Raw genomic sequence first — 72,089 nt, 5'->3', positions numbered from 1 at the left:
AGTTTAGAAGAAGAACTCGTCGAGTCAACGCCTAACTCAACGAGTAGGGACGGGATCCAGGACAATCGATTGGATAGGGACTCGGCGAGTTGGAGAGCCAACTCGGCGAGTTGGAGAGCCAACTCGGCGAGTCGGGTCAACTGAAAGTTGACTCTGACTTTGACTTATGACATGATCAGGGGTAAAATGGTCATTTTACCCAAAGGTCAGTTAGCAGTGATTGATTGAGTATGTTGTGGGAGTTGCAGCCGGAGGATTTCCGGAGCAGCAGCAGCAGCAGTAGACAGTCAGTTCCCGATCAGATCAGCAGCTACTTCGAGGTGAGTTACCTTCCAGTAGCGGTGGGTCTACGGCCACAATGCCGGCCCACCAGTAGGGTTCGTATGATAGATGATTGTCTTTGTGATATCATCTAGGATTGCTACTACCTGATATGTTATGTGCTAGCATGATATGTTGTATGTGAAAGTAGTAGAGTTCGGTTGTTATGACCGAAGGGTAGTCAGACACCCCAGATACGTCTGACAGTATGTGATGATGTGTTGCATGCTGGCTTGTTATGGTTATGCGATAGAGGTAGTAGGAGGGGACTAGTCCCCGGGTTCAATTGTTAGGACCGAAGGGTAGTTCAGGCACCCCAGATATGTCTGATAATATGTTTAGGTTATGTGTAAATGTGATAGTAGTAGTAGGGGGTGAAATAGTCCCTGAGGTTCGGTTGTTAGGACCGAAGGGTAGTCAACACCCCAGAATGGCTCGACATGGGTAGGTCAGCGCCCCAGAATGGCTTGACACGGGTAGGACGGCATCCCAGAATGGTCGCACGGGTAGTCGGCACCCCAGAATGGCCGTACCGGGTAGACAGGCACCCCAGAATAGCCTGGCAGTATGTATGTTATGTGTTCGTATGGTATGTGGTACGATGGGGGAACTCACTAAGCTTTGTGCTTACGTTTTTTAGTTTTGGTTTCAGGTACCTCCTCAGCTAGGGGAAAGGAGCCGGCGTGGTAGCAGCATGTCACACACACACACACACTCTCTTGTTTCCGTAGTTATGAGTTTATTCTGGGATTGATACTTTGATGTTTTGATTGTTTACATGTTGTGGATTTCAAACTGGGTTTTCGATGTGAAATGGTTTAATTAAACAATGTTTTAATCATTAATGCTTTCAAGGTAATGTTTTACAAACGAAATTTTTGGACGTGAAAATTGGGTCGTTACACAAGCTCAAAGAGCTCAAAAACCACCACAATCGCACCTCCTTCATCCTCCTCTTTCCTTGAACACTTCCTTCTTGCAAAAACACCCACAAAAGCTCAAGATTGCCTCTCCTTTCCTCACAAACGCTCTAGACCTCTTTAGGGTTTCTCTATGGGGGTTGGTGGCCGCAAATGACGGCCATAAGGCCCTTTAAATAGGTCTCAAACCCTGGAAATTAGGGTTTCATTAAACAGCGTGGACTCGCCGATTCCACTCATGAACTCGCCGAGTCCAGCTGTGAACTCGCATACTAATCCGCGACCTTACTCGGCGAGTCTAGACGCCAACTCGCCGAGTTCCCCCATAAAACCCAAAAATAAAGGAACAAATATCATACCTGGGAATCCGGGTGTTACAATTCTCCCCCACTAGAACCAGACTTCGCCCTCGAAGTCTCACTCTGCAAACAACTCCGGATGCTGCTCCCGCATCTCACGCTCCGGTTCCCAAGTCAACTCTGACCCTTTCCGATGTTGCCACTGGACCTGCACCAGAGGCACTTCCTTGTTCCTCAGAACCTTGATCTTCCGATCCCTGATCGCCACTGGTCTCTCCGCATAATTCAGGCTCGCATCCACCCGAATATCTTCTAATGGCACCACTGTCGACTCGTCGGCTATACACTTTCGCAACTGCGATACGTGGAAAGTGTCATGAATCTGACCCAACTCTGCTGGCAACTCCAAACGATAGGCTACCTTGTCTACCCTAGCGATCACCCTGAAAGGACCAATATATCGGGGCCCCAACTTGTCCCTCTTCCTGAATCGGATCACTCCTTTCCAAGGAGAGACCTTCAGGAGCATGAAGTCGCCGACCTGAAATTCGAGCTCGGACCGGCGTCTATCTGCATAACTCTTCTAACGACTCTGAGCGGTCAACAACCTCTGCCTTACCTGCTGGATCTACTCTGTCGTCTGAAGCACAATCTCGGTGCTGCCCATCACACGATGCCCTACTTCTCCCCAGCAAATAGGGGTTCGACACCTCCTCCTATACAACAGCTCAAATGGCGGCATGCCAATGCTCGAATTATGGCTGTTTTTATAAGAAAACTCCGCCAAGGGAAAATACGTGTCCCAACTCCCGCCAAAATCCAACACACATGCCCGGAGCATGTCCTCGAGCGTCTGAATCGTCCGCTCACTCTACCCATCAGTCTGCTGGTGGTATGCGGTACTAAAATGCAGTTTCGAATCCAATTCCTCATGAAACTTCTTCCAGAATCTGGAAATGAAACGTACATCTCGATCTGAGACAATCGAGATCGGCACTCCATGCCGCGATGCCACCTCTCTCACGTACATCTCTGCCAACCTCTCCGCGGAAGAGCTCTCACTGAAGGCCAGGAAGTGAGCACTCTTCGTCAATCTGTCCACAATCACCCAAATCGCATCAACACCCCTCGCGGTCCTCGGCAATTTGGTGATGAAATCCATGGTAATCTATTCCCATTTCCATTCAGGAATCTCTAATGGCTGCAGCTTTCCATGTGGATGCTGGTGCTCGGCCTTCACTCTGCGACATGTCAAGCACCTCTCTACAAACCATGCGACATCCCGTTTCATACAGGGCCACCAATAATCTTTTTTTAGGTCCAAATACATCTTAGTGGCCCCGGGATGGATCGCGAATTTCGATCGATGAGCCTCTTCCATCAAAATGGTACGCGTTTCGCCCATGGACGGTACCCAAATCCGACCCTAAAATGCCATAAGCCCCCGGCTATCGGTAACAAATTCCGATACCAACCCGAAAACTCGCTCCCTCTTATGGCTCTCTGGTTTCACAGCCTCAACCTGGGCCCCACGAATAGCATCCAGCACCGGGGTCATCACTGACAATCTCAAACAAACATCTCGAATTGGGGCGCCCTCCGCCCTACAGCTCAATGCATCGGCTACCACATTAGCCTTGCCCGGGTGGTATAGGATCTCACAATCATAATCCTTGACCACGTCCAACCACCTCCTCTGGCGCATATTCAGGTTGGGCTGATCCATCATGTACTTCAAGCTCTTGTGGTCCGTGTATATCGTACATCGAACCCCAAACAGATAATGTCGCCAGATCTTGAGAGCCAATACCACCACTCCCAGCTCCAGATCATGAGTGGGATATCTCGACTCATGAGGCTTAAGCTGCCTCAATGCATACGCAATCACATGCCCCCACTACATGAGCACCGCACCCAACCCGGATATCGTTGCATCACAATATACCACAAAATCCTCCATCCCCTCCAGAAGGGCTAACACTGGGGCTTCGCATAATTTCTGGCGAAGTGTCTCGAATGAGGTCTGTTGCTCCGGACCCCAAGAAAACGCAACACCCTTCCGGGTCAACTTGGTGAGTGGTACAACGATCTTGGAGAAATCCTTAATAAATCTCCGATAATAGCCGGCCAAACCCAGAAAACTCCTGATCTCGGTGGGTGATCTCGGCACCTCCCACCTCATGATCGCCTCGATCTTGGCCGGATCGACCAATATCCCATTCTGGTTAACGAGGTGTCCTAGAAACTGAACCTCTCGTAACCAGAACTCATATTTGGAGAACTTGGCATAAAGCCTCTCCGATCTCATAACTCAGAGGATCTCCCTCAAATGCTCCTTATGCTGCTCTCTGGATCTCGAATACACCAAAATGTCGTCGATGAATACGATCACTGAGCGATCCAACATCGGTCTGCACACCCTGTTCATGAGATCCATGAACACCACCGGTGCGTTGGTGAGTCCGAAAGGCATCACCACAAACTCGTAATGCCCATAACGAGTCCGGAAGGCTGTCTTCTGGACGTCCTCCTCCCGCACCCTCACTTGATGATACCTAGACCTCAAATCGATCTTGGAGAACCAAGATGCTTCCTGCAACTGATCAAACAAATCATCGATCCTTGGCAACGGGTAACGGTTCTTGACCGTTAGCTTATTCAGCTCATGATAATCGATGCACATCCGGAGCGAGCCATCCTTCTTCTTGACAAAAAGGATAGGCGCTCCCCATGTCGAACTGCTCGGCCTGATAAACCCCTTCCCTAGCAGATCCTGAAGCTGCGAGGATAACTCGTGCATCTCCGGAGGCGCAAGGCGATAAGGCGCCTTGGCGATGGGCGCAGCTCCCGGAATCAACTCAATACCGGACTTTACCTGTCTCTCCGGAGGCACACCCGACAACTCCTCTGGAAACAATTTCGGAAACTCACGCACTATCGGGACCTCATCAACTGACTTCGGTCTCTCTAAATCAACCCTCGCATCCATCACATATGCCACAAAACCCCTACAGCCCTGCTGTAGACTCTGTCTCGCCCTGGCGGCCGAACAAAATGTTGAACCCGTACGTGTACCCTCGTCGTACCCTGTAAGAACTCCCCCACTAGGGTCTCAAATCGTCACCAATTGACGCTCGCAGTCTATCACAGCCCTATATCGGCTAAACCAATCCATACCCACTATGACACACACATCCCCCATCGCGATCAGAACCAAATCTATCGGAAACTCCACCCCGAAGATCTCAAGGACACATCCTCGAATCACATCCGAAGCATACACTGCTCGCTCATCAGCTATGGAAACTCACAAAGGTCGATCCAATGCCTCTCGACGGACACTAATATGCTGACTAAATTCTACGAAAACAAACGACCGACTCACACCCGAGTCAAATAATACCAACGCAAACACAGAACTCACAAGAAAAGTACCTATGCATATCATCATATAAGCATAAAATCTCAACTCAATTAAAAGATGAAAAGACAATACATACCAGCCACAACATCGGGCACCGCACGGACCTCCTCCGCGGTCAACTGAAATGCTCTCCCGCAAGCCCTCGGGGCCTCGGCCTTCACTGGCCGAACCTCGGTATCCCTAGCAGCAGGCGCAGATCCCTGCGCTGATCCCTGAAGAAGCTGCGGGCACTCGGCCTTCCGATGGCTGGTCTGGTTGCAATGAAAGCAAACCGAGAATTCCTTGGGGCAATCACTCGTGATATGCCCCTCTTTCCCACACTTGTAGCATACCCCAGCCCTGCACGACCCCTCGTGACTCTTACCGCACTTCCCACAAGTGCGGCCCTTCGCGCCCCCAAATCTCGAATCAACGGGTCTAGCCCGCTTGGCTGTCGGGTGAGACTGAGTCGGCCGCTGATCCATCCTCTAAGACTCGACCTCCTCCCTGGCCTGAGTCTCCAGCTCGATCTCCCTCTTCCGAGCATTTGCCTGGAGCTCAGCAAATGTACGGTAAGTCGAGTTCGCCACGAACTCCCAAATATCTCTCCTCAGAACACCCAGATAACGGCTCATACGAGCCTGCTCAATCGACACCTGCTCAGGGCAAAACATCGCCCTCTTATGGAACTTCCTGGTGATGACTGTCACAGAATCAGTACCATGCTTGAGGTTCAAGAACTCATGCATCAACCGTTCCCTCTCCATCGGGGGAACATACTCCTCTCGGAACATAGCGGTGAACCTCTCCCAAGTCACCTTAGAAATCTCAGCCAAAGTGAAGTTCGTCGTCACGAACTTCCACCAATCCTTCGCTCCCAGGCTGAGCTGGTTCATGGCGAACCAAACCCTCAAGTGCTCTGGACAAGAGCACGTATAGAAACATCCCTTGATGTCAGAGATCCACCTCATAGCGGCAATCGAGTCATGCGTCCTGTCGAACTCTGGTGGCTTCGTGTTGCTGAACTCCCGAAACAACAACGAGTCACCTCCCTGAGGTCTGGCAGTAGCAACTGCTGCAGTAGCTGCAGCTGCAGAAGCCTCAGTCAACGCTGCGTACCGCTCATCAAAAGTCTCAATCAATGTAGTCTTGATGTCCCCAAACATCTCAGGAATCTCAGCCCGGATGGCAGCAACCACCTCTTCATGAATCAATCGACGGATCTCCTCGTCGCTGACACCACTGATCTCGGGTGTGTGTCGAGTACCAACCATAATGCCTCTGAAATACAACAATAGATATCAGATACTCGATCGAGCATACTCACACTCGATGACGCAAACCTACTCGTCCTCCGTTGCCCAAAAGATTCTTACTTGGAATGCCCACTGATCTGGTGTCTTTAGTAGTACGGGCCCAATACTACTGACCACACCGCATCAGCATTCACCCCAAGTCCTCCTCTTTGGATCCTATGTTATGAGTACTCTACTCTCATAATGCATTGGCTACCCCCCGATAGCCCTCTCATGAGCTCCTAACTCGCTCTCAAAGCATCTCAGCAGCAGAAATCTCCTAGGCTAAGGCATCACAAATCAGGCCACTCTAGTCCTAATATGAACACTTAGCCTACTCTAGCATGCATAATGTAACATAGCATATCTCATAACACATAATGTAAGGGTACTTTTGGGGATTCACCATTCGGGCGCTAACTGATCGTACACATGGCTCTGCTCTATTTGTCTCAAAACTCTTTTACTCTTTTCAAAATTTTTACTTCATTATCAAAATTTTCCTCAATTCCTCAGTTTGAGTTTAGATACGCCCGAAGATGCATCTGAATCCCTCAAACCAAGGCTCTGATACCAACTTGTAACAACGTAAATTTTCAAAATAATTTTTCATTTTTAAAACATTCATTCGTTCATAAAATAATGTTAAACACATTCTATTAAATGTTATTGTCACAAAACATCTCCCCATAATCTCTATAAAAACTCCAATGCGTGTGTGTGTGTACGAATCATGCCGGCGCCTTCCCGCGCTCATCACTAGTACCTGAAACACATAACACAACAAATGTAAGCATAAATGCTTAGTGAGTTCCCCAAAATACCACTTACAGCACATACACCACTCGAGGCTATAATAGGACCCTCCGGTCGATGTGTCTCAGCGGGACCCTCCAGTCCCGTAGCTCGTTGGACCCTCTGGTCCGGTCATAGCTCGTTGGACCCTCCGGTCCGGTCTATATCATCATACAACATACAAATATCACATAGCACATAAGACCCTCTGGTCATCGCATAGTACCACTCTAGGTAATGTATAGTGAGAAGACTCACCTTGGTGTCTCGGTAAATATCTGACTCGCAAGAAGTGTGATCTAGCCTCCCCCTAATCACATAAAGTAATACCCTCATAAATACAACTGTACTCAACTCTAAAAGTCAACAAGGTCAACGGTCAAACTTTGACTGGACTCGTCGAGTGCACTAGGGCAACTCGGCGAGTCTACACGTGTCCACTGACTCTCTTAGACCCTCTCTTGGCATGTCAAGTACTCCCAACTCTACGAGCTCCACCTGGCATGAATCGTGGGGCCACCCCGACTCAACTCGCCAAGTCTCAAGAACAACTCGACGAGTTCCAACTTAAACTCAGACCCCTGACTCACCGAGTCATTCCCCTAACTCGACAAGTCCACTCACTGAGTGATTAACGGGCCACCTTCATACTACTCGCCGATTCTGTTCTTCAGACTCGGCGAGTTCATGCCATGCACAAACTCAAAACGACTTCTAAGGTCAGATCTGTTCCATACCATCATAGACCTGGCCTCCCCAAGCATGATAAGCACGTAAAGTTTGGACCTTGACACACATATAACATCTAAATGGTCCAAAATGGTGATTTAGCCCCAAAAATGGCATTCCAAGCTCGATACTCCCAATATGACTCATAAAGCTCCAAGGGTTAAGGTCTCTGGACCTCTTTGGATCCAGATCCAGAACACAAACTCGATAAGGGACCAACTACTCCACTAAATCAACCTCAAAAAGGGTTAGAAACCCTAACACTAAGAATCAACACCAAAAACTTAAGAAGGTCCGAGAATAATACCTCAATGCAACCTATAGCACCTGGTTTCTGGTACGTAAATCTCACTTGTGTATTATCCATTTTTTTTAGCCTTGGACTCGGCGAGTCATAGGTCCGACTCGCCGAGTAGATACGGGACCCGGGACATGTTTAAGTTGGCGACTCGACGAGTCCATATCCTGTACTCGGCGAGTCACCGCTGTTGGATGAAACCCTAAGTTTCAGGGGTTTGCACCCTATTTAAACCTCATGTCCGCCCCAAGCCAGCCCCCATTCACCTCAGAGCTCCCAACCCTCATTCCAAAGCTTGTTTCCTTGAGAGTTTGAAGCATTTTGTGTGTTCTTGAAGGATTTGAGAAGGAAGTGGAGTAGATCAAGAGGAAGGGAAGGAAGCCAAGCATCTTAGTGTTCTCTTAGTGATTTCCTTGAGGTATAACCCGTTTTCCCTCTGTTTTTATGCTTATTGCTCCATTAAGTCTTTCTTGAGCCCTTCCCCAAACTTTTATGTGCAATATAAGTCGTAATAAGTTGATTGGCCTTTAGATCTAGGCAAGATTGAGCTCTAGGAGCTCAGATCCGTTACCTTTATGAACCCATGTTGCTTGTTCACCCTAGATCTACCCTTTTGAGGCATTTTGAGCCCTAAATCCCTCATTGGTGAGTATCTACAAGTAAAGTTGAAAACTTTACGTGTCATTCATGTTCTAGGAACCCAGATCTGTGAATGGCATAGACTGGAATCGAGCAAAATCGCGTATATAGTGATTGCATGGCGATGACTCGGCGAGTTGTTCATACGACTCGGCGAGTCTGCTCGCGAGTCTCCGAGTTGTCCCCTTTTCGTTGTGTCGAGTGCGAGTAGTGAGTCACAGGGTGTGACTCAGTGAGTTGGAAGCCAAACTCATCCATGGAGGAACTCGGCGAGTCCATGCCCTGACTCAGCCAGTTCAAGGCAATCTCCTTAGATCAAGAACAGACTCGGCGAGTTGTTCATACAACTCGGCGAGTCACAGCATAAAGTGTTCTTTGGATGAAGATGAACTCGGCGAGTTGTTCATACAACTCGGCGAGTAGGATGAAGGACTTGAACCTCGGTTTAGAAGAAGAACTCGTCGAGTCAACGCCTAACTCAACGAGTAGGGACGGGATCCAGGACAATCGATTGGATATGGACTCGGCGAGTTGGAGAGCCAACTCGGCGAGTCGGGTCAACTGAAAGTTGACTCTGACTTTGACTTATGACATGATCAGGGGTAAAATGGTCATTTTACCCAAAGGTCAGTTAGCAGTGATTGATTGAGTATGTTGTGGGAGTTGCAGCCGGAGGATTTCCGGAGCAGCAGCAGCAGCAGTAGACAGTCAGTTCCCGATCAGATCAGCAGCTACTTCGAGGTGAGTTACCTTCCAGTAGCGGTGGGTCTACGGCCACAATGCCGGCCCACCAGTAGGGTTCGTATGATAGATGATTGTCTTTGTGATATCATCTAGGATTGCTACTACCTGATATGTTATGTGCTAGCATGATATGTTGTATGTGAAAGTAGTAGAGTTCGGTTGTTATGACCGAAGGGTAGTCAGACACCCCAGATACGTCTGACAGTATGTGATGATGTGTTGCATGCTGGCTTGTTATGGTTATACGATAGAGGTAGTAGGAGGGGACTAGTCCCCGGGTTCAATTGTTAGGACCGAAGGGTAGTTCAAGCACCCCAGATATGTCTGATAATATGTTTAGGTTATGTGTAAATGTGATAGTAGTAGTAGGGGTGAAATAGTCCCCGAGGTTCGGTTGTTAGGACCGAAGGGTAGTCAACACCCCAGAATGGCTCGACATGGGTAGGTCAGCGCCCCAGAATGGCTTGACACGGGTAGGACGGCATCCCAGAATGGTCGCACGGGTAGTCGGCACCCCAGAATGGCCGTACCGGGTAGACAGGCACCCCAGAATAGCCTGGCAGTATGTATGTTATGTGTTCGTATGGTATGTGGTACGATGGGGGAACTCACTAAGCTTTGTGCTTACGTTTTTTTAGTTTTGGTTTCAGGTACCTCCTCAGCTAGGGGAAAGGAGCCGGCGTGGTAGCAGCATGTCACACACACACACACACACACACACTCTCTTGTTTCCGTAGTTATGAGTTTATTCTGGGATTGATACTTTGATGTTTTGATTGTTTACATGTTGTGGATTTCAAACTGGGTTTTCGATGTGAAATGGTTTAATTAAACAATGTTTTAATCATTAATGCTTTCAAGGTAATGTTTTACAAACGAAATTTTTGGACGTGAAAATTGGGTCGTTACACAAGCTCAAAGAGCTCAAAAACCACCACAATCGCACCTCCTTCATCCTCCTCTTGCCTTGAACACTTCCTTCTTGCAAAAACACCCACAAAAGCTCAAGATTGCCTCTCCTTTCCTCACAAACGCTCTAGACCTCTTTAGGGTTTCTCTATGGGGGTTGGTGGCCGCAAATGACGGCCATAAGGCCCTTTAAATAGGTCTCAAACCCTGGAAATTAGGGTTTCATTAAACAGCGTGGACTCGCCGAGTCCACTCATGAACTCGTCGAGTCCATCTGTGAACTCGCATACTAATCCGCGACCTTACTCGACAAGTCTAGACGCCAACTCGCCGAGTTCCCCCATAAAACCCAAAAATAAAGGAACAAATATCATACCTGGGAATCCGGGTGTTACACGCACTCTCCTAGACCTTGATGTCAAAATCAAAAGTCAAACTACCATTTATACTTTCTCCTTTAGGGTCGGTTCTCCTCCACTTGGGTTTAACCCATCATGTGCTGCTACTTTTAGCCTATGTCATTTGTGCCCCTTCTTGACTTTGAAGAAACTCATGGTTGTCATATCCAATGACCTTCGACATTCTTAACGTAGTATGACTAATTGTGCCCACCGTAAGTAGTATCACTCATTCTTCTTTGATAGGAAACTACACAACTCCTTAATTGGTTTTGGGTTCCTTTTCCAATGAATACAGAACTTCTTCCTACGGGACTGCAGGTGTTGGGGGTCTGAATCGCCTCAACCGCCAATCTAGGACAATTAGATTTTTTGTGGCCGGGTTAAAAGCAGTGAAAGCACACCTCTTCATTGATATAGTCTCGCTGAACATGTTCTTTTTGTCCATACTTGAAACATTTGAACCTGTGGCATGTAAATCTATAGGTTCCTCCATAATTTGCATAGATGAGGTAGTCCTCTGGACAATGAACACTTGTCTTATCGGCATCAAATTCCTTAGTCCACATTAGTAGATTTTGCTCCTACGTTCATTTCCTCTTCCCTGGATGTGTTTCCTAACTTCCATCTGGTGTTGTTTTTGTGTTTTCCTCGATAACTCGAGTAGCTACAATTCGCTCCCTAAATATGACTATCAGCATGTCAGTGATCTGGTCAATCATGCTAGGTAACTCTTTTATGACGGCTTGGGAAACCGTACCTCAGCTGAAATCCAGTCGCGTAGTCCTGCGACATCCGATCTTGATCATGACCCAACATTCTGCTTCGTATGGGTCCCTATTCTGTTAAATTTCAAAGAGTTGTCATCGCCCATTCTAATATTTTTTTTTTCAAATAGGTTCATAATAAACTAATTCCTTGTCTCCATGAAACAAACACTTAATACATAAGGCACCTTCCTTCATGTTCTAATGTGGTACAACTACATCATGGTAGGTAGCAACTCTAGTTTCTAGTTGCTTTGCCTCAATAAAGGTTTGTAATCATTCTTGATCATCTTCTCTTAAATGGCTAAAGTTGACACTTGTGTAGGACAAGGTTTTCAGAACCTAGCTTACTTATGCAAATCTACTTTATTCAGATTCGATCCTATATGGCCACTTAAGCCTGAATCTTAGAGTCACACCATACAATAGATAATGACAGAATTAACACAAAACGAATTTATAATGTTAGCCACACTATCTATCCAACTACTAGTGCCTTAGCAACTTTGTGACCCTTCCTGATCCAAGTGTGAGTCCTGCGTTTCGGCTAGTATAGGCCTATACTACCTTTCACACTACTCATACTTGTCCCAAAAATTGTCTAGCAGTTTGCAAGTCACTTCCAATACTACACCCGATGGTCGCTAAACAGATGTATGTGTCCCATGAGCACATACAATATGTTTTTCTAAACTTCACTAGGACTTTTCATCTTTACCGATGCCCTGCCTTATGAATATATGCCCTATCAAGCATATATTAAACTTCATAGTCTCTCTTTCTAAGATTCCTTTATACTTTACCCTATTATTGGTTGAGGAAAAACTTCAACCAATATTAACTAGTTATCGGACATATACTATTACATGTCTCTAAAATCAAATAGTATGTCGACTGAAAGACCCGACACTACGACGGTTAGACTCACATGACAGCTGCGCAATAGCACCAAATCAGGAAATCTAAAAGTATTTAATCTTAGGAGCATGCAACTTAACGTACTTATCGAGTAACTAATTAATATTAACACTGGTTCTAAGCAGAAAATAATAAGCAAATCTCTAAGCCATAAGAATCTTAATTATCAGGAAATTCCATTTGGCAATTTCTGAAAAATCCTTGGCCTACATACTAGCATACATTTCTAACATTTCACACTTCAGTAATTAAACAAATCTGGATATTTTGGGAATCAATCTCCTTTCTGAGATTTGGCTGACAGTACGTGTCGAATTCCTTCCATTTTCTATTATTCTTTTTATGAAATATTTATTAATTACTCATATCCTTAGTTTAAGTCTGGAATCACACAAATGTTCATCCAGTTCGCTCAAACCAAGGCTCTGATGCCAACTTGTAACGTCGCAATTTTCATAAAAAAAATTCATTTTTTATAAAACAACATTTCATTTATTTGTGACAAATACCAATGTTTTATATTAAAAAGTCATTTATCTTATTTCAAAGTATATGCGAAAACAGGTTGCCAATGCGTGTGTACAGTCAAGCTTCGCCCTTCTTACTATCTGTATCTGATGGAGTACCTAAAAACATTTAATATCAACTAGGTGAGCTCTAGACTCAGTGAGTTCCCCAAGATACCATATACCACAATACATATACATGCATACAAACAAGCCTCACCCCAAACTATATAATGGGCCTCGCCCGAACTACTTAATGGGCCTCGCCCAACATACATAACGAACCTAACCCAAACTACATGACAGGCCCCGCCCGACATAGCAAAACCATACAGAGAGATTGCATCTTAAGTTCTACAGATACAGGCACATAGAAGCTTTACTATCAACTCCACTTTACAAACTTATATGTCCTAACATACATGAATATATATTAAAACATATGGTATAGTGAGATAACTCACCTGGGCAATTACTCTGACGATTGATAGATATCCCTCTGACATAACGAGTAACGTGTCTAACAGACATTAACCTAGAATACTATAACTTATCAGTTCCTATGACAATCCGATGATGAAAGCTAGACCCATCACTAATCCCAATGAATACCGAGAGTTCTATCAAATAAGGATCGGTCATGCAGGATAGTTGGGAGGCAGGATCATTTTAGCATATATCTTTTCTAAAATCTAACAACCAAGCTAACGTGACCATTCTAGACATCTCTCCCTTAAGTAGATCAATCAACATTATAAATAAAATTACTGATAAATCCTATTTATACATTCATAACAACGACTACGAATATAAATATAAGTTATACTTAAAGCACAGTAAGTATAGCCTAACTTACAGAGAGTTTCTAGTGAAACCGGAAGATTACAATGGCAAAACTCTTACCCGAGAGCTTCTATTTTCTGGCCCTCTGATGCTGCAGGGCCTCGCTAAAGTAGTCAGAAACTAGGGAGTAAAGGGATTAAGTGTAACACCCGTGTTTCTAGGCTAGGCATTAATGATGGTGTAATAGTCTAGGTTAACCTTTGTAAACCGTTGTGAAATAATAAAAATGTATTATTTTGAGTGTTATGTGTTTTATGCTTAATTGTGTGACTTAAATGAATTAAGAACAAGAATAAACATAATAATAAAATATTAGATAAGCCCGATGTCTATACATGAAGTTGTAGTGGTCGTTATAAGGATTCCGAAAATATAAAGAATGCCAAAATCCGAGTCATAACGAAGAAGTTATGACCTGTCGAAGTTTCGCGACAGAACCAGTACGACACTGTGTGACGTAAATCATGAATTTATGTTAGAGCAATATTTAGCCTTAGTGATCTAAACGAAATTCGTAGAATAAGTTAAACAGAGAGCATGCATAAAAAGAACGTCTAAATCTTACTTCGCATGAGGAATTATGATTTTTCTAAGTTTCGACTTAGCGTTATGCAGTCCAAATTTTGAATATGAGATCGAGTGATGTCTAGCCGAAACAATCTAAACGAGAATCGAAGACCTCGTCGATAGTAGTCCAACGGTGAAAAGACAGACGAAAACGGATGTCAGATGAAGAAGTTATGAATTTCTAATGGAGTTTTCCTGTCCCGGTCTACTAAAAATAATATAATAAAAATAAAGTCAAAATTAGCCGACGGATTCTAATTGAAAGTTGTAGATCATAATCTCACCTACGTGTGGATATAAAGAACGTTGAAAACGGAGCTCATATTCGAAAGATATGAATTTTTGAAGTTCGGGGCACGAACTTCAACCCCTGTATCAGAGCTCACGACGTGAGCAGGTGATGGACATCTTCCAGGGCAAGTGGCCATGACGAACGCAATGACATATTGAGCTCACAATGTGAGCATTAGCGGCTCACGACGTGAGCATAGGATTTGAGCCCCCTATAAATAGAAAGTGAGGCCAGCCGTTTAGGGTTGCCAATTTCTTTCCTCTCACTCCATATTACCTCGATTTATGTGCAAGTTATACCCCCAAAGCCCCGATATCATCTCGAGACTCGAAGCGAGTCCCGAAGCTCCGAGGATCCCGAGAATAAAAGAGTTTCGAGCCGAAGCTCTGGCCGCGAGAAGCCCGACGTGTGAAGATATCATAGTTTCTCCGAAGAATACCACTTTAAGAGTCGTAGTGTTGTTCGAGCATCGTCTTATCAAGTGAGTGCATAGTCTCTTTCATAAACACGATTTAATACAAGTATTGTTGAATGTATTAAGTATATGTTTTGAGTAAGTGTGTAGTTGCTTTCTTCTAACATATAAATACGAAGTATTCTCCATAAAATACGTGCTATGTATTTATATATTATTTGTTAGTGAAATGAGTATTGATTGAATGTTGTATACATGTTTTAAACTGTATATATATATATATATATATATATATATATATATATATATATATATATACTTCTATCTACAAATATGTTGGGTAGAACATGGGTAGATAGTTGATGTGTGATGAAATAAAATGATGAGAGGCCTCGATGTTGTTGTTGACTTAATCATCTAGCGGAGTATAGATGACGACCACGGACTCTTTCTAGACAGTCCAGTGGAACGCTGACAGACTCATAACATGTAGGTGTTGTGAACGATGTGTTCACTGGTGTACTCTATCCCCCTCATGGTTGCCTTTAGGACATCTATTGTTAAGGAAACCCCTTTGCAGTAATGTCCATCCCGATGAAAAATCCTAGACTAGGACCCCTGTGATAGTTGTTGTTTTAGGGCCGTAAAGCGAGGATAACATGAATGGGTAATCGGGTTATTGTTGGATTGTAAAAATTAAATATAATTATTTATTGTGGGTTGAAAAACCTATATGCTCACCAGGCTCCCAAGTCTGACCCACTCACTTTTATTTGTATTACAGGTAGTGGCGCAAGAGCATAAGTTGGACAACTTGTGAATATATTTTGTTTATAGGCCAATAGTTGTATATAACTGTTGTAAGGCTTATAATGTGCCGTTTATGCTTTTGGTCTGTATCGGAACATGACATCCTGAGTTTTGTTATATATGAAAATACATTTCTTTAAGGAATGCTTTGATAAATTTTATTTATCATATTTTGTTTTGGGAACAAATTCTGCAACTCTTTTAATCAAAGGATTTTTAAAAGCATAAATTAAATCGGTCTTTTCTGGCCGTGATTTTGGGGATGTCACACTAAGAGTATGAGAGAATTCCAGAGGAATTGGATGGAAATTGTGTGAAGAAAAAATGAAAATCGACTTCTATATATAGCTAGAAAAGAGGCTCACGCCACGCACTTGGTCGGGGTGGGTGACGTGGCTCCAACAGTTGTGTGACACGTGGCAGCTTTTGGGTGGTGTCTCAGTGCGTGTCGCACGCTTGGTCTGTGACCGCCAGTTTGCGTGCAATTTAACAGATTTTTCAAAAAATCATATCATCTACATATGAGCTCCGTTTTCGATGTTCTTTATATCTACGTGTAGCTATCGATGTGCTCTACAGCTTTCATTTAGATTCTGTCAGCTAATTCTCACTCTATTTTTTAAAGTTATACTTTTAACAGGCTTAGACTGTTAAAGCCCGTATAAAAATCATAACTCTCTTATATGAATTCCGTTCTCGATTGTCTTTATATTGAAGTAATCATATGGACGAGATGTTCAACTCTTGCTTAGATTGTTTTTCCTAATAATTGACTGATTTATATTTCGGTTTTATGTGTCGTACACTGTTGTGCGGAAACTTCTAAATAGCAGAACTTTGTCATATGAAGATTCAGGCGTTCTTAATGTGTACACTCTCACTTTTACGACTACTGTGACTTATGACAAGACTATTTATCCTAAATACTCTTCTATTGAAAAGTCTATTTAACGTAATTGGTCATTTATATTGTAAAGTGAAAATGAGGTATTACAAAAATATAGAACGTCATAAATCAAATATTTTTCTACTTTCGGAGAATCGGATTTGTGTTTAATTTTCAAGAATTTGTTGTAGAAAAATTATTCAATTTCTAACCACAAAAGCTTCGACAAACCCTAAGCCAGCATACAATTTTTGTAACTAATATTCTCTATTTAACAAAAATTACAAAGGTATTAAGTGAGAAATTGAGTTTTAATCTTCAATTCATTTGATTTTACATTTATTTGATGTTGCAGGAAGCAAAGGACATCATTACTATTTTTGGTTAGTCATTAGGTTTTTTAGGAGGTTAGTGGAAGTAAATATGCTTAAATAATGGGTAGGTGTGTTTATGTCTTTACGGTACTTAGACTAAACAAGAGGCAAACTAAGGCAACTGGATTCGAACTTATATTTAGGAGGGAATATGAATAGTTTATATCTCAATTATGAACATTCTCTGGAATAAACTAATATCTATATTAAAAATTGAAGATGAAGTTTGTTAGTTTTTATATTTCAGTTGTAATAAAAAAGATAAGAAAAGAAATATATATATATATATATATATATATATATATATATATATATATATATATATATATATATATATATATATATATATATATTCAACTTTGTTTTTTTCCATATTATTTTGGATATTTAAAATCTTGTAAATTAATGAAAATATGATAAGGGTTATACTAAAACCTATTACTTTTGGGAAATTGAGTAATCTAACCCTTATAAATGATCATTTTAACAAAAACAACCAACTTTTTTTTTGGTAAAATGACTACTTGCTCTGGAACATAGCATTCCGGAGCGGTGAACTTCGTTCCAGAGTATCTATTCTGGAGTTCCTAATCCGTATTATAATCTTAGTCTTTTTATTTTCGTCTCCTATGTATATATATATATATATATATATATATATATATATATATATATATATATATATATATATATATATATATATATATGTGTGTGTGTGTGTGTACATATGCGCTTAGAACCTTACCTTCAATCAAGTAATTCATACTTATCTCTTATAAAACTGTTTGAAAATGAGTTTCTCAAAGAGTTAGCACGAAGAAAACTTTAACAGCCTGCCTGTTTACCTTCACAACCTTAGGCGAACCAACATGTATACTTACACTCACATCAAAACTGATTTGATGGATCGTTTCGAAGCTTGTTTTGTGGCTATTGGATGGGTGGTATATTTGTTTTTTTTGCACTTTTCTATTGTTTCTTTAAAATATATAATGTTTCTACATATAAATTAATTCATTTTCTTCCCCAAAAAATATAGATCCATGCATTCATATGTTGCTTCTTGTCCGTCATCTTTATAGGTAGTGTCCATCTTAGAGAGGATTACCTAAAAACAATGTTTGGAACGGTTGCTATCAACAGGAACAACCAAACCCTCCCTATAGAATTTGGTATGGCCGTGGAAAATAATCTCTATTATTGTATCTGGTTCCTTATGAGGTTACGAGAAGCTTTGAGACATGGTAGGGAAGTATCGTTCATAACAGATATGAACGATGTCGTTAGTTCTTGCATAGAACATGTATTCCCTGATTCTTATCATGGTTATACTTCTAAAAGTGTGTTCAAGTATATGCACACAAGAGGCGTATCTGGCAGAATATTACAACATTTGTTCTTAATGACATCCAGCTCATTACTATGTCTGATTTTGAAGAAAACATATGTCGGCTGACCCCTGATGCTCGTGAAATTCTTACCAACATCGGTCATGCGAAATGGGCAAGAGTCTATTTCCCTAACATCCGTTGGAATGTAGTCAACATTGATGTTCCCCATTTTTTTGTGTTATGGGTAAATCAATGCAATGTACTGATAATAATGCTTACCGAGTCAATTCGTGACTACATTTAGTGGACTTTCCATGAACGCAGATTGATGGCAAGTAAAATACCGGGTGAAATATTAAATTTATTTAAATACTTGTACAAGAACTTTATTTGATCACATTTATTTTTCAACGAGTTTGACTACTGTAATCACCTCGTATGCTGAAATGGTGCTTCATAAAATGATGCAAAAGTCTTTTCGGATGGCAAGCAACAAAGATCCCGCCAGAGATCCTATGTTTTTTATTTAAAAAAATATGTTGTTGATCTGAAATGTCATACATGTTCTTGCGGGAAACGGTGAAGTTTGGGTATAGCTTGCGGTCATGCTATTGCAACATCATGTCATTCGAACATCCATGAATCACCTGATATGGTTCAGATATATTATTATATTACTAGATTAATGTGTTTAAGACTGCCTACGAGACACACACTATACACCCTTTTCCGCTTCCATCAGAATAGGAAATATCAAACCCTTTGATTGCAATTTTATTATCAATGTAATTATATTTAATTATGTTTGTAACTGATTTGCAGTGTGTAATGAAAAATATTATTATTGCCCTAATATTTGTTACAGAAAAAACATAATTTACAAGTACCATAGTAACACTAACATCAAGAAAACATTACATATTAAAAAGATTAATAAGCGTTACAAAAAGGGAAACTTAGTTGATAAACATAAAAGCTTACAACTTGTACACAATGATTCCAAAAAAAATCTAGCTACAAATTAACGTTATCTTCAAGTGTATATTTTGGGTTTTAAATTTCTTCTTCGATTGAAATAAGTTACTAATTATCACTGAATTATTGTCTTTTTGCTTTGTCAACCCAACAAATAAACCCAAATTATGGTCCCTCAAAATTTAAGATCAAACACATGACGTATATTGTGTAAATTAATATTAATTCAAAGAAAAATAATAAATGGATAACCGACATACCTCTTTAAGACAAGCGTAAAAAAGTTATCCAAGCTTATTTCTAGTAGTTGATGTCCTTATAATACCTTTAGCGCCACAATCATAGTATGTCATTTCTTTGGATTACGACAAGTGAATTTTTAATAGTAAATTTAACAACATAAAGAGTTTGGACGCTTGAATTCCTTTATATAATGACATTTACTAGGGTTATGGTCCCTGACACTATTCTAGAAACACATTCTGATATTTCAGACCCTAATTTCGGAACAATAATTATTTCAGATTCCTGATACATGAGTAGTCATTCCGAAGAGTAAAAGTCAGAGATTCCTGACATTTGTGTAGTCATTATGAATAGTAAATTTCATAGATTCTTGACAGTCTCTCGGACCAGCTCTTTCGGACCATTGTTCTGGAGCCACGTTCCGCACCAACTATTTCGGAGCCAGGTTCCGGACCAGCTATTTCGGTTCCACATTCTAGAATTGATATTCTGGCCCATAATTTCGGAACAATAATTTTCATAGATTCATGACAAATATGTAGTCATTTCCCAGCAGTAAAAATCTGAGATTCCTGACTGTATGCGTAGTCATTCCGAACAGTAAATGTCATAGATTTCTGAAAGTATTTCGAAACTTTTTCCGGAACCCCATTCCAAATCCGGAGCCACTTTCTGGAATGGCTATTTCGGACACTTGTTTTTCGACCTTAAAATACACCTAGCATGAATCCTCAATATTGAAATAAAATTGGAATGAGTTCATCTCATGATGGTGTTTGGTATTGTGAAGAAGAAGATTATTATGTTTGTTCAGATAATAACCCCTTTCGAGAATGCCCAAATTTCCCACTCCCGGATAAAATGGATGATGACGTTTTCCAAGTTATGAAGGCTGCTAAAGAAGCAAACAAAATGGACTCTAAAAGAGGTCGCACACTAAATCAACATATATATGATCTAGCGGAACAAGTAAATGAAAAAAAAAATGGGTTGCAGAAGCGATGAAAGAAGTGAACAATGCTAAGAAGTGGATTGAAAATGCAAATAAGGATATCAATAAGCTGCGTGCAGAACATGACCATCTAATAAATGTTAGAATTAGAGAAGATTTTATTGATCGGGAACAAAATATGTATCCTTTAAAATTTCCTGATTTGTGGAAACCAATCAAACTTTAACATCCAATTTAATATAATCAAGTATTCAACGACTAAATCAAATCAATTTGATGGCCAAATAAGTAAAACTCATTTGAAATTAGAAGAGATAATTAATCTACTCTAATAAATGAATGTTTTTTTTTGTCACTTGTCACATTTTCATTTAATTTTTTAAATGTCATTTTATAGTTATTTTGAATTAATTTTTTTCTACATATCATTTTATAAGTTTTTTTTTTAAATTTCACATAATATTTTAATATAATAATATAATAATTGCAATAAATATAATAATAATAAATAGATATCAATATCATTAATGAACTTACATTTCAATTTTAAAATTCTCAAAATTAAAATTCATTAGTTTTTTTGTTTATTTATTTAAATCTAAAAGATAAAAAACATTTCCATTATAATAATTTATTATTATTTTTTTTTTCTTATACATTAAAAGTTTTTAAATATTTAAAATTTTATATTTAATTTTTTTTTAAATTAACCCAAACAACCCATTCTTTACCCGATTAAAAGTGGACTGGGCTTAACTTCCGTAGGTTGGGCCAGCATTAGCTATTGCGGTTTTTTTAATTATCATAGCTTGATTTTTCATTCAGAGTAGAAGAGCAATATATTTGGCGCGTATGTATTGCTTTTGAGACCCCCCTGTCTCCATATTCCCTACGTATTACATGAATAAATTGATCGTTCCCTTCTCTGAAAATCTTACTTCTATCAATGGAGGAGTCGTTTCTTCGGTTAGATCTCTTATACAAAACCCTATCTCTCTCCGTTTTCTCTCAACATCTACAGCAACCCCAATTGCATCAACGTCTGTTCTTTCATCATCATCGGAAGAAGTTTTTGATATGACTTCACACATAATCCAAGAAAAAGATCTTCTGAGGAAATCCCCAAATGGTGGGTTACGTGTGCTGGACCTCATTGATCACGGGTTTTTAGAACCAGACGCTAAATTATACAGCCAAATGCTTAACAAGTGTACCCAATTGGGAAAGATTAAGGAAGGAAAAATGGTGCATACACATTTTATGAACTCAAAGTTTAGCCATTATCTGGTGATTCAAAATACAGTCGTAAACATGTACGCGAAATGCGACTGTTTGGATGATGCACGCGAGGTGTTTGATAAAATGCCTGTGAAAGATATGGTGACTTGGACTGCTATAATTACTGGGTACTCTCAGAACGATAAACCAGAAGAGGCGCTTCTTTTGTTTCCACAAATGCTTAGACTCAATTTGAAGCCAAACCATTTCACATTCTCCAGTCTTTTGAAGGCTGCTGGAGCTAGAGGCAATGAAAGAGAAGGAGAACAGATTCATGGATACTGTTTAAAATACGGGTACGCCTCAAATGTCTATGTGGGTAGTGCACTTGTAGACATGTATTGTAGGTATGAAAGAATGTCAGAAGCACATTTTGTTTTCAATCAGTTAGAGGACAAAAATGAGGTTTCTTGGAACTCTCTGATCGCTGCACATTCCAGAAAAAATGAAGGAGATAAAGCCCTTTTACTCTTTCAAAAGATGCAAATGGATAATTACAACCCGACCCATTTCACTTATTCAAGTCTTTTTAGTGTTTGTGCAAGCACCGGGTCACTAGAGCAAGGAAAATGGATCCACGCCCACATGGTCAAATCCGGTCAAAAGCTCATAGCTTTCATTGGCAACACCCTTGTTGACATGTATGCAAAATCAGGTAGCTTTGATGATGCTATAAAAGTCTTCAACAGGTTAACAAAACCAGATGTTGTTTCATGGAATTCAATCCTTACTGCATATGCACAACATGGGTTAGGTGTAAAAACTTTACAACATTTTGAAAAAATGATCAAAACAGGAATCCAACCGAATTCAGTAACTTTTTTATGTGTTCTAACTGCTTGTAGCCATGGTGGACTATTAGAAAAAGGAGAATTTTATTTCAAAATGATGAAAGAATACAATATAGAGCCTGAAGTCTCACATTATGTGACAATGGTTGATTTACTTGGTAGAGCAGGTAAACTTGATGTTGCTTTGAGTTTTATTACGAAAATGCCCTTTGAACCGAATGCAGCTGTGTGGGGAGCTTTACTTGGTGCTTGTAGGATGCATAAAAACATGGAATTAGGCGCTTATGCTGCTGAACGGGTTTTTGAACTCGACCCGTTTGACTCGGGGCCCCATATTTTATTATATAATATATACGCGAGTGGTGGTAAATGGAATGAGGCTTCAAAAGTTAGAAAGTGTATGAAAGAAATTGGTGTAAAAAAGGAACCTGCTTGTAGTTGGGTGGAGATTGAGAACTGTGTGCATATGTTTGTGGCAAATGACCAAACTCACCCTGAGAAAAACAAGATTTATAAAAAGTGGGAGGAGATTAGTGAGAGGATTAAGGAGATTGGGTATGTTCCGGATACAAGTCATGTTCTTTTGTTTGTTGATGAGCAAGAAAGAGAAGCGAAACTACAATGTCATAGTGAGAAACTTGCTTTGGCGTTTGCAATTATGAAATTGCCCCCGGGGTCAACGATTAGGATCAAGAAGAATATTAGAGTGTGTGGTGATTGTCATTCGGCTTTTAAGTTTGTTTCTTTGTTGGTTGGGAGAGAGATTGTTTTAAGAGACACAAATCGGTTTCATCATTTCAATGGTGGATCTTGTTCTTGTGGTGATTATTGGTAAAAACATAAATGTCAACACATAGAGGTTATAGATTATAAAGGTAGCATGAGTCCGACATTTTAATTGTAGATCTATAACTTAATGTAATTCAAGAATTATTGCTCATGAATTTTTCTTTTCGTATATTGAGATTGTATTGATTGTTTGATTTGGGCTAGAATGCCTAGGAGGCTAGGACTAATCATATTTTGTATGTTTTGTACTTAAAATGTTTGATTTGGGACATGATTGAACATGTTGGACTATCACAAGTGACTTGTTTTCTTTCTAGTTTAAATTTTATTTCAATTATTAAAGATAAATAATTTTTATAGGTATTGTTAAATATAGTATATCCTAGTTATTATATCATGGTGCCAATGAAAAGTTTTAACTGATTTAAAAAACATGAAAAGACAAACTAACTCTCGATGAAAAAATAACCAAATTCTAGATAAAGGCGTACTTTGAAATTAGACTAAGGTGTACATAAGAAAACCCAAATTTTATTTTTAGGTAGATAAATAGAAATCGGAGTAAATTACACGAATCGTCCCTGGTCTAAATGTCAATTTGCATGTTCAGTCCCTATTTTTGAAAATTAACTCGGACCGTTCATCATTTATTTAATTCTTCGGTCCTATCGACGGTAGCCATTTGTTTTCTCCGTTTGGGTGCCCAACGTGCCTAGCACGCAAGGGTGTTTTTGTCATTTCAGGTCTTGTGCCCTATTAGAGTCGGTGTCCTTCCCCTTCTTTCACTCACCTTCGTCGACAATCTTCTTCGCCATTTTCTTCTTCGATTAGCTTTCCCCAGTCAAAATGGCCATTAGATGCAATTGTGGAGTTGAAGTTGTGATTCGTATGGAGCAAGAACAACCCTGGAAAATGTTACTATGCTTGTTCTAACTCGGTTAATTTCAATTTTTTGATAAATCTAACCTAATCTCCCACTTTCTATTTTCAATAATCATTACCATTGTTAAATGTTTGAAAATTTAGCTTTGTAGGGCTATGATTACAAGTTCATTGGTTGGGTGGTGGATGAGCATAAATGTGTTTGTATGAACATTAAGATGAAGCTTGAACAACAAAATCTGAATTAAAGTTGTATCTAGGTATTAGTTGGTTTTTCTTTTTGTCAACTCTAGTGTACAAAGTGTAGAATAAGTTATCATATTCGTTTAGCTTTAATTTGTATTGTATAGTATCAGTTTGCAAGTTAATAAGTTAAGTAGGTGTAAAACTCGTGTATTACATGAGTTGATTAAAAAATATATATATTAAAATGTAAATAATAAGTATTTTTTAAAATAAGGAATGAATAAACATATTAATTGCAATTTAGTATAATATTTATTACATTTGATACTTTACATATATAAATACGTATTATATGGCTTTTTAATTTTAAAAATTAAGAAAAAACATAAATTGACATGTGGATATTATTTATTTAAAAAATATCATAAAATGACAAGTATCAAAACTCATTAAAGATTGACATGTGACAAAATTATCTTCATTTATTATAATAGAAGATAGTAGATTAAATTGTGGTGTTATTTATGGTAATTGGCAAAACATGCATTCATACGATTATAGAATAAAACAAAAAATACATTAATAACCAAATTAAACATCGAGTCATTCATACCATTACAAACATTCATCCTATCAACATAGTTTGAAGTACATCACCAAAATAGTAAAAAAAAAAAGTAACACCAACATTAGTTCAAACTGAAATTACAAACCCAAATTTAAGAACATTGTTTCAAGTACATCACAAACATTAGCCAAACAAAAGACACAAAACTAGTACACAAACACTAAACCACTGGACTTTTTCCCTTGGTCACAAAACGTGCATTCTATCCCACACCACTACCCTTGGACTGTGATCCTCCCACTGCTTGCCCCTTACAGCTCCTACCATTATGCCCAACATTTCCACACTTTGAACATCTAACTGACTTGGTCCTTCTACTCACTCTAGCACCATCATCTTCTATAGCAGAGTTTCTTCTTTTCTTTTTTGACCTACCAATAGGCACATGATGTTCTGGTGGTAGTAACTTTGTTGGACAAGGACTTTTTGACCACATCATCCTCCCATTAATTGGTTCAATTTTGAAGGCATACATCTTTTTCCATGTCTTTAACCATTATGTAGGGTGAACCCATGTTTCAGGTATCCCAACATTCTCATTATCCCTCCTCATATCCCATATAAGAGCAATGGTGTGCTTGCAAACTAGGATGTTACAGATAGGGCAATTCCAAGTAGGCGACCTTACCTTGAGTTCACTTCCATAAAGTACTTGTAATCAAAGCACTACAGTAGCCACAGTTAATATGTTGTTAAAACAAGAAAAAAAAAAACAAATATATTCAAACAGACATTTTTAGCCTTTTTACTGGTGTCAGGTAATCCTGCTGCCCCAATAAAACCTCACCTGAGGATGCTTGCCCTTTCATTGGACTTCTTATACCAAGTTTACTGTCATATATTTATAAGGAAATGAAAGCCACTAAATTCTAATAAGGAAATCAAAAACCTCTGTTCTGTGAAAATTGCAATGACCCTTTAGAATCATCTGATATTACTATTGTAAATATAATAGTCATATTCATATACATACATCATAAATTTTAAGAAACGTTGTTCTGTTTTTCATTAAAAATCTATCAAATAAAATTAAGCATATGACAACTTCATTTTGCTTTGAGCCAAAATTTTGATTCTCCTAAGCTAATGCTATCCAAAACATTCAAAAATAGTTGCATCTTCATCTTGCTTCTTCATCTTTGAGGAAACTTGATTTAGTATCAAATAAATTTCATCACATCTCGGATGTGATCTGTCATCCACAATAAACTTATAAACTTCATTTCCTTGTTGAATAAAGCTATACCCAGCTGCCTTTATGATTTCAGAACCCTTCATCATCTTCCTCAACTTTGCAACTCCATCCCACCTCCCTGTATTCGCATATATATTCGATAAAATTACATAATTGCCCGGATTCCAAGGCTCCAGTTTGTACAAATGTCCAGCTGCTATCTCACCCATCTCAACATTCTTATAAAAACTACACGCCCCAAGAAGGCTTCCCCATACAACCGAGTCTGGTTTCATTGGCATGCTTTTTATAAGATTGTAGGCTTCTGTAAGCTCTCCAGCACGCCCAAGAAGATCAACCATGCATCCATAGTGTTCAAGTTTTGGAATGATTGAGAATTTTTCCTCCATTGATTTGAAAAGTTCCCATCCTTTCTCCACCATCCCTCCTCCTCCTCCTCCATGGGTGCATGCAAGGATTGCTCCCACAAATGTCACATCATCTGGTGACATGACTCCAATCATTTGGTGGAAAAGCACAAGAGCTTCATAACCTTTTCCATGAACAGCCAAACCCATGAGCATAGTATTCCATGAGCACAAGTTCCTCCTTTCACCAATTTCCTCAAATATCTCCATAGCCTTATCAACATTACCACATTTGAAATACATTTCTAGCAAAGCATTACACACAAACAAATTCTTCAAGTACCCATGTGCCCTTGCATACCTTTCAATCCTCTCTCCCACCTCCAATGCTCCAAGATTCGCACAGGCTGGAAGAGCACTAGCAACTGTGACTTCATTTGGGATTACAAAATTACTTTTCTCCATTTCCAAAAACAACTTGAGACAACTCCTGTAATTCCCGTTTTGTGAGTACCCAGATATCATGGTAGTCCAGGAAACAACATTCTTTGTAGGCATTTCATCAAACAGCTTCAATGCTCCCTCCATATCCCCGTTTCTTGCATACCCTGCTATCATGGAATTCCAAGTGGGAACATCTCTGATCTCCATTTTGTCAAACACTTGGCGTGCAAAAGGTAAGCAGCCTAGTTTTGCATACATGTCAACTAAAGCTGTGGAGGCGTAGAGATCAGACTCATAACCTGATTTCACAAGATGAGTGTGGAGAAACTGAGCTTGGTTAGGAGGCAAGTTTAGTGTGGCAGAAGCAGCAAAGAGGGAGGTGAAGGAGTGCTGGTTAGGGGAGCAGCCATTGAGGCGCATTTGGGTGTAAAGGACAAAACATTTGTCACAAGGGCCATGTTTAGAGAAAGCTTGAATGAGTTTGTTGTAGTGGAAGACAGTTGGTTGAGGAATAAGGTCCAACACTTTGTGAGCGTAGGGTATGTTTGGGATTTCAAGAAGCTTAGTGATTAGAAATTTCGTGAAATCTATGCCATTGCGCAGGGTGTGGCCATGGATTTGCTTCAACTGGTTTTGGTTCATAACAGATTACAGATCACAGACTACTTTAACAATAAAAACAGGGGACAAGGGCAAATATGTTATATGTCCACACATCCCTCTCAAGCATTTGTAATCCTTTATACATCCCTCTCAGGCATTTGATCAAACAGCTTGCCTGCAAGGCAACCATCCCAACTCAAATAAAAAACCATCATGAATATGAGCCTTAAGAACACAGACTCAAACATCTAATTAAAGATACAGAAAACAACAAACACATCATATGTCATATATGAACAACAAACACGTCCGATATCATATATGAACAGCAAATCAGAAGTAGCAAACAAGTAGATGTGGCTATCAAAGGCAGAAAACAAAAGAAAGAAATCGACAAAAAATAATTGGTAATACTCCAGCATCAATTGATAATCATGAATTTGGTATCACTTTATATCAAGAATGGCGATTTCAAAAGAAAGCAGGAAAAAAAAAAGGAAGAAAGAAAGTAGAAAAAATGAAGAAACAAAGCAGGGAAAAAAAAAAAGAAATGGAACCTGAGGTGGGTTGCAACGGTATAGCTGTGGCTATCGAAGGTCTCCGGCTGGTGGCTTCACAGCAGTGGCGACGGCATGGCGATGAGCAGGGGAAGGAGGAGAGGCAATGCTTTAAAGGTTTTATTGAGTTTTTAACCAGAGGAAATATGGCTGTGGAATTAAAGACAGTTATAAGATTTACAAAAATTAAAAACAAGAAAACGGCTATTGGGCTTGAATTGATTTTTAAATCCGTTTTTACATGAAAACTTCTGTTTCTGGGCCAAACCCAAGCCCATTGGCTAACTGATTTGCCTGTGTTGCTCTACTGTTTACTTTGTGCCTTGTGATATTGGATCTGTTATTGGATTGGGCCTCTTTTAGGCTAGGCTTTAGATGGAGAATAGTATTGCTGAATTATTTGTAAAATAGGGTCAAATAGTCAATGATGTAAAGTGAAAGCATTTTTTAGTAGTTTAATGAAGATATGAAAGGTATAGGAGAGACCACGTCGCCCACAATACAGACCATAAGAACCTCGTACACCCTAATATTTTTTATTGTTTATTCTCTGGTCCCTTGTCGATTTTTAATTTTCTTGAGGACCACCAAACTTTTTGAATGTCGGGAAAAAGAATTGAAGTTTCATTGGATGACTTTTGTGATGAACTCGATTACATACGATTTAATTTTTAATAATAGTAAACCAATTGATTATATTATATTCTAGTATTAGATATTATTATTATTATTATCGTTATTATTATTATTATTATAATAAAAAGCTTTAACTAACCACCTGTTATATTCTTAGTTGATTTTTAACTAATTTATTAAAAATTAAAATGTATAGTTAAATAAATGGATATTATTATTTTAATCTTATAAAAATATCAATATTGAGTCGTTCTATAAAAAATGTTAAAATTTGAAAGGCTGAAAAGGAAAGAGAATGAGGATTATCAATCGCTGCTCAAAAATATTGATGATCTGGAATTGATAGCGGAAAACAGGCTTTTATCTTCCTCAAAGAGGACTTGAGACAGAAGTGGAGAAAAAGGGTGATAGAAGTTGACTCTATTCGCAGATCATATCTGAAACAGAGATCGAAATTAAACTGGGAGGTAGATGACGATGAAAATTCAAGGTTTTTTCATAGGATTGTGAATAATAATAAAAGGAAGAATCGAATCCATGGGCTTACTATTGATGGAGTGTGGGTGAATGAACCTTCTAAATCAAAACAAGAGATTTTGGAATTCTTTTCAAATAAGTTTGATGAACCATTATACAATCGGCCGAAGCTTATTAGTAACAGATTTAAGAGAATCTCAGATTTGATAGAGATTCTCTAACTAAGCCTTTCTCGGAGATGGAAATAAAGGATGCTATTTGGTGTTGCGGAAACGATAAGGCGTCGGGACCTGATGGATTTGCTTTTAAGTTCTTAAAACACTATTGGGACTTGATTAAATCGGATGTGATTATGTTTATGAAAGACTTTGAGGACTTCAGTACGTTGGCTAGGGGATGTAATTCTTCATTTATCTCCTTAATTCCTAAATCTCGTGATTCGCTTTTTTTGAAGGACTATAGACTGATCAATCATGTTGGTTGTTTGTACAAAGTGCTTTCTAAGGTGCTTGTTCATCAGCTTAAAAGAGTCCTTGTTAAAGTTATTAGCCCCGAACAAACGAATTATGTTGAAGGCAGAAGTATCTTAGATGGGCCGCTCTTGCTTAATGAAATTTATTCGTGGGCCAAAAAAGTAAAGAAGAAGAATTTGATTTTCAAGATGGACTTCGATAAAGCTTTTGACTCGTTAAGTTGGGAGTTCTTAGATTCGATAATGGAACAAATGGCGTTTGGATGGAAATGGAGGAGATGGATCAAGGGATGTCTTGATTCTAGTAGAGCCTTTATTTTGGTTAATGGTGCTCCCACAAAGGAATTCAATATTAAGAGGGGTGTTAGACAAGGTGATCCTCTTGCATCTTTTCTCTTCATAATCGCCATGGAAGGTCTTCATATTTCTATGGAAGCAACGTGTGACTTGCATTATTTTCGAGGGCTTGCTCTTCCTTATAATGGTATCAATATTTCACACCTTATGTATGTCGATGACGTGACATTTATTCAAAATGGTCGGAGATCAACTTCATCAACCTTAATAGATTGCTTCATTGTTTTTTTCTTGCTTTCGGATTAAAAGTGAATTTGCACAAAAGCAAGGTGTATGGTGTTGGTGTGAATAGACTTGTTAGTATCTTGAAGTGTAAGCATGCTTTTTTTTTTCGTTTACTTATCTTGGGCTTCCGGTGGGGGCTAATATGAAACTCTCTAAGCATCGGAGTCCAGTCATAGACAAATTTCGAAATAAACTTTCGAAGTGGAAAACAAAATGTCTCTCCTTTGGTGGTTGGGTCACCTTATTAAATTCGGTCCTTAACAGCCTTCCTTCAAATATTTTTCTCTATTTTTAGGGCCCCCAAAAAAGTTATTAATGTGTTGGATGGCATTAGGAGACAGTTTCTATGGGGAAGTGATGAAGACAAGAGGAAGATCAATTGGGTGGCTTGGGAGATGGTCATTAAACCAAAGGAGATGGGAGGTCTTCGAGTCGGGTGTCTTGATTCGACTAACATGGCCCTTGTCGCCAAGTAGTGATGGAGATTGAAAACGGGTATGATTCCTTTTGGTTTTCTCGTATAAAAGCTATTCTTAATATTAAGCTTATTGATGGTAGATCGATTGCCAATAAGTTTATTAAAGGTGTTTGGCTGAGTATTTCTCAAATCAATTGTGATTTTGAAAATAGAGGTATTCGATTTGATAATTTTTTAAAAGAGTTGTTGGAAAATGTGACAAAACACTCTTTTGGAAGGATTGTTGGTGTGGTGATATAGCTTTAAAAGATGCTCATCTTAACCTTTATACAATTCAGAAAAATAAAGATTTTTCTTTTGGTAGAGAGAGCCAATATTATGAATGGGAAGATTTTGTCTTTTTCTTAGGACTTGGCGAGGAAGCTTAGAGGTGGGAGGGAAACAAGTTAGTTTCGGGCATTATCAGGCATTATCGAATCAGATTGTTGTTTTCAGGTTTGAAGATGGTTGTGACAGGTGGATTTGGGGAGGTGACGGTGGAGATGTGTTTTTGGTGAAATCTTTAAGAGATGTGATGGCTATTAAGTCCAACAATGGGACTTGGGATTCTTTCAATTGGGTAGAATGGGTCCCTCTAAAAATCAATTGTTTTGTTTGGAGATTGATTAAAAACATAAGTCCTACTTTCTTGAGCTTATTTAGTTGTGTAATTAATGTCTCGTCTAGCTTATATCATTGTTGTAAAGAAACTGATGAGAGCATTGATCATGTTTTTTTTCTTTTGTTCTTCTTTCGTTGCAGTTATGTGGAGATGGCTGGTGAACTGGTATTCCCTTCTTATGAGGCTTCCTAATTCATGTGATGACTTATTGGATATGCTTAATTCTACTGTGCGGAGCAAAAAAATCAAGAAGTTGTATTTTTCTTTAGTATACACCACTCTCTTGATGATATGGAAGGCCATAAATGTGATTGTTTTCGGAAACGAAAGACAGACGATCATGATTACAGCTTATGCTATTAGTTTAAACACTTTCAATTGGATCAAACATAGGTCTAATTGTAGATTGATTGGCATGATTGGAACTCCTCCCCTGTTTTAGACTATTTCTTGTGATTTGGCTCGAGCTCCTTGCTTGTGTAGTTGTGTTGTTTGTTTGTTTGCTTTTCTGCTTTAATAATATGCTTGACTTCAAAAAAAAATTATTTCTTTTATCACTTGAAACCATAAACACAGTTATAAAAGATTAAATACTAGATAATTAAAACAACTTATATTTTATAACTGTAGAAACAAGAACCATATTGTATCATAGATTGTTTTGATTATTCGTGTGACTTTATACTAAGAATATATTGACATATATTCATAATTTAATATTATCTTTCATTTACTTAAATAACTACATATTTTTCAAGTTCACAAGATATTTTTATAATAATTCAACATTTTTGTCGATGAATCGATGCATTTTCAAGTACGATCATCATAACATTTAGAAGGAAAAAAGCATATCATTTTTCTTTTAGTTTCGGTTTTTCATACATGTATGGTTAAGGAATCTGAATATCGCTACTTTTTGTCACCTTCAAACACATCTCTTTTGTTGTCCTCTTATGGAAAAAAACAATGCCAATCATTCTTTCCTCTCATGAGGTCAAAATGTAAAACCACTACCAACAAACTGAAAAAGAAATTAACTTTTATATGGATACTTAAAATCAAAACATTGTAATTTTGTTCTAACGAAGACACCAACTGTATACAACATTTTGATTTTGATATTATGTTTTATTTTATCTTAATTAAGTCATTAAGTTTTAGTACATTTTTGTTGCAAATTTAACCAATCGACCAATTTACTTAAGATATTTCATGTTTCTCATTTGGTAACGAGGTAAAAACCTAATGTGGCTTCGCCAATCTGAGTTGGCAAACATTTTTGTTAAATTGAACCCTTACGTTGATCTATACTCACTTTCCTTTATTTCTTCTTTTTTCTTCTCTCAGTGCATCACAATTTTGTGCAATGACTTCCTAAGGCCGCTCAAGTGGTTCATCATCTATGAGTGATGTAAGCAAGGCATGGAAGGTTTCATTTAGGAGATGACAGTATGTACAACTTTTCTTTGTTTGCTTACACCATTTTCAGATGATGAACCACTTGAACGAGCTTGTGAATCTGTTGCAGAAAATTATGATTCTTTAGGAGAACATAAGAATAAATTAGCGAAAATATGTATAGATCTATATAAGGTTCAGTTTAACCAAAATATTTGCCAACTATGATATTATATTGTTGTTCGTATATTTGTTGAAGAATAATGTCATATCGTTGTATATACAAAATTCATATTAAAATAGTAACATAAAATAGTGTTCTTACGTTCTGTTCTCATTTAAATTTAACCCTCTATATATATATATATATATATATATATATATATATATATATATATATATATATATATATATATATATATATATATATATATATATATATATATATATATATATATATTAACGTCTTTTATGCAATTTTTCCTATAAAAATACCCAATAAACTAACTAGTTAAAGGCTATTTCTTTGGAACACGATATTACAAAGCTTAATATAAGAATTGTGGTAAGTTTGTGAGCATAAAATGTGAAACAAGAATCCCAGATCAAAACTTAGAAATGTGCGGGGCCACTCATAATAATAATAATAATAATAATAATAACTAGATGCGTTCCCCCGCGTTGCGGGGGTTGGAAGGTGTCATTTTTGTATACATGTATAGTAGATTGTCTTAATTGGTAGCCACAGTTAAGTATGTTGTTATTCTCTGCAATTCGCCCTTTTACAATTTTGATGCTTAAAATAATAAAAATAAAGGACATTGCCCTTTGCAGAAAAAAAAGGATCCAAATTACATAAAGCTAAACATTCAAATGAAAATACATTGCTCTATTTTAGCTTTCTTGTTACAGCAATGTGAAAAGCCAGATGTCAACACATCATTCGTCCATAGGTTCTGTGAATGTCTGAAAATTTATGGTTTGATTGTAAAAAAAGTATTAGTGGTTAAAAACTGCAAAACTACCCTTACTTTACCAAGGCCAAATATGGAGTGAATGTTTAACCAACATGAAAATAAATTTTGTTTTATGAAGGGCAAAATGGTCAAGAGACAACATTTGAAAAGGAAGCATTTAGTGGCCAAGAACATCAGCTGTGGTTTTGGATCTTTTATTTTGGATGAAAGGGGCATTTTGGTCAAAAATCCAGAGTGACGATATTACCCCTGACTGGAAGTGGGAAATTTATCGGGTTTCCTATATCATGCTCCAAAAGTTATATATATATATATATATATATATATATATATATATATATATATATATATATATATATATATATATATAAAGATTATAAATATGTTAACCAAGTTTTTTATAAAAATGTGAGGTTTTACCTTGTTAGTTGGAGCTGTAAGCTGTTTGAAGATAATCATGTAAAAGTGGAAGCTCTTGTTTAAATTTTCGTTCAAAGGAAGAAGGAGCACTATGAAAAACAGAAACATAAACACTAAACAACCAAAAAGAAAAAAAAAAAAAAAAAAAAAAAAGATACCTATAAGGGACAACATACCACCTCCAACATGAATAACCATCCTTTTCGCAGTTCTTGCGTTTGACCTAAATACAAATCTGAATGACATTAAATTTGTGGCTCACACACATACACACAACCAATAATCAATATTGGAGACAACAAACAAAAGAATTGAGGCTCAAATCAGCCCAATCAAAACTTACAGGTTCAACCTTCGGATACACATAAACAGATGAACTAAACAGGGCTTTGTGAAGATGAAAGCTCCAATATCTACTCAAACCCAACCGAAAAACAAAGAAATTCATCCAAAGGAATTTAAAGAACCCTACTTATTAAAGGAAGCAAATTATGTAGACATTTTTCAATAGATATCAAATTAATAGGATAACTCCTTATGTGGAATTTGACTAAAATAGTATGTTGGCAACATGAATTGTTTTAAAGGTACCTCTATGATATTTTGTGGCATGCTATGATGAGCATAAATGGATATCATTCTTGAAAACAACCTTTTTGAGATTGATCTTTCATGTGTATGGAAAATCATGTTCCAAAATGACTCGGCTTCATCTACTCTTTGCTCCATATCAAATGCGTGTAGGAGGGTGTCAAATGTTCCCATTGTCATTCCTTGACCTTTCCTACACATCCATTTTGCCACCTGTAAAATCAATGGAATATGTCAACAGGAATTATATCTTTTGGTCCCTGTGGTATATCGTCTTTTTTCCTCTTGGTTCCTATTTCAATGTGATCATATAGTTAATGAAGATTCGTTTTTGAAATATATCCAAGAAAATCTATATAGCACACTACAGGGACCAAAAGTGTAAATTAGGATATTAATACTTGAATGGCACGGTTCCATTGTTTCCGACATTTTAGGATATTAAGAGCTTTGGCTGCTGCTATGACTGGGAATTTTGACTCCTAAGCCGTCCATTAATCAAGTGCTCCATAAACAGCTTCTTTCTCATTTGGCAACCCACAAACTTGTAAATTCACAAATCAAGTAACCTTAAAACTGAATTTACTATAATCCCAAAAATAAAATTATAGTATCCTTTTAAATATCAGAAAATGGCCTAATAGCATTTTTGGTCCCTGTAGTTTTTAATTTCAATAATTACATTTTTGGTCCATACAGTGTATAATTTGCACTTAACTATAGTTTTTGGTTTGGGGTAAATACAGTGAATAAACCTAATCATCTTGATTAAGAAAAAAAATGAAAGTTTTAGACCCATGTTAAATTTAAATTGAATTTTTTTTCCAAAATTTTAAATCTTGTTATTGATTTATAAAAATCTTGCGTCGTTAATTATTTTTCGTACCCAACGTATCTTTCCTCTTTGTTTCAATAGTTCTTAATACAATCATCCTTAGTTTATCATTTCATGCTAAAGAGATGGGAAAGAGAACTTACTTAAAGATAGGCTATATCTAGGAAATAACTACTTGACCCAAGTCTTCAATTGGGTAGCCTCTGTATCTTAACATCCCTTTATTAGATAAATAAACTGATGTAAGGAGAAAATAAATAAAACCACTTATATCATTATACTAACCATTTATAGCTTCACCATTTCCTTATGTCATTGCAAGGAATTCTCTCTGTCTCTCCCATAACATGTTAGAGGACCTACAGAGACATAGCACAAAACATAACTCACTGTATCATACTCATACATAAGTAAGTCAATCATTACAATGTGTAAACATTTTAAATCACAATGATGTAATAAATAAGAGTTGGGAAGCATACTGCGAATTTCAGGGGGTGACATAAGAGGGTATGAAAGAATAACTGAGCAACATTGACTGTATAATGGCGATTAACAGTAGATTGAGTAACATTTCTTTCAACAATCCAAAAAAATGTCTTTGATTGAGAACCCAGTGACAGATTCTTCAACAAATTGGCAGCTTCTGTACAAAAATAGGTTAAGGAGATAGAGTTTAGTGTTCCTTTCACAGAAATTCAGCTTTTAAACTAATCCATCACAAATATGCGTTATAAAACAAAGAAAAAATGAAAAGGGAAGATCAACAATAACAGGATTTTTATCAAACAGTTGGTGGGCACAGGGCATTGCAGTGTTACCTACCAGATGGAGAAACGGTGATATAGAGAGAAAACGAAAACTCAAGTAGGAACATACAATCTACAAACTCAGTCAATTCGGTGTGAATAAGAAACAAACGATCTTAGAAATGTCAAACCAAACACAAATTACATAGCGATGGCAGACGGATTCCATGTGGAAAACAGCTGCAGATGTTGAAGGCATGAACCGGGACTTTCAGCGTCGACGACCCATTCTTGGTCGATGGTTATTTTAGGCATACATTACCACCGCCGCCACATATTGAATCTTTATAATCGACTTGACAACGGTCAAGTTCCGTTGCTGGTTGGGGGCTTCCTCCTTCCGTGTGATGAGGTGGTCTCCGCCTAGGGCGGCGCCGACGACCACTGTCACAGACGGTCGGTCCATGGCGGGTAAATGGAAGATGATGAGAAGTAGAATAGGGGGAGGAAATCATCGGTGACAGTTTTTCAGCAAGGGCAGCAGAAAGTTGGAAGCGGGCGAAGAGTTTTCAACAGACTCAGTGGAGGTGGGTGGGAAAAATCAAAATCGCCTCTATATAAAACACGTCTGATGGCTGTTCGTCGGGTTCTTCTGCAGTGGTGGACATCGATACCGAAGAGGAGATATCGACGAAGTTTTGGGGAAGAGAAGCAGTAGCAGACGAATAGGAAGATGAGAGACAGAGAATAAGTCGGTGAAAAGGTAAGATGAAGCGGTGAATGGGGACGTGGCAGAAAACAGTGAAAGGGATTCGATGACGATGCGAATAAGGATGTAGAGTAGGACACATAGCAAGGCACTAACTTGATCATGTGTCCGCCCTGGTGTACACATCGACCCAACGACTCAGTCCCATCCATAATCAGAGGACCAAAACTACAATCTCATCCATAATCAGAGGACTAAAACTGTCAAATCCTTAGCAGTTTACTGTAGCTAAGGATTGATAATTTTAATATATATATATAATTGTTATTGGTTCTAGCTTTTTAACATGTGTCTTCATGGATAAGCCTTGAATGGCCTATATTTGTTTAGTTTAATGATTATGATGTTTGGTGGAAATGATATTGACGTATTTGTTGTTATTCGCGCCTTTGGAATTTACCCCACAATTATTAAAAAATTTCCCCATTTTTCCTCATTTATGATCTTTTTGCCCCTTCGCTAGAGTGGTTGGTTGGCATTTGGTGGTTGAAAGATGTCAATCTCTAAATTATTTTATGAAAAAACTATTTTCCCTAAATAAACTAGACGAAATGAAACCAGATGAAATTCTATCATAGTATCATATTTCTATATTATTATTATTATTATTATATTGTTTTCATTATCAAAGGCGTATTCGAGTTTACGAGACATAAGAAACTGTAAAACGGAGAATCATGTATCATCAAGCCATTGATGTGATGTGTGAGGGGATAAGTAGTTAAAGCAGACGCAAGAGAGGAAACAAAAGCAAAGGGAAACTCAGGGTACAAGTCTCCAACACTTTTACATCATTAGAGAACAACACATGTGATAGGTGCATTTTATGCATCTATTTTACGTGTTTATTTCCTTCCTTTCATAGCATTGTACTTCATAATTCTTGCATTTAGTTAATTATTTGGGCAACTGCATATTTCATTAAGAATGTCTAGTACTTCGTTATTTTTGATTTATTTTGCAGGCATTATGGTGCATGGAGCTTGGAGCATGGAGTTTGGAGCTTTGGAGCATGAAGATAAAATGAACCGGTTATTCCATGGTAGAAAACATGAAGACATAACCCGAGTCATTGTTGCATTGTCCTCATAGCAAAGGACTACGTTTTAAATGCGGTTCTTGTCACACTAACATGGGTCGTGTTTGTCTTTTATCATCTTATATTTGAGCAACATGATTCGTGGTGAAGCTAGACTGAATATGGAGCCAACAATGAAGACTTATTTTGATTTTTAGCAAAAAGCATAGGCCATGCCAAAAACACATGGTCAAGACAAATGACCATGTCAAAAACACATGGGCAAAAGGCACGGCCATGCTAAAAACGCATGGCCTTATGACATGCACGTGAACATTAATTAAAAAAGGAGAATATGTCATTTTTGGGAGAGACGGTTTCTGAAGCAACTAGGGGCGATCCTGGGCGATTCTAGGAGAATTTTTGGAGCTTTTGAGAAGACCTAATCATTGCAAACACTTTTGATTTCATTTTTGTAAGCATTAAACATTCCAATTACATCTTTATTCTTGTTTGATTTGTTCTTAGCCATGTGTGGTTCTAGTTCTTGTTCAAAACATGTTGATTGCTTGACTTGAAGCATGTGATTAGATGTTTGACTTGTGATTCTATTCTAGTGATTATGTTCTTGTTTAAAGTAGAATCCTTAAATTTGATTTGTGTTTGATTGGCCACTTTCATGAATTGAATTTTTGTGTAGTAAATTAACTTTTAGGGCACCTAATCGTTCTATACAGTTAATGATTGCTAACAAACAATAGGTTTTCTTATTGTAGAACATTTATCACATGTTTTCACACTTCCGAGCGTATGAGAAGAAATGAACATTGTTGAGAAGCTTGTACAAAACTTAATTCAGTTTTTCAATACAATCTAAGAGCGTGTTTAGGTTTAATTAGTAAAGCTAGGTCTAGTCAAAGAGCGTGTTTTGGTTAGATAATTCATTAATTTGGAAAGCGAGAGGTATTAGAGCGTGTTAATACCTTTCAGTACCAACTTAGAATAGTAATCACAAATTACATCAAGTCACAATCAGGTTAAATGACAACATTGAGAACTAGAACTGGAAGCACTTTTACAACTTGTTTACAAATCTATTTCATTTTCTGCATGTTCCAAAGTTGATTGTTATTTTCATTATTTGAATTTTGCAAACAAAATCCCCCTTTGTGACCAAAGTACCTTGCGCAAATAGGTATAGACTTTTGTCTTGTGTCTCTATGGTTCGACCCTGTTTGCCTTGTACTACTTTTTAGTGCATTAAAACAGTGTATTTGGAGTCTATTATACCCCTTTATTTATTGGGTTTGACACGCCTAACAACATGTTTCAAGATCCTTGACGAAAATCAAAAAGGACGACATACACATTGTTATCAACACAAAATCGAAGTACAAAAATTAATTTGTTTACCATGTTATTGGAAATATATATTTCTTTTAAAAAATGAACCATTATTAGAACAAGGAAAAATATAGTTACAAGTATAACTAACGGGAAGTAATGCACTATTACCAACCATTATATATTTTGATTTTACAAGATGTAAGGGAGAAGATGATTCCTTGGTTGAAAGTCATATGCGAACTTTCTTTGGAATACATGTAATATTTGGGGTCTTGTGATTGTTGAATTGACATGGCTAGAAAGATGGAAGCGAGATCAGTAAATTGTTCATTTTGAGGTGTTACATGACCACCAAAGTCAATATTAGGAGGCTCGGATGTACCTACTTTGTAGGACAGAGGCTAAAATGGAGTTATGGATTCATCAGAGTGGGTTGTGGGCTATTGTTGGGACTAAATGCGTCGACATGTAGTTGTTGATGGGCAGGAAACCACTACCAACGGGCTACTGTAAAGGCTAAAGGCATCAATGGCTTGCGGTTGGGCTTGAAGACAACCAAGAGAGCTGATGTGGCAGTCCGAAGGCAACTGAGGCTACTAAAACGATAAGTGGTTGTCAGATGCAGAGAGGGGCCGAGAAGACCATGTTAATGTTGAGATCGACCAAGATTATGGGGCGATTGCGAAAAATTCTTAATAAGAATGAGGATTGTCATGGTTGTGATGATCCAAGTTATAATTACCTACAACGAGGTTAATAGGAGTAGAAATAATAAAACTAACCCCACCCCCTTGGGGACAGGGACGAAGCTTATATAAGGCTAGGAGGGGTTGTGTTGTGGCCCCCCTGTTTTTGTTTTTCATAACTAGCTCTTAACTATTAAATTTTTTACATATTATGCCTAAAACTATAAAATTTGACTTTGACCCTCCTGTTCTTCAATTTATATATATATATATATATATATATATATATATATATATATATATATATATATATATATATATATATATATATATATATATATATATATATATATATTCTATTTTCAGTCCCCCCAAATCAACACTTCAAGCTCCGTCATTGTTTGGGGAGCACTTATATGATTATTTTACGTTTTATCTGACATGTTTCTCAACCTCTTACATAGCATAGTATTTGAATAAAATGGATGGGAGGACGTCAATGAAGAATCATTAGTCATGTCAATAGTTTCTTTATGAAATTTGTATTGAAGTAACATGTTTTTCGCCTCTAGAAACAAGGGAAACGAAATTATGTTTGTAATAACATCTATAAAGTTATGGTAAGATATATGCAATTATCTTGAAATTTGCATGACAGCCTCAATTTTAGTTATCGAAGAATGAATTGGCAAGATATTTGAGTGAATAACATAACTTATTACTGGAATTAGAACCTTACTTTATGTCACGGAATTAATTTTGTAGTTGAAGCATGCAAGACAAATTGTCGTTAGGGAGAACTCATGTAGTTTGTCCCACAAGTCTTTAACGATGAAATTATCACTCGATATGATTTGTAGTAGATTTGCATCACACATAGAGTATAATCACGATTCTATACAGGAGTCAACAACTTTCCAGTCTTCATCGGTTCATTCTTATCACCTTTGGGTTTAGAAGTGTAAGTAGACATTAATATGTTTGTGAACTGTAACACATTTGCGCATGTCCAAAAAAGATCGATGCCACAATTTGTATTTGGATATGTTAATGGTTAGTAGACAACATGGTAGGGCATTGGAGGCGACACTTGACGACATGGAAAGGGGTCGAAAAAACAAAAAATAAAATAACAAGATAAAAATAGAAAACTCACATGTGGCGAAGAGATTGTTGCAAATGGTCACCTACAACCGATTGTCGGTGTGAGATACAAGAGTCCAAAGAAAGAGATCCAAGGTGGAGGGCAACAGGGGCAATGACTCAATGAGGAGGGGTGGTTGATTGGTCGTGTAATTGGATAAATGTGCGGCGATTGCTCGACGATTGTTGAAATCACCGATGAAAGCCAATTGTACAACAGTTGTAGAGATTGAAGTGACAGGCGGCGGCGACGACGAGTAGTGTGACAGTGAGGCTGATAAGGAGGCAACAAATAAGATGATGATTCAATCAGCGCGACTCGATACAATGTTTGATAATTTAGAAAACTTGTTATGGTTGGTATTTCATTAGCGTTGTATAAATATATATACACGTGTTACATAAATGAATCTATACTACGCAACATGAGCAAATAAATAAACAACATTTAACAAAATGGAATGAGAGATTATAATTGTTGCCTTATATGCAAGGAAGTGTGAGGAGATTTGAAGTGGACGGTTGTATCGACTTTTGCTACACTAACAATTTGCCTAAGACGAGTTCATTGATATTTGTGAAACTAGGTGTACAGCAATTTGAGTCTAAGTTTTCTTTACTCGTACATATTCATGTTATATGTTTGTGTCAAGCATCTCAAAGGATATTGTAAAGAATTTTGTTTGTATCCTAGAATTTTTAACATATATGTGTGGATAATTGTATCGTTTATGTGTATCCTTTTGTTAAAGCCTTTGTTTCCAATACTTATTTGACCTTCATATTTAATTTTAGAATCATCTCATAAGATAGTACTAGTAACATGATAGAGGATTTATTACTTATTGATTCGGTGTAAGATGTGACTCACCTGAGGGGCCATGTGTGCCTACAGTTTACAATTTACAAAGGAAAGGTGCCAACGGCACATTATCCGCTACTATTTTCGGAATATTGTTGTCTCCACGTGGCGAACTTTATTTGGATACTATCTCCCAAAAAATCTTCAAAATAGAAGGCAGGATTATATCCTTTGTCCTATACATACACATTTTTTGTGGCTTGTAAAAAACTAAAAGTTTACTTTTATTTTTAGTATTTTTCTTTTTTAAATTTTAGTTAGATTTCTCTCATCTTAAATAAAGGTTAGGCTAAAGCGTATGGTAATATTTTTGTCTACTACAATCGCAACATAAACATTCGAGTAAATTACAGTTTTTGTCCACGTGGTTTGGTCAGATTCGCATTTTTAGTCCAACTTTTAAAAATTTGAAAAGATACATCACCGCAGTTTCAAGAAATTGCATTGCACAAAGACAATTTTACCTTTACTTTTATATTTTTGTCTTTATATATATATATATATATATATATATATATATATATATATATATATATATATATATATATATATATATATATATATATATATATATATATATATAATTGTTTAATTTTTTATATTTTGCCGCTTATATTTTATTTTTTTTATTCATATTTTTTACGGTTTTTTTTTTTGAAATTTTGTTCGAATATATTTTTAATGTTTTTTATATTTTGTTCATTTACATTTTTTGACGTTTTTTAATACTTTCTAGTGTTTTTTTTGGAAGTTTTGTTCGAATATATTTTTAAATCTTTTTTGACCTTTTGTTTTTTTTATATTTTTGTAAAGTGTAACATCCGAATTCTAAGGTATTAAAAATATTAATTTCAATTGCAATTGGAAGAGGCTCACGACGTGAGCCATAGTGGTCACGTCGTGAGTATGACCATTGACTATTTGACCCGTGTTCTTAGACCTCACGACGAGAGATATAAGATCTCACGATGTGAGTCATGCCTGGTGGTCCTAAACCCTAAAAATCGGGTATAAAACGGAATGAGGAGGCTAGGGTCATGCATCCTTAACCTCTTTCACTCCCAAGTCACTAAAAACCCCTAGATTTGGCTTTCTTAAGCCCTTGAGCCATTGTTGGTGGTATTGGTGTGTTCTAGTGGTGGATTTCCTTGGAGAAGAAGAAGAAAAAGCACGTGTGGAGGTTCCTTTGGACGAGATAAGCTCATCCTAGTGTCATTTCTAAGCTCATAAGTCTCTGTAAGTCTCAAAGATTCCACTTTTCTCTTTTAATCTTGCTAGATCTAGGTTATGGTTACCTTCTTTGCATGGGATCTTGAGTTATCATGCTTGAGGTTCATAAATTTAGCAACTTTATGGACCATTAAGTCATTTGCCATGGCAGAACCTTTGGATCTAGATTTTGGTGCAAGTTTTGGACTCCAAGTTTGAATCTTGATGCTTATACCCATCTTTTGACCTAACTAATGTTTAAGCCATGTATGGGTCATGCATGATTGAAAAGATATGTTTTTTATGATCCTTTAGGCTAGATATGGTATCCTAGAAAGTCCCAATGCGCATCAAAAAGGATTAAGAGCTTAATACTCACAGAACAGTTCTCACGACGTGAGATGTATGGTCTCACGATGTGAGCACGACTTCTCCCCGATCTGAAACCCTGAAATGAGTAAAATGAGTCAACTCGTTGTGTCGACCCAGAACGAGTTGACTCTTACGACGTGAGCCAGGGAAGGTCATGACGTGAGGATGGAATAATGAGGAAAGTTGACCATTGACTTTGACCGTTGTGTAACACCGGATTCCTGGTATGTATTTTATTTAAGAATTTTATGTATTTTCTTTGGGACTCGACGAGTTGATGGCCTAACTCGTCGAGTAGAGACAGGATCCGTGGGAAGTTTAAGTGACCTACACGATGAGTCGGGGACTGACTCGGTGAGTAGGTGCTGTTTGGACAAAACCTTAAATCTGAGGGATTGCACCTTATTTAAACGTCTTTATAGCCCCAAACCAACCCCCATCACCCCCAGAACGTTCCTTCCAAAACCCTAGTCTCCCCATAAGTGTTATTGAGTGTTTCTCACCTTTGCGAAGGATTTTCGGTGCATCTAGAAGCTAGAAGAAGAAGAGAGAAGTTGAAGATTCAAAGGGGGCAAAGTAGATCCAGAAGCCATCTTCCTTTTTGCACCTTTTCTGGTAATCAAGTTCGCAACTTGACCCTTTTATGTGTTAGATCTTAAAAGTCCCCAAATTGATGGTTTTGAGCTCAAAAACCATGAATCCTTAGGGATGAAGCAGCTTTATCGATTCATATCTCAGATCTAGGTCTTAGAATCGAATGCATGACATAAAGATGCAAGCTTTATGGCCATGATAGGCCATGCACCCCTTTAGACTCCATTTTCGTGTGGCATCCCCTAATTTCTCGGCCAGAAAAGACCGATTTAATTTATGTTTTTTAAAATAAAATCAGAGAAATCTTTTAAAAGATGTTGCGAAATTGGTCCCCAAAACAAAACATGATAAAAGTTTATCAAAACCTTTCTTTAAGAAATGTATAGTTTCATTTCATATCAAAACCTCGGGATGTCATGTTCAGATACAGATCAAAAGCATAAACAAGACATTATAAGCCTTACAACAGTTATTTACAGCTACTGTCATATATTCAAAAAATCATTCATCATCATCATCATCCGACTATGCTCGGGGTCTACTACCTGTAATATAAAAAGCTGAGCGGGTCAGGCTTGGAAGCCTGGTGAGTATATAGGGTTTTCAACCCACAATAAATAGATTTATTATGCTTAAACATCAACAATCAACCAAATTACCCCAACCCCATTATCTTATTTATTTCTTAAGGGTTTACCCTAAGAATCAACTATCACTCCTTCCTAAGGATTCATCCTAAGGAATAGGCACGAAGTCACATCGTCGCTAGGGTTTATACAACATGCACTAAGTCCATAGCTGCCAAGGTTTATCCAACATATGCTAAGTCCATAGCTCTTATTTATCGACAATATTATTCACAGGAATCCCCCATGCAATACATGTCAATGGGTTTTTAGAGTACACCAAATGAACATATAGTTCACACACCTACAGGTTGCAGGCCTGCTAGTGTTCCACAGATCGTCTAGAGTAGTCCATGGTTGTCATCCATACTCTGCTGAATGACGGGGGCCAATGTTTGGGTAAGGGCTTTTCTCATATTTCACCACTCACCTTCAACGTTTGGGTAAGGGCTTTTCTCATATTTCACCACTCACCCTCAACTCATGATCTAATTTCACCACTCACTCTCAACTCATGATCTATATCACTGATCATCTCATCTATCCAACTCACCTTTCATCACACACCCACTATTTCATTTACCCATGTTTTACCCAACATTTTTGTAGATAAAATACATATACAGTTTAAATTATTTAAAAACATGTATAAATCATTCCTTCAACATCCATCTCAAATAGACAAAGAATATATATTCACGCAACACATATTTTATATAAAATACTTCATATCTATGTATAAGGTGAAAGTAACTACACACTCACTTGATTTAATGAAAATCGGGCAGCAATTCGTTTCCTAAAACGACCGTTTCTAATAAAATTGGGAGTTTTATTGAGAAACTGGGCTCTGCGAGGATCGGGCTTCGAAACCGAAAAGATAATTTTTTCGGGCTTCTCGGGCACTTCATGGTGTATTCCGGGGGTTATAATCGATACCAGGGCTTTGGGGGAAGTTGGAATGGAAGAAATATGAGTTTAGGGGTGTAAAATGGCAATTTTCCAAATTATCCCTGGGAGGTCTCGCACCCTTCTATTTATAGGGGCGAGGCTTCTGATCAAACGGCTGGAAAGAAGCCACGCGGCAGCAGATCCGAAGGGTCGCAGGTGGCTCGCACGTGGGTTACGCATATGAGGGTCTCGCTGACAGCTTCCAAGTGGACCGAGGTCTAGGGTCCGAGATAGGGGGTTCGTGACTCACCTGCGAGGCTCGGACACGTGATAAAGGGCACGCTTCGGATTCTTAATGGATCGGACTTCGGATGCGAGGGTAGGCGACACGTCTCACCAGCTGGCTTCGGTGACTCACCAATTTCAGACACGTGGCGCGTTTTGAGTGAGGGTGACGTGGCCGAAGCCACCTATGCAAAATTTCTCGATTTTCGCGCCAAAACTTCTAAATTCCATAACTTTCACATATGAGCTCCGTTTTTGACGTCCTTTATATGCACGCGTAGGTAAAATTACGCTCTACAACTTTCGTTTAGACTTTGTCGGCTAATTTTGACTTTAATTTTTATATTATTATTTTTAGCAGACCGGGACAAGAAATCCATTAAAATTTCATAACTTCTTCACCCGACGTCCGTTTTCGTCTGTCTTTTTACCGTTGTGCTACTATTGACGAGACCTTTGATTCTCGTTTAGGTTGTGTCGGCTAAAAATCACTTGATCTAAAATTTGAGTTTTTAGTTGTCTACTGCTAAGCTAAAACTTAGAAAAATCATAACTTCCTCATACGAAGTCAGATTTGGGCGTTCTTTTTATACATACTCTCGGTTTAACGAACACTACGACTTTTGTTTAGATCACTAAGGCTAAAAAGTAGTTTATCAAAAACTCACGTTTTACGACATTCGGCATCGTGCGGGTTTTGTCGTCAAACTTCGACGGGTCATAACTTCTTCGTTATAACTCGGATTTTGGTATTCTTTATATATCTGTAATCCTTGTCACAACCACCACAAGTTTCTTAATAGATATCGACTTTATCTAATATTTATTTTTGACGCTCATGTTTAGTCTTAATTAATTAAATCCTAATAATTAAGCATAAATCACATATAACACATAATATTCACATAATTCCTTTTCATTTATTCAAAATGAGTCACAAAGGTTAACCTAGACTATCATGTCAATATTAATGCATAGCCTAGAAACACGGGCGTTACATTTTGGGTCCATTAAGCTTATACTCCCATGCATGCACATAAAGTTCGTAACTTTACGTGCTAAATCGATCTTAAAAAGCCCAGATCTATCTTTTGGATGAGTGTTGTACATTAGAAATTGAGAAAATAAGACTTGGACAACATCGACTCGATGAGTGTTGTTGGAACTCGGCGAGTCCGAGGCTTGAGTCCTCATTATGTTATGGTTCCAAAGGAACCCAGTTGAGTGCTAGAAGAAGATTAGAAAAGTCCCAAGGAGTTTTGTGACACTTTGAGAAGAGTCATGATCTGGAAATCATAGGACTCAGCGAGTGTATGAACAAACTCGGCGAGTGTATGAACAGACTCGGCGAGTCCAAGGCGATCTCCCAACTTTTGAAAATAAACTCGACGAGTTGTTCATACAACTCGGCGAGTCACAGATTGGACTTGTTTATAGGATGAAGGTGAACTCGACGAGTTGTTCATACAACTCGGAGAGTCGGATGAAGGTTCATTCGATGGTATTATAGAAGGAGAAATCGTCGAGTCTTTGCTAAACTCGACGAGTAGAGTTGGGAAGGGTCAAAAGAAAGGAAAGGGACTCGACGAGTTGGCGGCCCAATTCGGCGAGTTAGGTCAACTGGTAGTTGACTTCGACCAAGGCTTTGACTTTGACCAGGGGTAAATTAGTCCCTTTACCCAAAGATTAGTTAGTAGTGTTTGACTAAGTGCCTGTTTGGGAATTATAGTCAGGGAGTTACCGGAGTAGCAGTCAGACGTTTCCCGATCAGCATTTCAGCAGTCAGTATTACGAGGTGAGTTACCTTCCAGTAGCGGTGGGTCTACGGCCACAATGCCGGCCCACCAATAGGATTTGTATGTTAGATGATTGTCTTTATGATATTCATCTTGGTTTGCTACTACCTGATATGTTTATGTGCTAGCATGATATGTTATACGTGATAGTGGTAGTGGGGGGAGAATAGTCCCCAAGTTTGGTCATTAGGACCGAAGGGTAGGTCGGGCGCTCCAGAATTTCCTGACTGTATGTTTATGCTATGATATTATGTAGTAGTAGTACGAGGTGAAATAGCCCTCGTATGTCGGTCATAAGGACCAACGAGTAAGTCAAGCACCCCATAATGGCTTGACCTGGGTAGTCAGGCACCCCCAGAGTTTTTTGGCATTGTATATGTGTTATATGGTAGTAGTAGGGGGTGAAATAGTCCCCGGTAGTTAGGCGAAATAGACCGACGGGTAAGTCAAGCACCCCATAATGGCTTGACCTGGGTAAGTCAAGCACCCCAGAATGGCTTGACCAGGGTAAGTCAAGCACCCCAGAATGGCTTGACCTGGGTAGTCAGGCACCCCATAATTGCCTGACAGTATGTTATTGTATGATGTCTGGTATAATGGGGGAACTCACTAAGCTTCGTTCTTACAGTCTTCAGTTTTGTTTCCGGTACCTCTTCAACGAAAGGGAAGGAGCCGGCGCAGTAGCGGCACATATCACACACACACATGATTTCCGCATTATGAGTTTTTCTTGGGTTTGTACTATGATTTTTCTTTATCACTAGTGATGATATGGTTTGAAACACCTTGTTACAATTTTATAAATTGAATCGACATTGGTAATGTTTTGGTAAGCTATTTCATGTGTTGCTTAATTAAAAATGAAATTTTTGGCCTTGAAAAAAAATTGGGATGTTACACGTTGACTTATACTTTGACTAAGGGTTGACGAGTCTGGCTTCCGAGGGAATTATAGTAAATTGGGAATTTATGGGAGTGGGTTGTTGGTCGTTGTAGGTGTTGGTGTTTGGAGCCGTGTTGCGGGAGTTTGATATTTCAGTTCCGATCAACATTGTGAGGTGAGTTTTCCTCACTATACTCAAGGGTCTAAGGCACCAAGGCCGACCCTATTGGATTGCTATCCTGATATGTTGTGCTAGTATGATATGTTAGATCAGTATCCTGGTAGATAGGATGGTGTTATGTTGTCACGATCTGTTAGATCAGTATCCTGGTAGATAGGATGATGTTATGCTAGTATGATCTGTTAGATCGGTATCCTGGTAGATAGGATGTTATTATGTTGTTATGATCAGTTAGATCGGTTTGTCTATCTATAAACTGTTATGTGATTATATGATATATGCGCACATGTTTGACTGGTGGTTGAGGCTTATCTGCTTTGTGCGAGAGCCAACAAACCTAGGAATTCCAACCCGATGGCTGTAAGCCGTGAGTATTCCATCCCGAGGATGATTGGACTTGTAGTATGTAGGCATTCCAACTCGATGGTTGTAGGCCTGGGGTGTTCCATCCCGAGGATGATTGGACTCATAGTATGTTGGCATTCCAACCTGATGGTTGAGGTTCTGGGGTATTCCTACCCGATGGTTGATTGGACCCATAGTATGTTGTTTGTGATTATATGTATATTGTTGTGTGTATGGGTATTTTAGGGGAACTCACTAAGCTTCGGGCTTACAATTTTAGTTTTGGTTTCTGGTACTTTGGATGATCGCGGGAAGGCGAAGGCGTGATCGTACAATTCCTCACATTTTATGATTTTGATTTTTGGGATACTCTGATATGAAACTATTTTGAAAACACTTTGTAATAATTAAAGATTTAAATTGGTTGAAAAAGTTTTAAATTGGCTTGGTTTTTTATGGGTGTTACATAAAGCTTTTTATAAATATTTTTTGTATAAAAAATATAAAAATGTTTTTTAAATGTGAGTATGATTAACACATATTAGGTATGACATTATTTATTTTAATAAGGTTATTATATAGGCTAACCGGAATTCGAAACAAGTGTCATTGGCTTCGAGTTCAATTTTTTTTTATTTTATAAATATTTTACATTTTGTTCCAAATGACAAATGCTAATCAGAATTGTTATAACTCAAATATATATGTCAATGTTTTCAATTTCATTTGTTTATTTTTAGAAATTTTATTCGTTTTCGAGTTATATGGTTTCAAAGTAGCCATTATATAACTTAAAACATGTTTTCGAATTTCGGTTAGTCTCTCTAGTAACCCTATTGAAAAATAATTTTATAACTAATCTATGTTAATAATATTCACCTTTAATGAACTTTTTTTTTAATTTTTTACAAAAAATATTAAAAACTATAAACAAACAAAACGTCAAATAAAGAAAACGTATTCAAACAACATGTCAAAAAACTAAAAAAAATTATTCAAAAAAATATAAAAGAACTAAATGTAAAAAACTTTAAACAATATATTTAAAAAAATGTCAAATAAAATCTAAATAATAAAAAATATATATAAATAAATAAAATGTAAGCGAAAAGAAAAGTAAACAATAATATATATATATATATATATATATATATATATATATATATATATATATATATATATATATATATAACAAAAATATAAAAAAAAATAAGGGTAAAATGGTATTTTTAAATGGATTAAGGACAATGGTGAGTTTAGAACAAAAAACTGTATGGTTTCCTATTTAAGTGAAACCGAAAGAAATGAAATAGTTAAAAGTACTAGTTGTGGGTCGGGTCGTGTATATTTTTGTAAAACTCAGATAACTCGGTCGAGTACTCTGTAAAAAGAGAATCAGAAGATTTTTAAACTTAATACAACTCAGACTGATTTAACATAAAAAAACAGTCCTTTTTTAGACTATCGCAAGGTTAAAAGAATAAAATCGGTTCAACACATGAAAATAATGTTAAATGACTAAAACCAGTTTAAACTTATAATGAACCAAGTCTCAGATTTTAATCGTTAACGCTTTTTTTTTCTTAATAACTTCATTCAACAATGTTGGAGTGGGAGATAGAAAACTTTATTGCCTAAAAAATCCATAATAAACCTTCCCTTCGTCCTTCTCTTTTTTAAATAACAAAAATCACATAGCTTTTACTTTGATGTCGATGTGGGTTAGGTATAGATAATTTTTTAAATCAAATAACTAGGTCATCAAAAACTCATCAACCATTTTGATCCAACATTATAACGTAGGTCCTAGAAAAATTTCAAGATGTTTCCTAATTCTTTTTCCTATATAACTTATTATAAGGTTTGAAAATTAAGATGGGTCATGTGACTCACCTACCATGTACATCGGCAAAAACATCACAAAACCGTATAGTCTAAGGGTTATTTTATATGTTTTTTACTAAGTATGGTAAGAAGTTGGTAGACTGTTTGATATTACAATTAGAAGTTATGTCTCATAGACTCACACGTTCTTGTAAGAAGTTGTGTCTGATCCAATCATCAATTATTAAACACTTTTTTATTTTATTTTTTCTAATTTATATAATAATATATATTATTTTAATAGAATATATCGGCTTTTTGAAATATTACTAACATATAAGTAGAATAACGGCTCCAATTTAACCTTATTGTCGACATTTCAACTTTTTCTTTAACCATATGCTTTAATAATAAATTAAAGACACAACTAAGCAATTAATGTGTTAAAATATTAACAACTTGTCAAGTGAAACTGTGAAAGGTTACATAATGGTTCTAGGCTTCTAGGTTACATAATCGCCCACAATACATAGTATAATGTTAATTAATTGTTTTACTATTAATATTATTTAGGATTTGCTAGTAGCTAGTTTAGACTAGATGGAAACAATAGTCTAACTTGTTAAACCATAATTTTGCGACTATTTATTTAAGATGATGTTTGTTATCTAGGTAGGAATTTATATTATGTTGGATATTTATGTATACCTCTTTAACAATGATAGATTTTTTTTAAATAGACTTATAAATCAAAATTAATATTATCAGTCTCTTACAATTACTGTCTAGAAACCATAAACTCATTAAAATTCTACTAAAAAATGAAATCCGTACATGTATTTTTACAATTAAAAACTAGTGTATTTATTCATAAATAAAAGAAGCATAAACCTTAATAGTAACAAAAGTTGCTTGCACTTGATATTTAAATATTTAACAAATTTGATGAACATGTGGATCAAGTGGACATTTGAAATATTTTTTAATTGCTTCATTGTTGGCCATTACATTTTCTATCGCACAAATACCTTTTTATTTGGAAAATTGACATCATGCATGATGTTTCCTAACCGTACTCTTGCAAAGACTTTAAGTATTTTATGGGTTTTGTTTTGTTCCCCATTTATATATTCAAAAAATTTTAATGTTTCTTCATCCAGTTATCGACTGTGTATGTATATTGGTTTTCTTGGATTTCTTTAATAATAGCTACGATGTTTATGCGCCACCAGAAATATTTGGGTCAAATGATATTTAAGTCTTTTTATACATGGACGTATTCCTTGATCACTATGATTTAATAATTTAATCAAAATAATCACTTATAATTAAATGAAATATTAATTTTCACAATATTAAGTTCATAACTAGAGACCTAAAGTCATTGGGTATACTTACCATTACCATAAATATACCACACAAACACTACATAAACATTATATACTCAACAATATACATCATTTTGAAAAGAAAAAAATAATGAAATTTAAATATAAAAAAACTAGTTTAAAGTATAAAGGAATAGAGATGATTATACAAAAAAAAATCATAAACGTTTCTCATTAGACATGGTTAATTATAACCGAGACAACGATAGACCATACACTATAACCACCACAATACACACATGATGATGTACATGATAGTTGTGGCAGGCCATGATGGCAACGAACATAAGTTATAAATATGCATAATTATATAGGTATGGTTAGTTGCATGAACTTTATGGATGTTTGGGATAACTTTTAAAAAAAGTTTATTAACTTTTTAGCTTTTTAAAAAGCCAATAAGCTAAAAAGGTGTTTGTCTATTTAAAAAGCGTTTTTTAAAACAGCTTTTTGGATGAGAAAAAGTAAAGCTTTCAAAAAGCTGGAAAATCCAAGTTTTTTAGCTTTTTAACCATTTTACTCCTGAAAAAGCTGCTTTTCGCATCCAAACACTTTTTAAATCCAGCTTTTCCTAAAAGCTATAAGCTAATAAGCATTTTTCTTAAAAATCATTTTTGACATAAAAAAGCTAACCCAAACATACCCTTTGTGTGTTTTAGTTTCTATGGGAAATTGAGTAATATAAACGATCTTTTTGACAAAAATGATCTTTTTTTTTTGTATTTTGTAAAGTAACCACATTCTCGAGAACACATGATTTCGGAAAGGTTTCCAGAATTCCTGAATATGATTTCATACCATGGTTCTAGAATACATTTTACTTAGTTTTTGTAAGGGTTCGATTACTTAATTCCCCTTTACATAATGTAAACATCATTTCGGACAGGCCTCCAGAAGAACACTTTCTTCTGGAGTATGATTTCGGACTACAGTTCTGGAACGCTTTTCTAATTTTTTTTTATTATTTTCTGTGTAAATGTTTTTTTTTTGTTTTTGTTTTTTTGTTTTTTTGTTTTTTTTTGTAATCAACAAAAACCAAATAAATTTATAAACTAAAGGGATTTGTTTGAAGTAATATTACAATGTTCAAATCATCGTATCGCTTGTACCCCAAAATATTTATGTCGATCGTTTACGATATGACATAGCTCATGGATCATTTTGACCGTCTATAGAGTATGACTTCCTGGTGATCAACGCTTCTAAGAACCAACACAAAAACACCCTACAATCCCATATACTCTCAATCTGTTGTGGTACTTGTAGCGCCTTTTCGAGGGTCATGTTGAAACTCTCAAGTGGGATTGAAACTCTCAACTTGGTTTGGTACCTGAGTAGTTGATACCCATTAGCAATTTGTGGATGTGGACTCACATACTGATAAACCAATCCTCGATTTCTGAAAGTATTCATTCTTCCAATGACTATTGTATATTGTCATTTGGAATGTCTTCAAATTCAAAGAACCCAAAAACCAATGAGCAATTGGTATATTGATTGTGATGTAAAGCTACAAAAAAAAAAAGGTTAGAAATAATTAAACATCAAATAACATTATAGTACATACATACTTAGGTAATGTAATCGAGACACAATTATACCGTATCACAGTCTGCCCAAGCTGGGCAAACGAATCAGTCAACCATGTCACTCTAGTCAAATGTATCGATGTTGAAAGATGTCGGTACAACCGTCCACCGAGCGTCAAGTTGTCTACGCTCTACCAGCAGTTAGATCCACAACATTATGTGTTGTCAATTAAAAATATTTGCAGTTAAGTAAGTGTTGTCAGTAGAAGCTTAGTACATAAATAAGCAGTCAAAAAACGGTGAGTGAACAACACCGAACCATCTCATTGTTTATAAAAAGTGTGTAACAGCCTGTTTAGGCAACCACCCATTGAAACCTTCTTTAATAGGTATAGATGACATACATGCACTGCATCCTCATATAATAACTTATTAAGTGAATGTTTAAACATCGTCTAATTTGGCCAAGACATTCCTCAAGACCATAGGAAAGGCACGAGAATGGAAGTCAGCGTCGGGTGCAAAAGCAGGAAAATAGTCACCAAACTGGAAGTCGGTGATGAGACAAAATTCTTTCTTCCCGAAAGCTAGCTCGTAACCCCTAATCTTAAAAACCATTTCCTCTACTTGGCTTCGGTGTTCCGTGACAACATCGTGGCAAAATAAATAATATAGAAGAAAAAGGATCCCCATCTACATTAGGAATGTCTAACCACCTCCTAAAACATTTATTCTGGAACATAGTCTCGCATTCGCGTCTGTCTCTAATACCTCAAGAATTTCCCCGCTAATTTTGGGTTTATGTAACATCCCGACTCCCAGGTATAAATTTTAAAGCTTTTATATTCATAATTATAGACCTACACGACGATTTGGCTGCCCCAACTCGTCGTGTAGAAACTGATAAAGTTGTGTGGATTCTAGAACCTACTCGACGAGTTGGAGGACTCAACTCGACGAGTTGAAGGTGGACATGAAAACCCTAATTTTTAGGGTTTGCACCCTATTTAAAGGAGCTTAAGTCCTCCTTCCAGCCTCCTTACCACCTTTCACGTCCAGAAGCAAACCCTAATCGAGCTAACCTCCTATTGTGAGTGTGTGTGAGGCTAAAAGTGTGTTTTTGGTGCCTTTCTTGAAGAGACTTGAAGATTGAGAAGCTTGGAACGAGAAGGAACTTGTAGATCCAACATCTACTTCATTTTGGAATTCATTTAAAGGTAAAAAGTCATTACCTTGATCATTCTCTTGTTAGATCTCTTAATTCAAGAGTTTAGGGTCATTTCTAGCTTATTCTTGAGGCATTTCTGGTATTGAGCACGTTTTGAAGTGAGGAGTGATGGGTTTTGGTCCTAAGAACATCCTATGTGCTCATACAAACCCTAATGTTTGGATCTAGGTTTCTCTATTGTACATGCAAGTTATCCAAGACTATAAACCCTAATTCTAGCATACAAGTAATCATATTAACATGAGAATAGGTTTATAATATTACCTTGATTGTTATGTAGCAATAACAATCCCAAATCTCCTTGTATTGACTTTGGAAGGCTTAGAGTCACAAGTGTCACTCCTCTAATGGTTCACAAACACCATAAGCAAGAGGATGAAGAGGGGAGAGGTTAGAGGCTTCCCAAAAACGTGTGAAACCCTAGAAGGTTGCTTGTCCACTTTTTTGGTCCTTAAGGGGTCTATATATAGTGAGGCAATTAGGGTTATCTAACAAGGAAACCCTAATTTGGTTGCTTAAGCCCTAAGCAACCCATGGAGCCCTTTCCTTAAGGCCTTGGACGATTTCATATGGGCTTCCCCCATAGAATTCGTCCACCTTATAATAAAAGGCAATCCATGGCCCAAATTGCAATTATCTTATAATTACAATTCCAGTCCCTTAAGTTTAATTAATCTCTTTTAGTCACAAAACTAATTACCAATTAATTATTGACTAATATTAATTAAATAATATGATTTCTCCTTTAATATATTATTCTCATAATATATTAATAAATCATATTTAATCCTTTCTCTCCATAATTCATCCTATCAAGTTGCTTTGGTGAAGGCAACCCAAAAGGACCATGCACCATTGGGTCAAGTACATACTAAAATAGTTATGGACTTAGACACTAATCCAATAGTCTCCCACTTGGATAAGTCTAATAACTATTCTGCGTATGACTTCAGATCCTGATCTGCAATCGTAACTTTCCAAAGCCGCTGTCAACTCTGATCATATCAGATACGCGTGTCCTTAGATAAGGGATCATATATTCCTCCATTCTAGATATCATATGAGATATGATTTCAAATCATTCTCTTTGTACTATATCTCGATTTCCGATTTATGACGACTGACTAATTGAACAAATCAAATTAGCCCTAGCCCGACCGAGCATTTACGTTTGTCATCACTAAATCATCGAGGGGCCCAAAGATATCGCTTTTATCCTACCTTGGATAAAAGGAACGGATAAACTTTGATACAATGCTTGCTTGCACTTACTCACCGAATCACACACAACAATATGTTTTATAACACCAAGTTACTAGTGCGTTTACATATTATCAATGTGCAACCGATTTGCAAGATACAACTCACACATCTCGGTTTCAAGAATATAAGATGTTATCGTCTCACCAATCACTCGTGATACAATTCATGGAGTGATCCAAGTGAGCGTGGGTTTAATCCAATGCTCAAAATCATATTCATAAGCACTCATGAACGTTGCAGCAAACATTTGCTTATGTCTAATACTCTTTTAGACAATCCACACACCAATTCACGACAGTCTTCATTCATATCTACTTCCAACATATGAACGACTGTGGCCCGTTCGAATAATTCGATTTTTCTTAATAAATTCAATTATTCTGGAAGTCAAAACATGCAAATGTGAAACGCAAGAATAATACTAATCCCATATGGCCTCAAACCTTTGAGTATAAATAAAACTCCTTTTATTTATCACCATATCGATTACTCATTATTTGTCGTTTCGGGCAATCAACTTCTTACTTGAATTACTACACTTGTCCCATGCTCTTAGCATGCACACAATGTTTACCTATGGTTCTTACTTTTGTGAAATAGATCAAATTGAACACATTTCCAATCATTCTCACTTCACAACTCCAAATCATTTTTCATAAGTGTGAGAATATCAAATTCTTGTTACTTATAAAATATGCTAGATTCTAACATTCTATGCAATGATCCTTTCGTAATGTCACTGCACCAAAGTCACAAAGACTATTGCCAATGATATTACAAAGTCCTCTATTGGACATTGTTACAAGACAATTCCTTAGATATGATGTCTCTCACTCAAAGTACATTCCTTTGAACATCCTTTTGCATAAAAGTTTCTAATCTAGATATAGATTTTCTTCAATATTCAATTCCCAATATGGACACGCTTCCATATTTTCCATATGACAACTCATTCTTAATAGAATCTTATCTATTCGTAATGATGTCAATATGGTCCATCCAATATGGAAACATTTCCATAATTTCCATATGACAACTCATTCTTAATAGAATCTTTTCTATAATAATGTTGATATGGTCCATTCAATACCATGCTTCCAACTACTCACAAGCAACCAATCCTCGTCGAACTTTGGATTGTCCTTTGATAGTTGTTTAATTATTTTAGTCAAAACCAATTCTAGTCCCTTTTCCCTCTAAATGCGCTCGACATTTGGAAAATTTTAGAATGGTCAAACATTAAAGCATTTTCAATCGATCCTATACCCGAAGCGTATGGGACACGACGCATAATGTTTTATTTGTTATGTTCTCAAAATTCGAATTGTGAAGAGAAATGATGTAATCATAATCAAAATTTTAAGAACACACTATGTACCTTTGACTAAATTTTAATAACATTCCACAACCTAAGCCTTTAGATTTGAAATGAAGCATAATATTCTCTCCCTTAATTATAGCAAAACAACTTTTCAACTATTGCGACTTTGCAAAGTATAACTCTTGTTTTCTATAATTAACATTGCTAACCTTGCAATACTTTCCTTAATAATCATTCAATCATAACATTTATGCTCCCACTATCATGATGATTATTATAAACATAACACTTATGCTCCCACTAGCTTTGACATGTATTCAGAAACAGCTTAACTTTCAAAAAACAATGCTTATTGAATTTCTTAAGTTCATGTTTCTAATACTTAGTGCTTTGATAATCTTTTATCAAGGCTTCTTGAACTTATACACCTTTGCCTTAGATAGTTCATATGTGTGTCTAAACAATTGCCAAACCTCACAATTCAAATTATGGAAAGGGATACCATAACCATAATCGAATTCGAGAATGCAATTTTACAATCACTATCTTCTTAAAATCTTTCTTAGTGAAAGCATTTCCTCACAATCATTTTCATGAAGGAGGAAATCTTATGACACTTAGATTTAAATGGTGTATTTGTTCCTATCCATGTGAATTTGTCAAAACCAAAGTTTACGACAAATTCAAACTCATATGGACCTAACTTTCTTAATCTTGATTTCTTGCCTTATGGTAGCACACCTGCCCACCACGTCTTCCAAGTAGTTAAGCAGCTCACCCTTTCCTATCAATGTACTCTTCATTGATTAAGGTGCCTTGCCTTTTATGCGTTCAAAATGAGAACTCATAGGACTCACATGCATAATTAATTCGATTGGATTGGCACAGAAACAAAATAATGTCAACACGATAGGTCGTAAACCTCAACTCGTGTGCTAGTGATGATCGATAAGGTTTATTTGATTTGTTCTTGAAACCTTTCAAGACCATTAAGACTCCCACTGACTACTTGACATATAAGATTCTTTTGTCAAAACATTTCTTGACAAACAAATATTCAAGAGTTAGTGTAGCTTTTATCAAAACTCTTCATAAATTGGTCCTAGTTGGTCTTTGTCTTATCCAAGACATCACAACTTTCCACATTTGATGAATGTTATAAACCTTCTTAATACTTTTCCACTCAATGTCACAATCTTAACTCTAAGACTTGTTTTGGAACGAAGTATGATTGACTTCTTGATTTAACCATTTCTTCAATTCTTGTTTCCTCTTCTTAGACATACAATTGTACTAAGACTCACTTAGAGGATTAATTGAGATATGGTTCTTAATCATTAAGACCTATCATAAAGCATAAAAGCTACTCTCCCTTCTTCTTAGAATGGAGAAACTTTTATCTTTCTGCCTACATGATTCTTCTTATTCGTTTTGCTATTGATTTAAACTTTTTTAATCAATTCATAATTACACTTAATCTTGTAAGTATAATCATATTTACTAAACCCTTAGTAAATCATGACGAATATCATTGTTACTCTTATGGTGGACTTGATTAACACACAATTTTGTGTGCTCGATCTCCTAGTCCTTTACTTGACACTTTTTCAATGAATTAGTTTAATTTCCAAATATGAAATTTCTCATTCATCGTGCAACCAAGTTGCATGATTCCAAGTTTCTTTCCAATTGAAACTTGGGCAATGAGAAACTCTCCCTATTTGGTAAACTCTCGACTTTCCATAAATAACATAATAAGAACCAAATCCATTATTGCTAATAATAGAAACATTCAAACATCAATTTTTCATATACGCCATTGCAAGGATAAATAAATAATATAAAATCAAAATTTATTTTATTGCGGAAAAATTTTGTCCTTACAATGCAATTCATTGAAAAACTATGCTAATACATTTTTCTTAGCAATCTAATTCTAACTCTAAGTAGTAGCTCAAGAATCTAATCTTCGAGAAATGCGATCGAAATCTATTCCTTCACGGTTAGATTCTGCTCACTTCTTCCTTTAAGCTTCCTTTCTTTTCTTCGGTTTTACAAAACGTCAATTGTAATCTTATCACATTATGTATTAAGAATCTAGAATAGAAGCTTAAAAGAGTTAGTTAATGGATTTTACCTATATTAGAGCCATACGTTTTGACTCTCCCAACTCTTAGATCTCTTAGGTAAATGGGGCAGCTTTGTCTCCAATGCCCTTTCTCTTGGCAATAAAAGCAGATTGACTCTCTTGGAACAGGACATGGAACTACTATAGACATTGCCTTTCTCTTATGATTAAACTTTTCGATCATAGCATGTCCTTCGTTGCCACTGTCTATATCTATAGAGGTCTTGAAGACAGATTCACCAATCAACTTTGCTTTTCTATTGGGCCAAACCATTGCTGATTCAGCAGCAATAAGCATATAGGTGAGACCTATAAGGGTCACGTCGCGGTTCATCATATAGTACTCTCTTACGAACTCACTATATGAATTAGGAAGTGACTGAAGAACCCAATCAACAGCCATTTCCTCACAGACAACGGATCCCAACATTCTTAACCTATCAATGTGTGACTTCATCCCTAGGACGTGTGCATACACCGACTTTCCTTCTTTATGTTTACTTGCCAAAAGGGCTTGAGTGATCTTGAACTTTTCAAGCCTTTGAACTTGTGGGTTAGGGAGAATAATTTGAGGAGGAGAAGGAAGTGAAGTATGATCTCTTGTTCCTCAATCGAATCGTGGAATATCATCTTCATGTGGAATGCTTGTTCCACGGGATTTGGGAAAACCATAGTTGTCGAACTTTGACATCTACAATACGGGAGAAAACGAATTCAAGTTAGTTGATTGAATGATTCCTTAGCAAATCATCCAAATGAGATACTAAGGCTAGGACCCAACACAATATTCTACAACTCGGGAGAGGGATGCCGTAACCCTAATTGTAGAATATTTGAAGGTAAGTGAATGACGATTCACTAATTTCCACCACGAAAAACGAAAAAGAATTTTTAAGTTTTAAATCTATGAAAACTCCTAGATCCTTTGAGATTCATAGAACTTTCAATTGCATGTTTAAATCTCGATATGCCCTTCTTGTTTGTGACTGGGATGCCGAGGATCACAAAGCGGGTGTGAATAACCATGCAAACTTACATGGTGCCCTCACATGTTACAGTCACATATTCGATGTGCCGGTAAACCACACACGCTCCACCGAACTATGACAAACATTGAGTCACCCTTTGCTACCTTTGCTTAGAACCATTTAGTGTGTCGGTAAACCACACACGCTCCACTAACGTCTTTGCAAGGGCACAAAGTGTAATTTCATGGAATTGCATCAATTCACTTTTGCCTAAGTAACTAAGATTGGGAATTTTATGAAAACATTTAGTTACTTTAATAATTCATTATACTTATAATGGAAGGTTTCGTCCTATCCTACCCGTTCGGCTAACGACCCTCCACTACTCAAGCGTGCGGTGGGTAAGAATGGATACCCATTCAATCGCTATTTTATAGGCAATTTCCTTAAACACCCCTTATAGACCAGCTTCGTGAATGAGGCCTACTAACGGTAAGACTGACTTTTACTCATACATATATATAATGTTAGACTTTTAATGTTATATATAGTATAGGGTGTATTTTACACTTTTAAAATGCTAGGAGGTCAAATTTAACAATTATACTTTTAATTCAATTAAATTGCAAACCTAAACTTTTATGGATTTATTAAACCTTTTTTAATTATACACCTTAATTAATTAATAAAACCATAAGGGAGTGATTTGAACTTTTCAAAACATTACTAGGGTTTTAGAATTTAACATTCTTAATTAAACTTTTAATCAACTTTTAAATTCCAAAACTTGAGGGCAAGTTTTGAAACATTTCAAAACATTAGGGTTTAGAATTTAAATATACATCAAAATTAAACTATTAATCAAAATTTAAATTCCAAAACTTGAGGGAAAGTTTTGAAACCTTTTTCAAAACATTAGGGTTTTAACTATTTAAATTTCAAAACAACAAAACTTTAAATTTAAACTATAAAACCTAAAGGGGAAAATATGAAACTTTTCAAAGCACAAGAATCAAATAACAAATAATCTAAATTAACATTTAATCACATAATTATCCATATTTGATTTATTTAATGATTTCTTGCAAAACAATTTATCAATTTAATCAAAATAATTAATCAATTATCACATAAGGAAACAAATATTTTATTAATTGATAAATATCTTCAATTAGATCAAGAATATAGTCAAATATATCATAAAATCGGATTTATATTGATCTAATGTGATAAGGTAACTATCCCAAAGCAAAAACAGCAAGAAATCCCGAGATATGCTCCATCTGACGAGTTGACTCGTCGAGTCAGGTTTGGACTCGTTGAGTCTGCATGGACTCAGCGAGTTCAGCTATGGACTCGGCGAGTCCAGCCTCCAGAAACCAAAAAATCGAATTTTTCAACCATATCAAGCATCAATACAATAGAAACCAGTCTAGGCTCTGATACCACTGATGGGTTTTGGTCCTAAGAACATCCTATGTGCTCATACAAACCCTAATGCTTGGATCTAGGTTTCTCTATTGTACATGCAAGTTATCCAAGACTATAAACCCTAATTCTAGCATACAAGTAATCATATTAACATGAGAATAGGTTTATAATATTACCTTGATTGTTATGTAGCAATAACAATCCCAAATCTCCTTGTATTGACTTTGGAAGGCTTAGAGTCACAAGTGTCACTCCTCTAATGGTTCACAAACACCATAAGCAAGAGGATGAAGAGGGGAGAGGTTAGAGGCTTCCCAAAAACGTGTGAAACCCTAGAAGGTTGCTTGTCCACTTTTTTGGTCCTTAAGGGGTCTATATATAGTGAGGCAATTAGGGTTATCTAACAAGGAAACCCTAATTTGGTTGCTTAAGCCCTAAGCAACCCATGGAGCCCTTTCCTTAAGGCCTTGGACGATTTCATATGGGCTTCCCCCATAGAATTCGTCCACCTTATAATAAAAGGCAATCCATGGCCCAAATTGCAATTATCTTATAATTACAATTCCAGTCCCTTAAGTTTAATTAATCTCTTTTAGTCACAAAACTAATTACCAATTAATTATTGACTAATATTAATTAAACAATATGATTTCTCCTTTAATATATTATTCTCATAATATATTAATAAATCATATTTAATCCTTTCTCTCCATAATTCATCCTATCAAGTTGCTTTGGTGAAGGCAACCCAAAAGGACCATGCACCATCGGGTCAAGTACATACCAAAATAGTTATGGACTTAGACACTAATCCAACAAGGAGTTCATATCTGGATTCCTCTAGGCCCTCATGGACATAAAGACTCAAGCTTTATGAAGCTTTGGCCCTTATCCATGCCCTAAACCTCTTCCTAAGACTATTTTTAGTGTTTTACTCCCTTTGAGGCCTTGCATGCACGTAAAGTTGGCAACTTCACGTGGTATCTCAGTTCCATGAAGCTAGATCTGTAGTTTGGGGCCTTGGAATCGACTGAAAGGGTTGAACACGTTAAGACAAGAAGAACTCGACGAGTTGCATAGCCAAATTGACGAGTTGGTTAGGGTTTACCCGTTTTCTGGATTCTGAGTGAACTCGGCGAGTTGATGAGATAACTCGATGAGTTGGTTAGGGTTTTCCCAGTATTGTAGATGCTGCATGGACTTGACGAGTTACTTGGTAACTTGGCGAGTTGACTCGGGTTTTCGTGGTTTTCTGATTTCTAAAGGAACTCGACGAGTCTGTAAGTTGTACTCGACAAGTTAGGTCAACATGGACTGTTGACCTTGACCGTTGACTTTGACTTTGACCAAGGGTTGACCAATTTGACTTCTGAGGGTATTTTGATAATTTGGAATTTATTGGAATTAGATCAATGGTGGTTGTAGGTGTTTGATTTTGGAGCCGTGTTTCAGGAGTTTGATCTTTTTAGTTCAGTTCGACATTGAGAGGTGAGTTCTTCTCACTACACCAACAAGGTCAAAGGCACCAATGTCGGCCCTTCTTTTTCGATTGTTAACCTGGTTATTGCATGATGATATGCTTAGTGACCTGTTAGGTCGGTATCCTTGTATATCGGATAATGTTATGTTTAGTGACTTGTTAGGTCGGTATCCTGGAATATAAGATGATGCTATGATTAGTGATCTGTTAGATCGGTCTGACTATTTGTACATGCTAGCATTTGTTATCTATGTATTGATTGTATGTTTGGGGGTGGGTTGAGGCATACCTACTTTGTGTTGTAGGCTAACATACCCAGGAGGCCCAGATAGACTGTAGGCCTAATAGGGCATATCAGTCAGGCCGAAGGCCCGGAGAACGGTCCATACAAGCTGAAGGCCCGATAGGGCAGACCAGAGATGCTGAAGGTTCTGAGAGTGGGCTAGATAGGCTGAAGGCACGGTGAGGGCGGTCCATTCATAATGTAGACTCTATATGCATGCTGTTTGTTATGATATGGTTATGGTTTGTATGGCGTTGGTATTTTGGGGGAACTCACTAAGCTTTGGGCTTACAGTTTTGGATTTTATTTTAGGTACTTCGGATGATCACGGGTAGGCGAAGGCTTGATCGTGCACCTCCTCACATTTTATGATCTTGATTATTGGGATACTCTGATATGAAACTATTTTGAAAATATTTTGTAATAAATAATGGTTTTTGAATGCTTGAAAAAGTTATAAATTTTCATGAATTTTATCGATGTTATAGTTTACAAGAGAGTGTAATGGATGCATCAAAAACATTGTCGTGTTGCATAAATAAAAAAGGTGTTATCACTTCATTCTGAAACGAAAACTGACCAATACTCTGGAGGAGTTCCGGACCAGTTCCTCGTGTTCCTGAATAGTTTCTCACATTCTAAAGGCTTTCGGAATGAAATTTTAAGATCTGGAATGGTACATTTCGATGTAAATTAACAATACCCAAACATCTAAACTACTTTTCAGTTTATCCTACAACAATGACATTTATAATTTAAACTACGAAACGTTTTTAATTCATTCCATAGGTGTTCTATGCATTTCGGAACAATAATTATAGATGAATAAGCACTTTATACAAATAAGAAAACAAGGTTTTTGAAGTAAAGAATGTACTCGTAAAATAACGGGGTTTTAGTGGACTTCATCCATGTTGGAGTTGTGCGTCGGAGATCGGAATCAGGATCGGGGTCGCGTGTCGGAATCAAATCGGAAAGTCGGAGCAAGATCCGGAATGAAGGCGAGGGTCCGAATTTTTTCAAATTATATTTTGGAATTTGAATTTCATATTCCCATGACCGTGTTGGACGTTTGATTATGTGACACTTGCTTTTGACGACTTCAAGTGTCCGTTTCACATCCTTTATTGTCGAATCCTATGTTAACTTGAACAAATTTCGTTTATCATCGCTCATATATGAGTATGACTTGAAAAACATAGCATGCTCTCGATATATCCCATCACCAAGGTAATACCTAAAATTATATTAATGTCTATTTACAACGTAAGATATTTTTGGAGCTTTATCCTGCAAAATGTTGTTAAATATCGAAGACAGTCCAAGAACATTTATTCGTTGTTTGACCCTGTCATACCAAATAATGCATGCCAAAACCATAGGTCATTTTAAGCAACTGCTTCTAGTATTATAGTCGGCATGCCATGATCACCTCACGGGAATTGGCATTGCCATGAACTAGGACAATTTGCCCACTTTCAATACGTACAATCAATGCTATCAAGCGTTTCCAGAAATCCATGTTTAGCTTGATGTGCGACATACAACTATTTGACATCACTTCTAGTAGGCTTCAATAAATATATTTCACCGTAAAGCTCTACAATATACTTAGTTACTCACAAAAAAATGTCCATTTTTTCGACCCATCCTCTTAGACACTTTCAAATACTCATCTGATATGTTGGCAATGATGTCATATGCCAATTGCCGAAGTGTGGTTATATATTTTGTATTGTGCTAAAACCACGTTTACCTCTAGCATCTCATCCTAATTGAAAAAACTCATAATTATCTTTCAAATAACTAGCTATATGTAGGAATAATCTTCTACTAATACGAAAACGTTCTTCGAATTTCTCCTGATCGTATAAACAGTTAAGGGCAAAGTAATCACGTACCAACAATTTGTTTGTCGTAATGCGATCCCTGTTGATTGAAGTTCTAGTCCTCTTTTCGACATTGGACCTTTTGGCTTCTTGACGCAACATTTCTCTTACCGTTAGCATAAACGTGTGCATAAACAAATCATCATCATCGGGTGAAGAAGAATAAGAACTTGAAGATAAGAAATTATTCATCTTTTAAGAATATGTTTATAGCGTGGATATATATATATATATATATATATATATATATATATATATATATATATATATATATATATATATATATATATATATATTGTTGGGTTATGAGCATAACATCATTCCAATGGTGTACATGCACCCCTAATTGCTTTGATCTAGGTTTTCTAATTTGAACATATAACATTGAATACCAAAGCAAATAAGCCTATGACTAGCATACATATTTCAAAATTGACATATGAAAAGGGTTAGAAACTTTACCTCTCTTGTTATATAGCAATAACAAGTTGAATCCTTCTTGATCTTGACTTCTGAAAGTCTAGTGCCCCAAGTGTTGCACCTCTAATGGAGTCACAAACACTCTATGCAAATGATGAAGTAGGAGAGAAGGATTTTTGCCACTCTTAGGGTTTCATAAAGCCTTGGACGAAAATCCCTTGTAATGGGGTCTATGTATACTTGTGGTTGCTAGGGTTTTAGGTGGAAACCCTAATGTGACTGCTTAGGCGTTAAGCGGCCCATGGACCCCTTCAAGAATAGCCTTGGACGAATTCCTTATGGGCTTCCCATGAAATTCGTCCAACCTTATTCCAAGGTAATCCATCAGCCCAATTGCAATTATCAAATAATTACAATATCAGTCGTCTTTATTTAATCTGTTTCTTCTGATCACCAAATTAATTTATGGTCAATACTAATTAAATAATATGATTTCCAAATAATATATTAATCTTGTAATATATTAATAAAACCAATTTGAGTACGAATTTATTAATCATATAATAAATTATACTCTCTCTCCTCTTATCATCCTATCAAGTTGCATGAGTGAAGGCAACCCAAAAGGACCATGATCATAATCAAATCAAGTACATACCAAAAACAGTTATGGGCTTAGACACCTAATTGTTAGGGTACAAAGTCATGCTTGGATGTGGTTTTTTAGGCTTTCCTCTTTGTATGTGTAAATGGGTTGAGTCTTTCCTATAAATAGGAAGTGAGTGACTCCCATTATGTAAGGAACCATTTGGAGTGTTAGACTAGAGAGAGAAATTGTGTACAAACCCATTTGTATATTCTTTCTAGATCTAATAAGAGCTTACAAAGATTTATTTACTCCTAGTGTTCTTGATTTTACATGATGATTCACTAGATCTTTCTAATTCCGCACATGCCATCATAATCAACACCACTACAATTGGTATCAGAGCGGGTGTTCTTGATTTCATCAAGAATTGATCCTTGATGACGATTTTGATTTAGTGATTCATTTTATGATCTTGGATCTTCGTGTTTTAGAGAGTTTTTGGATTCTAGCAATCGAATTCATCTTTGATTCTATTCATAATTTGATTTTCTTTACTAGAATTCAAGTGATTTTTACTTTCTCTCTCTACAAAACCCATTCAAAATCACTTTCTCTCTCTAGAATTCTTCAAGTTTTTGTGATCATGGTGGGTTTGCCATATGATTCTTGGATTGTGATCGTTAAAGATGTGAAATATAAAGTAAATGAAGATCAATTTTATGGGTTGGTGTTAAGCAAATTGATTTCATGGGGTAATATGGTTTCTTATGAAGATTTGAAGGATGATCATGGAAGATTGATATTTCAACCACTTTGTAAGATTGTTTGGTTGAATAAAATTGCCTTGTCCATATTAGTCCGTAGTAGAAATCAAAAGGAAGGAGAAGAAAGAGATTTGTTCAATAAGAAATACATTTCTCTAATTCAAAACCCAAATGATCTTCGTGCTCTTAAGTTTGTTGAAATTCTTGACAATGGAGTTCAAGTTGATTCTCATGATGAAAAGGTTTTTTGCTCGATTGTAGTTCAAACCGATGATATTTTGTGTTCTTGTGATTTGTTAGAAGGAATGATTCCTTATCGGAAGCCGGTGATCCAATAAATTCACAAGTATCAAACTCCAAAAGATTTGATTCAAACTCAAAATGTTCATGTTGTTGAAAGTGGGTTTGTTCATGAGATCAAGTCTTCAAGATGCAAAAAGATGAGAAAGAAAAAGAAGAAGAAGATGAATCGGAAGAACAAACGGGTTTACTCACAAAAATTGTCATATGTTATGAAGCCAAAATCCGTGAAGCAAATTTGGGTTCCAAAGCAACAATCTCCAAAGGTTGCATTGAATTTGAAGTCAAAACCCAAAAGTGTTGGTGGTTCTTTTGAAGATGTTCTTGGTTTGATGAAGAACACGAAGAACAATAAGAACGAGTTGTACATCTCGCATGGTGGGTGGTACAATGTTCGATTTTGGAGATTTTCTCATTCCAACAAAAGAACCAAGATCTTCCAAATTTGATTCGTTCGTTGAAAATGGATCTCGATTCGTGAAAAAGGTAACTCAAATTCTCAAATGGATTCCAAAACGTCCATGATTTCGATTCGTAGTTTATGTTTTTCAGTTTTGATCGATTTGCCTCATTGGATCTAATTTGTTTCAACCCCATTGATGATCCAATAATTTTTTTTAAAGATCAAATTCAACAAAAAATAAAATCAAAATTCATTTACTTTTCATTGATACAACTTTCAAGTCCAATTCTCATGATTCGTTACTGTTCACATTTTTTTTAGCCTAGATCACAAAAAGATTTTGTGAATCATTAAGCCCAAAATGTCATTTAATTGATCTATAATGGCTACTCAATACATTAAGCCCATAATTTCGATAACTTACTGTTCATATCCAAGTTTTGAGCCCATTTCTTGATATATTATCTGATTCATATCTCATTCATCTCTCATCCATAAAATTCGTGAATGTCGACTCCTATTTGGGATTTATATCGGTTTTGTTTTCCAAATCATCGGTTGATTGATTGAACATTATAATCGATTTCTTGATCTTCTGTGCTCTTGAATCATATTTCTTTTAGAAATTGATCACCGATTTGATGATGTCATGAAATTTAGTAGATAAAGAACGTGAAAGAATTTGATAACATCTTTCGATTAATCTGAAAAATCAAATAGAAGGTGTCCGTTGATGTCGATTAGATTTGTAACTTGATTTGTGATCGATTGTCTTGATTATTGAATCAATTTCACTTCTGGAATTGAACGGTCAGACATTAAGAAAAGTCAAAATCGATTTTTTGTTCAGTGAGTCAAAATTGATTTTGGATAGAATTGATACTGAAAGTTAGAATCGATTGTGACTGAGGATTGCTTTTGGATTTGGAATTGATAGTCGATGTTCGAAGGAGATGGGTTGGGAATGAACAGAGAATAACGAATTTAGATATTCGTTCGTTGGGTTTGAAGATGGTGTTGAAATCGATTCAAATTGTGTGTTTTGATTGTCGATTTTGAATCGATAGTTTTGGAACAAACTGAGAAATTGTTGATGTACGAAGTTATATGATCGATAGTTGGGAACGAACTGAGACTCGAAATCGATGGTGAATGGATTTGAATGCTATTGGAAATAAATTTCGTGAATCGACATGACGATTTCGTTTTTGATTAGGAATATGAAAATGAAGGCTGAACGAAGTGTGTTGTTGATTTGATTTTGAGTCCTTACAGTGAAAACAAAGGAAATATGATGAAATCGGTAACTGATAACGAAGGATTAACTGGGTCGATGGTTGATGATTGAATGAACAAATTTTTTTGGGGAAGAACTGTGATATCGACGATCTAGATTGTTGTGAAGTGTCGATGATTTGGTTGGTTGTGTGAGTTCGCAAGTTCGATTGTTGATTTATGATGTATAAAGCTGAAGAACGAACTGGGAAGATGTTATAGGAGAACGAACAATTGATTGTTTGTGTTTGGGGTGTGATAACGAAATGGGTTGATGGTCAAACTCACTTCGCATTTGGTTATAGAGATCAAAATCGGGTTCGCATCTGAGAATCTGCTTTGTTCAATTTTGGAGTCAAAAGTTGTTCGCATATAAGGTCAAAAATGTTCGCATTTGGTTAATTGGGTTAGAGATGCGAAGTCTTCTCATCCATGGTTCGCATCTATGGTTCAGCGTGCGAAGAATTTGATATGTGAAGCGTTAATGAAAAAGAAAACAGAAGTTTCGAAAAGAGTCCCTGCAATTTCAAAAACATGGCAAAATTGACCCAACTTCGCAAAATGGGTAATATAAGATGAGAAATTGCAGAATTTTCAGTTTTGGTCCCTGCAGTTTGTGCGAATTTACATTTTCTACCCAGTTTCGCAAATGGGGAGAATTTCACATATTTGGCTGTTTTAGGCACAACGGGTCCCTGCAAGTTTCAGAAAGTGACAATTTCTACCCGGATTTTGAAAAATCTTGCAACTTTCACTGAAAAAGTCAAAAAATTTCATAAATCGGAAATCTTTTGTGGCTTTTTCGTGATTGTTTTTCCGTGCAAGATTTTTGGTGATTCATTTTTGGTACACATCAAGGGGGAGTATCGTGAAGACTATTAGTCGGGCGCTTCTCATCCTTAGTGGGTTTTATAATCATTTTTTGATTATAAAAAGGGGGAGAATGATGGGTATTCGAAGCTTCTCGGGTTTGTCGAATATTCGTATGCGGATTTGAAGACCGGAGTTACTTCGAGGGGGAGTTTGGTCTTGATCGCGCTAGCTCGTTGGAGATTGAAGTCGGACATCCAATCCTAACTTTGAGGGAGAGAATGTTAGGGTACAAAGTCACGCTTGGATGTGATGTTTTAGGCTTTCCTCTTTGTATGTGTAAATGGGTTGAGTCTTTCCTATAAATAGGAAGTGACTAACTCCCATTATGTAAGGAACCATTTGGAGTGTTAGACTAGAGAGAGATATTGTGTACAAACCCATTTGTATATTCTTTCTAGATCTAATAAGAGCTTACAAAGATTTATTTACTCCTTGTGTTCTTGATTTTACATGATGATTCACTAGATCTTTCTAATTCCGCACATGCCATCATAATCAACACCACTACACTAATCCAACATATATATATATATATATATATATATATATATATATATATATATATATATATATAAGTGCTGGTATTTATAGATAAATGAGGTTTAGTTTAAATTTTAAAAATAAATATTTTTTTTATTAGCCAACATATACATTCAACGGTCAAAATAGTGATCGTTTTCTTCTACCCGATGAAATGCGCCGTAATCGTTCTTGAAGCCATTCAATCCATAAGAAGCCTATGCCCTTATGTGAAACGTCCCAAATTTCAAACCAAAATTTTCATTTAAAAATAAAAGTATTTATTCAAATTACAACTTCGAAGATCTAGATAAAACCATATGATTCAAAAATATTTATCAGAGTATCGTCAAAAGTTATAATGTGTGGAAACATCCAATGGATGTGATGCAATCCATCTGTTCCCCACCTTTAATATAAGAAAACCGAAAAATATTTAAACCGTAAACCGTAAGCACAAAGTTTAGTGTGTTCCCTAAAATACCACATACGATATATATGGGTCCAGACCAACATGCAAATGGGCCCAACCCAACATACAAATAGGCTTAGCCCAACATACAAATGGGCCTAGTCGAACATACAAAGTGGACCGGCCCAATAAATGGGCCCATCCCAACATACATATGGGCCTAACCCAACATGCAAATGGGCCC

At 36.8% G+C, this 72,089-nt stretch overlaps 2 protein-coding genes and 1 long non-coding RNA gene across 16 annotated transcripts; 1 reads left to right on the top strand and 2 right to left on the bottom strand.

Moving 5' to 3' along the window:
* Positions 1-21,342: 21,342 nt before the first annotated feature.
* Positions 21,343-23,787, top strand: LOC111888986 (pentatricopeptide repeat-containing protein At3g24000, mitochondrial). Its single transcript, XM_023885118.3, has one exon. The coding sequence runs from the start codon at positions 21,533-21,535 to the stop codon at positions 23,534-23,536; it is 2,004 nt and encodes a 667-aa protein (XP_023740886.1). The 5' UTR covers positions 21,343-21,532; the 3' UTR covers positions 23,537-23,787.
* A 2,266-nt stretch (positions 23,788-26,053) lies between these two features.
* LOC111888970 (pentatricopeptide repeat-containing protein At5g08510) lies at positions 26,054-28,491 on the bottom strand. Its single transcript, XM_023885102.3, has 2 exons — positions 28,333-28,491; positions 26,054-27,950 (listed from the first exon to the last, which is right to left on the bottom strand). Exon 2 carries the CDS (start codon positions 27,812-27,814, stop codon positions 26,276-26,278), a length of 1,539 nt encoding a protein of 512 aa, XP_023740870.1. The 5' UTR covers positions 27,815-27,950; positions 28,333-28,491; the 3' UTR covers positions 26,054-26,275.
* A 5,123-nt stretch (positions 28,492-33,614) lies between these two features.
* On the bottom strand, positions 33,615-37,487 carry LOC111888990 (uncharacterized). 14 transcript variants are annotated; one of them, XR_006186415.2, is made up of 8 exons: positions 36,285-37,472; positions 36,088-36,161; positions 35,946-36,005; positions 34,968-35,180; positions 34,720-34,789; positions 34,535-34,599; positions 34,377-34,465; positions 33,615-33,945 (listed from the first exon to the last, which is right to left on the bottom strand). It is a non-coding gene; the product is annotated as an uncharacterized LOC111888990 (long non-coding RNA). The 14 variants fall into 14 exon arrangements; XR_006186417.2 differs by having other exon boundaries at positions 34,968-36,161; positions 36,285-36,448; positions 36,624-37,487; XR_006186418.2 differs by having other exon boundaries at positions 34,968-36,161; positions 36,285-36,445; positions 36,624-37,487.
* Positions 37,488-72,089: the final 34,602 nt, after the last annotated feature.

This window comes from Lactuca sativa, chromosome 8 (genome assembly GCF_002870075.4).
Source record: "Lactuca sativa cultivar Salinas chromosome 8, Lsat_Salinas_v11, whole genome shotgun sequence".
In the NCBI taxonomy this organism is placed as follows: domain Eukaryota; kingdom Viridiplantae; phylum Streptophyta; class Magnoliopsida; order Asterales; family Asteraceae; genus Lactuca; species Lactuca sativa.
The sequence above is the reverse complement of the archived record's forward strand: the minus strand, read 5'-3'. Positions and strand labels throughout refer to the sequence as shown.

Coding starts and splice junctions, on each gene's coding strand:
- LOC111888986 (XM_023885118.3), top strand. CDS start 21,533: ATGAATAAATTGATCGTTCCCTTCTCTGAAAATCTTACTTCTATCAAT.
- LOC111888970 (XM_023885102.3), bottom strand. CDS start 27,814: ATGAACCAAAACCAGTTGAAGCAAATCCATGGCCACACCCTGCGCAAT.